Below are 72,089 nucleotides of genomic sequence, written 5' to 3'. Positions count from 1 at the left end.
CAACGCGCGCTACAAAGGAGCTGCATGGGGTGTGCCCAAATATACGTGTGAAGATTGGGGATGTCGAGGTAGATCAACATTTCTTTGTGCAGGAAACGTCCTCGCACCCAGTGATACTCGGCGAACCGTACATTACGGTGGCACGCATGGAAACAAAGGTGCTTGATAATGGGTTAGCGTACGCGCGTGTAAGAAGCCAAGATGGACGACACTCCGTCCAATTCCTAACAGTAAGGCCGAACCATGAGAGGAACCACGAGACCCTTGGCGGCGATAACCGAGGGGATTTTTAGAGAGGGCTATCAAGGCATGGGGCCGTTGTAGTCCGGACACACCGGAAGAACCCCACACATGTACCATACGTAGGAAGTTTTGGTTCTCCGAGAACGGAGGTTGTACTTTAGCCAACGTCAATGATCGGAAAAAGAAGCGAGCAAAGGAACGACTCAGGATATGCGGAGTCCTCGCCCCTGGTGAAGAAGTTAGCGGCGTCGTGGAGGCGGTCTCTTTTGACAACACCTTGGGGGAGTTACGGAAGGTGTTCAAAGAAGGCCTCAGTGAGGAACGGATGATCCCGGTTAATTCCTTGGAGATGTACAAAGTAATCACTAACTTCGGGAAAGGGGTTGGGTCTGATCGGACGGCCCATGTGGATACCAAGTACAAGACTGTGGACCGGAAGGTGAGGCTAGTCGTGGCACCCTTGCCGAAGGGCAGCAGGGAAAGGATAAAAGGGGTCGCATCGGACCCAAGTCTACGAGATCCGGCCGGCATAGGACATTGATTCACTGACATGACGTTACAGGAGCTCAAGGTCGGTGGGGGTGGTTTCCTACTGTCGGCAGAGGAACGGTTTCGGGAAATGCTCGGGAGGCACGAGAAGGCCTTTGTATTCTCGCCGGAAGAGATCGGGTGCGTGGACCCGACGATCGTGGAACCAATGGCGATCTTCACAGTACCGCATGTGCCGTGGAATCTCAAACCAATTCCAGTACCCAGAGCTCACATCTTGAAGCTGATGGAGCTGTTGAAACAGAAGGTGGAGATGGGCATCCTTGAGCCATCGAGTGCCCCATATTCGAACCGGTGGTTTACCATGCCGAAGAAGAACGGCGCTCTGCACTTCATTCAGGATCTGCAACCGGTCAACAAGGTGACCATTTGGAACGCAGGGATAGGACCAACCATTGACGAGTTCGCGGAAGCCTTTGCCAGGAGGTCAATCTATTCAGTCGGTGATCTATACTCAGGGTACGACCAGTTCCAACTAGCCATGGAGAGCAAGGACATTACGACGATGCAGACTCCTTTCGGCTTAGTGCGGATGTGTACCTTGCCGCAAGGAGGAACCAACTCGGTGGCACACATGGTGAATGCAATGAACAAGGTTGTTGAGGGATTGCATCCCGAACATCACCATGTTGTTCCTAGACGACATCCCGATAAAAGGGTGTCCGATGGAGGAGAAGGATGAAACGGTTGGGCCGGACGGATGTCGGAGGTTCATGGCAGACCACATCGACGATTGTGAGAAGGTGCTACAGAGGCTTGAAAGGGCGAGGCTCACCTTCTCCAGAGAAAAATCGGCTTTTGGTCAATCAGAAATCTTAGTGGTCGGTCACTTGTGCGGGCCTTATGGCTGGAAACCATCTCCGGCAAAGGTCGAAGCCATTTCCGCGATGAAGGAGGAATGGAAGTTAGTAACAGAGGTGCGGAGGTTCCTAGGGGCGTGTGCATTCTACCACATCTGGGTCCCGCATTACGCGCACATAGCAGAACCGCTCTACGGGCTACTGAAGAAAGCGCTTGTGAGGAGCATACGGAGTCGATCCGGAGACTGATGGAAGCGCTTGTTGCAGCACCGACTCTCCGGAAAGCGGTTTACGGCAAGGAGGTCCCAATCTACGTAACCGTAGATACGAGCCCGACCGGGATAGGATGGGTGATCAATCAGGAGGACGAGAGCAGCATGCGATTCCCGATCCAGTTCGGGATGAAGGTTCTCAGTGAGCGACATCGAAGATACGCCCAAGTTAATCGCGAGTTGTGGGGTATCGTTTCTGTGGTCAAGACCAATAGGGACTACTTGATTGGGACAGAAGTAATCATCGAGATGGACTGCCTGTTGATCCTCGGTATGGTTTCTGGATGCGTGACTCCGGACCTAGCGATGCTCATGTAGGTCGCGTACATTAAGTCCCTAGATTCGGAGATACGACACATCTCCGGAAAGGACAACACCATGGGCGATATGCTTTCTAGAGCACGGCTCGACGACGAGAACGGCATGGTTTCAGAGGACGAAGAAGTCGGCGTAGACTTCTTCGAGTCGTCTCGCATAGCAACAAGGGCAGGCAACACTCTGGCGCTTAACGAGTTCAGCGAGAGCAAGTACGATGGGGAGTGGTTCCAGATTGGAAGGTTCCTGAGGACAATGACGCCAGACGTAGCATGGACCAGAGAGGAGGCTAACCGGATCCGAAAGAAAGCGTACTGATTCTTCCTAAGGGACGAAAGTATATGGAAGATCCCAAAGAAGCGAGGCGGCGTTCCGCTCCGCGTAGTGGCGGGAAAGGACGAGCAAGACAAGTTGTTAATGGCGTACCACAAGAGTCCTTGTTCCGGACACCGCGGCACTTGGGCCACCTTCGAGAAGCTGAAGGAGAAGTATTGGTGGTCGGGGCTGTATCGGGATGTGCACCAATTCGTGACAACATGTGAAAACTGCCAGATGCACTCCTCAATCCGGCATCAGGATGAGCTACACCCAACCTACCCGCCAACCGTCCATTTCAAGTGGATGGTGGACTTAGTAACAATGCTGATGGGAGTAGGGCAAATGCCTGGTACTAGCACGGGAGGATTTGAGGAACCAGGTGGAGGGTCGCGCACTACAAAACAAGATGATTGCGGCAGTCTGCCGGTTCCTGATTGAAGAAGTAGTATGCCGGTACGGGTGTGTAGGGAAGATCATGGCGGGCCGAGGAGAGCTGGACGCGCAAGAAGCTAAGGAGTTGTTCGATCGGTTAGGAGTCAAGCTCTCTCTCACCACGGCGTACAATCCGGAGGCAAACGGAAAGGTAGAGCGCGGGCATGGGCCAATCGTGGATTCGACAACTCGAGTGAAGACCGGCGGACGTGGAACGGGCAAAGGCGAAGCTGCGTGCGGCAAGGGAAATGAACAAAGACTGGTTCGACCGAACACATCGACTGCGACCAAAGAAGATCGAAGAAGGCGACTGGGTGCTAGTCTATGACAGCAGCCTTGACAATCAACACAAGGCAGCACGTAAGTTTGCGAAGAGATGGTTCGGGCCCTACACCGTGACGAGCGCGAACGACAACGGCACGTATCATCTTGCTGAGCTTGACGGAGAGCGGATAGCGGTACCGGTGGCTGGTAAGCGGATAAAGGTGTTCAAGAAACAGCCGACCTAGCAAGCATGAATGACGGTAACGGCTGGACCAGGGCGGACGGTGACTCGGAGGATGAAGAATGATCACGGGTTGGCCTTCTCCGGCAGATGGACAATCTGGCACGTATCGGTGGACGTGCGGTTTGGTGGGGGTGGATGTCGTGGAGAAAACCATCCCTAGGAGAAATTGAGGAATAAAGGGCGTGACTTGTACATAAGTAGGATACAATCAACCATTGTGAACATACTAGGTAAGCACGCGTTGAAAGGTCTTGGGAATCGAAGTATATCCTTGACCGAAGGGATAGGGAATAAAAGTAGTGTATCAAGGTATAACGGTCCCCTCCCCCCTTTGACGACCTATAAAAGGAGGGGGAGGGAGAAGTCAAGAGATATATTTTTTTTTGGGAAGGACGAAGTGTTATCAGACTGGGAACCAAGCTCTCTCTCCTCTATCTACCTACCTACCTTCTAATCAGTCTCTGCAGGGTTTCCAGGTCTATTCCTAGCTAGCTGGTTGTAACCGAGAAATTTTGTAATCCAAACGGTCGTTGTAATTGAGACTCCTTGTGTCTTCTTGTTTGCGTTTTCCCCACTGTGTGGGCGTGTATTTGACTGATCTGTGTACGCATAAACGATTTGTTCATCCGGTGAGGGTTGCCTGCAACCATCTCTCTCTCTCTCTCTCTCTCTCTCTCTCTCTCTCTTCCTACACTCCTTGGTTCAGGATCCCCGTGATCCCGCCTTATTCCTTACGCACAAGCGTAACACCGCGGCACCGTCTCAATGGTGGTCAAGTTTGGAAGGAGGTTCGGTTCTGCTTTCCGGCCAAATAGTCGGTGCACTTCTCAAGCTGCACGTCTTTCACCTACGGAATGAGGTTGTCTTCGGCAAGTCTTCGCATCCCCTTCTGGCTCATGTGGCACAACCTTTTGGGCCACAACTCACCTACATTGTTGGATGCCACGTTCACTTCTTCCCGGCATATCTGAGCATGCATCAGGTACAGGGTGGTGATCTTCCGGGCTCGGGCCACAATCAAGCTTCCTTTGCTGAACTTCATGACTCCGTTCCGGATGTTGCTCGTGTAGCCTTCATCATCTAGCTGACCGGCTGATATCATGTTCAACCGAACCTCCGAAATGTGTCAGACATCTTTCAGCAACAACTTGCACCCGGTTGACATCGACAACCACACGTATCCTATGCCGACAATCTGCCATGCACAACAAAAAAAATACACACAACACCGCTCCAACACCTGAACACAAACATTCATTCTTTTCATCCCTCACGCTAACTTTACTTTCAAAGATTCCTTAGAACCAAGCCATTACAATTCCCCATCCAGACACAATCATGATGTCCAGCTATGTAGGATGTGAACCACTTTTGGTCGGGGGTCAGATGGAATGATGCTTCGGAGTCGACCACACATGTCATCTCGTCGCTGACAAGATGTAGCTCACTCTCCTCGGTGATCAGCAACAATTCTTCCTCACTTATCGCGATTGTCGACATTCCTTTCCGATCCGAATTTCTCGGGTCCAGACCCTTCTTTGAATCGGCATTGTCGGTTCCTTTCTCCTTCCGGAATCCAGAAGTGTCGGCAATTCTTCTGGAAGTGCCCCAACTTTCTACAATAAAAGCAACTGGGCCTCCCCCTTGACTTCGACCTCATCCCTGATTTGTCCCGGTTCTGGGGACTCCGATTCCGGCCTCTTCCCCAATTATGGCGTTTGTCATAACCAAAGCCTTCGGTTCGGTTTTGGACTCCCGGTCCTTCAGGCGAGCTTCTTCATCCAGCAAGCTTGATTTTACCCTTGCTAGGGATAACTGTTTTCCTTCCGGCCTGGCGTTGCCCAAAGTGACAACTAGCGTCTCCCAACTATCTGGGAGGGGACCGAGCAACAGCAACTTGAGTACCTCGTCGGCTAGAGGTACTTCCAACAAGGTTGTTTGGTTTATCAGTCCCTAGTATGCATTCATGTGTTCTGCCATGCTGGATCTGTCTTGGTATCAGAGTCTCACTAACTTCCGGAATACCAAATCCCAAATTTCGGCGTTCTTGCTCTCCAACATGGTGCCGATTTTCTCCCAAAGCACATGGGTCTTACTTTCTTCGTTGAAGTTGTTGTACAGGCTCACGTCGATGATGCATCGAATGTATGCCGTCGTCTTCATGTGCATCACCTCCCAGTTCGCAACATCAATTTTATCTGGTCTTTTGTCTCTAAACTATACCGGCAGCCCGACATCTTTCACCACCAACATGTCCATCATCTTCGACTTCCACACTAGGTAGTTGGAGCCGGTGACCTTGAACATGTTGCCGAATGGATCTTCCATGCTCTGATACCAGTTTGTGAAGAAGTGCGCTCAGCCACAACCGAGTCTCAAACTCACTGTTGAGCGGCAAGCTCAACCGGAGCCGGATCGGCTGAATAAGCCGGAGCCGGTAAGCGAGACGGATCGGGCGAAACGGATCGGTATGACGGTGAGCAACCGAACCACCAAGCAGTGGAGGCCGGGTGCAATCCGTAACCGGAAGTCCAATTGGAAGCCTAGTATAGGATAGACTACTAAGTAGCTATAGTCTTGTAGTAAGTGTTAGATGCTCGTGTGAGCATTGAAGTACATGGTACTTCTGTCAGTCCCAAGAGGACTTGTATAAATAGTGCTACTTAGCACAGTGTGTATACAGAGTCTTGATATAATTTTGAAATTGTGTTCTGCTCTCTCTATCTCTCTCGCTCTCTCTCTCTCTCTCTCTCTCTCTCTCTCTCTGTTATTCTCTGTTTTACGCTTCCGCAAACACTTATGTTTACATGGTATCAGAGCGCGAGGGTTGAGAACCTCTGCTGCAGACATTTACTCTTGAGAAGAAAACCCTAACAGGTCGAAAACAGACACAGTAGAAGACATGGATAGAGGCATGGCTACGTCGCTCCCGGTGAAGAAGCTCAACAGGAGCAACTACGCATCCTGGTCTTACAAGATGCACCAGTACCTGCTTGGACACGGGTACTGGAGTTATGTCGAAGGAGCGAATGATGCGGCACCCGACTCGGCACACAAGGACTTCCCGGTATGGGAACAGGTGGCAAGCAGGGTGATGTACTGCTTCGCGTCCAATGTCAGCGATCAGCTACTCAGCCACATCCGTGACGCCAAGACACCGAAGGATGCTTGGGGGAACCTGAAAAAGGTTTTCGCCGCAAGCACCACTGCCCGGAAGCTGCAACTCAGACAGGAGTTGAGCAATGTTCGACAGAAGGACATGTCCGTGGCAGACTACACGGGCCGGATAAAGGAGATATGCGACTCGCTTGCCTCTATCAATGTTACCGTAGAGGAAGACGAGATGGTGCAGGTATATCTCGGAGGCCTGGCGTCCAAGTTCGGAGCGTTCCGGACTGCGGTGTGTACAAGGGAGAATACCCCCTCATTCTTCGACTTACAGTCGATGCTCCTTGTAGAGGAGAACCACGCCGGTGCATCTACCAGTGCATCCCCGAACAGCCGAATGTTGTACACGGGAACGGATTGGTTCCGTGGGCGTAGTGGAAGAGGTGGGTCGGCACGCAATGGAGGCGACCGGCAAGAGCAGGAACGGAGGCACTATGAACGTGCCGACAGCAGTTCCGGGACTTCCACAAGCAGGGGGAGTCAAGGCGGTGCCGGAGGCCGGCAAGACAGATCCGCTACGGAATGCTAGTACTGTGGCAAAAAAGGCCACATGGAAAGCGAGTGCTGGAGAAAGCGTGCCGATTCGGACAAATCTGGATCCGGCAAGACCGGTAAGGATGGCCGGCAAAACTCGCACTACGCAAACGGATCAGGAGGATCCAGAACCGGAAAGGCCGGTAAGGGGCCAGCCTTGGTGATGAATCACAAGGCAAACTCAATGAAGAAGACCACTTCCAAAACGGAGGAAGTGTGGTATGTTGATTCCGGCGCGTCGAACCACATGACGAGCCACAAAGAGTGGTTCTCTTTTCTGGAGAAACCGGATCAATCAGGAGTAGTTGAAACCGGAGACAACACTCCTCACCCAATCGTGCACGTCGGAGAGGTCCCTCTAAGCCACGTCGGACAGAAAGGGAAGCTAATGAACGTATTACATGTTCCGACAATCACGAAGAACCTGGTGTCCGTCGGTAAGATTGTCGACCAGGGGATGCAGGTGCGGTTTACGCACCTCGGGTGCTTCATTGAGGATGAGGGCGAAGTCATTGCGCAAGGGCGCAGAGACGGGAGGATGTTTATCCTCAACACCAATGACTTTGGCACCGCTCTGTTCGCGAAACGACAGCAGGTCGAGTCGGACATCGACCTGTGGCACAAGCGGATAGGCCACGTCAACTACCAGAGGCTTCAAGACCTGCAAACGAAACAAGTCGTTTCCGGTTTGCCGAAGTTCAGCGGCCGGAGAGCCGAAATTTGTGAAGCCTGCCAACTTGGGAAGCAACACCGGCTTCCATTCCCCACCAAACGGAACCGGAGCCGTAACAAGCTCGATCTCATCAATTCGGATGTGTGGGGACCGGCACAAAGTGTAAGCCTTGGCGGGAGCCGATACTTCGTCTCCTTCATCGACGACTATACTCGACATACTTGGATCTACCTCATTGAGCGGAAGAGCGAAGTCTTCGACTGTTTCCGGAGCCTCCAGAAGATGGTGGAACGGGAATCGGAGAGGAAGATCAAATGCCTTCGGTCGGATGGCGGAAAGGAATATTTTTCAGGCCAATTCACTAGTTATCTGCAGCAGAAGGGAATTCGGCGAGAGTTCAGCTGCAGATACACACCGGAGCAAAATGGTGTGGCCGAAAGGAAGAACCGGACACTCGTCGAAGCGGCAAGGGCAATGTTGGAGGAGAAGAGCATGCCCCGGTTCTACTGGGTGAAGGCGGTCCGGACGCCGTCTACATACAAAACCGCATTGGTGACAAGGTGTCAACTCATGAGTTGTATTTCGGGTGCAAGACGAACTTAAGACACCTTCGGATATTCGGTAGCATAGCGTATGTGCATGTGCCGGATCAGAAGCGGAGAAAGTTGGATGCAAAATCGGAAAAATGCATCCTAGTCGGCTATGCTCAAGAGCAAAAGGGGTATAAGTGCTATAACCCCCGGACGAAGGAAGTCCGAATTAGCCGGGATGTCGAGTTCGACGAATCGGCATCCTGGTACTCCGTCCCGACTCCGACTTCCGATCCCGACCCAATGTCGGAAGATCAGGCCAGTGAGCTTGAATCAGCCCTGACAGAGGATGATGAAGCCTGGACTCAAGAGGTCCGGAATCGTTACGGTTGAGTGGACCGAAGAGCGACTGAGTCAGTTGGACCAGTCAGATGAAGAGACGGCAAGTGGTGGAGACTCTGCCGTGCTCTCCCCACGCAAGGAACCGAGGAAACGGTTCACGCGCAAAGAGAAGGGGAAGAGGAAGATGCCGGAATTCGAAACCGGCAACGATGAGTCGGATCGGTGCGTATCCGACTCCGGAAAAGAAAAAGGCGGATCTTCAGCAACGAAGACCGAACTGGCCAAGAAGGGACTCAAATCAAGTGATGGTGCGTTGCGCCAATCAACCCGCCAGAAGGATCCCGTCATGCGGTACGGGTACAATGAATACATGGCGCATCATTATGCGTACAGGACTAAGGTGACAGAAGTGCGTGAGCCGGAGAGCTACTCAGAAGCGGCAAAGGACGCAAATTGGCGTGCCGCTATGGACGAAGAAATGCGGGCACTCGATGCCAACGAAACTTTGGACCTAGTTGATCCTCCTTGTCACTGTAAACCGATCGGATGCAAGTGGGTGTACAAGGTCAAGTACAACGCCGACGGTTCTGTTAACCGGTACAAAGCCCGGTTAGTGGCGAAGGGATACGCGCAAACCCACGGAATCGACTACGACGAGACCTTTGCTCCTGTAGCGAAGATGACGACGGTTCGTGTGGTACTGGCGGTTGCTGCGGCAAGGGGGTGGCATTTTCACTAGATGGATGTGAAGAACGCCTTCCTTCAAGGAGAGCTTGAAGAAGAAGTCTTTATGACTCAGCCCCCCGGATTTCAATCGGAGATGAACAAGTCGGCGGTATGCCGACTGAAGAAGTCGCTTTACGGCTTGAATCAAGCCCCCCGATCTTGGAACGCGAAGATCACGCATCGGTTGCGTAAGCTGGGGTTTGTTGTCTCTAAGTCGAACTCTTCGTTGTTCATCCGGCAAAGCTCTGACGGTCCAGTATGTATACTCTTGTATGTGGATGATTTAGTCATCACCGGACCGGGTCTTCCCAAAATCAACCGCGTCAAGTCCCAGTTGTCGGACACATTCGAAATGAAGGACCTGGGGGACCTTCATTATTTTCTTGGGATCGAAGTGATCCGGACCCCCGACGGCATATTGCTCTCACAACGACATTACGTGTTAAATATGCTGTATAAGTTCGGCATGACGGATTGCCGACCTGTCTCCACACCCCTGGACCGGAACCAGAAGCTCCGTCCCAACTCCGGACCGGCCTGCAATGAGAAACGGTTCCGACAGGTTGTCGGAAGCCTAATCTACTTAACCATCACCCGACCCGACATCAGCTATCCGGTCAGGATGGTAAGTCAGTTCATGCAGAAGTCGACCATGGAGCACCTTCAGTGCGCGCAATGAATATTACGGTATGTCAGCGGCACTAAGGACCGGGGACTGCTATACCGGCGAGGTCTACCCGAAGAGCTTGTCGGTTACACAGATGCTCTTTGGGCCGGCGATGCGTCTGATCGTCGCTCCACTTCCGGATACATGTTCTCCATGGGTAGCGCGGCCGTTGCGTGGAGCAGCAAGAAGCAGCCCATAGTGGCTTTGTCAAGCACTGAGGCTGAGTACCGAGCCGCTACCGTTGCCACTTGTGAAGCCATCTGGCTTCGGCGACTGCTGCGAGACTTGCGGATCGAGGTACCGACCCCGATCCTGATTTACTGCGATAACATGAGCAGCCTGCAGCTCGCCAGGAACCCTGTGTTCCATGCTCGCACACAGCACATCGAGGTGCACTACCACTTCGTGCGTGAGCGGGTCCTGAGCGAGAAGTTGACCTACGGTATGTTCATACGGATCGGCAAGTTGCCGACATCTTCACCAAGCCGCTCGGATCGGACAAGTTGCAGCACTTTACCGACATGCTTGGTATTCAGCATCTCGACGTGCCGCACTTGAGGGGGAGAAGCAAGGGCCAAGTCTCTATCGGAACGGGCAAAGGCCAAAAACCTGTTGAACTCGTCGGTAAGAGGAGAGCCGGAAGAAGAGGAGACAAGAAGATGAAGGAAGCCGAGTCGACGAAGGAAGTCGACACATCCGAACAGGTCAGAGCAAGCGGCTGTGAAGAAGAGTTGTGCACTCAGGAAGAGAAGTGCATGCTGTGCAGAGGTCATCACGACGGTACTGACCATGATACAGAGTCGAATGAAGAATTCGATTTCGGTTCACCGGCTGAAGAAGCCGAGGGAAGCATGGAGAAGGCCAAGACTCGGAAGTGGTCCGATGTGGTGAGAGGCCTAAAGCCGGAAGTCGAATCGGAGTGTACCGATTCGGACAAGAGCTGGAACGAGTCGGAGATAGCTGACTCGGATCAACAGATGGATCTAGATGAGTCGGATCGACTGAAGGCCAAGGGGACACAGACACAGCGGAAGTCGATGCCATCGTGGGAGAACCAACGGATTGGCAAGCGCCGGAGTCACAACAACGTGAGTGCTGAGATGGGCCTATTGAGCAGACATGCCGACCGAGAGGGTCGAGGCGCGCAGAACCAAAGGGGTCGCGACAAACCGGACCGGACCGGACGAGGAGCGCGAGCAAGGCAGAGTGACGCCAGGAGAAGTCGGTTGGAAGAACCGACTGCCACAGAGGTCGACACTACGACCCCACCTCAGGTTGAGCTTGAGGGGGAGTGTTGAGCGGCAAGCTCAACCGGAGCCGGATCGGCTGAATAAGCCGGAGCCGGTAAGCGAGACGGATCGGGCGAAATGGATCGGTATGACGGTGAGCAACCGAACCGGCAAGCAGTGGAGGCCGGGTGCAATCCGTAACCGGAAGTCCAATCGGAAGCCTAGTATAGGATAGACTACTAGGTAGCTATAGTCTCGTAGTAAGTGTTAGATGCTCGTGTGAGCATTGAAGTACATGGTACTTCTGTCAGTCCCAAGAGGACTTGTATAAATAGTGCTACTTAGCACAGTGTGTATACAGAGTCTTAATATAATTTTGAAATTGTGTTCTGCTCTCTCTGTCTCTCTCGCTCTCTCTCTCTCTCTCTCTCTCTCTCTCTCTCTGTGTTGTTCTCTGTTTTACGCTTCCGCAAACACTTACGTTTACACTCACAATGGAGGAAATACGCAGAAATAAGCAATGCAACTTTACACAGACAACAAAGATGACACTGAATGTTTATGTGGAAAATCCTAATCGAGAAAGCTTTTGTCGCTTCTCGTCGGTATGTGTACATATGCAATTGAACCGAATATCCGAACGTGGGATAAATCTAGCTTCTTTCCGAAGAACATCTCATTTGGGGTTACATCGTGTACCCCCGAGGTTGTACACCTATTCATAAGGTGAACAACTGTGTTAGCCGCTTCTGCCCCAGTATGACTTCGACTGGTTCTTTTCGTTCATCATTGCCCTTGCCACCTGTACTATGTGCCGATTCTTCCGTTCGACTACTCCATTTTGCTCAGGGGTGTGCCGGCACGAGAACTCTTGTCGAATTCCTTCCTTTCGGAGATAAGTTGTAAATTCCTCCGAGAAGTACTCCTTGCCTCTGTCTGATCGAAGGCATTGGACATGCCGACCTGTTTCCTTTTCGACTCCATTTTTGAATTTTTGGAAGTGTTCAAACACTTTGCTCTTCTGCCGCATAGGGTAGATTCAGGTGTGTATGGAGAAGTCGTCGATGAACGTGACATAATATCGGCATCCGCCGAATGTGGTTGTTTGTGTCGATCCCCATACATCTGAATGTACTACATCCAGGATCCCTTTGCTCACGTTCCTCTCTTTCGGGAACAGTTGTCAGTGTTATTTGCCAAACTAACACGCTTTACATACACCTACCATCTCCTTTTTCGTAAAATTCGGGAGTCCGATCACGACTCCTTTCGACTACATGCCTTTGAGCTTCTGGAGGTTGATGTGGCCAATTCGTTTGTGCCACAATTTCAAGTCTGTTTCGACTTTGGGGCCTTTTGCGAACAAAGCCGACTTCACCTCATTTGATTCGAGGATGAACATCCAGCCTTCTCTTCGACCGTGAGCTACTAGTTGGCCTTCTTTTTCAATAAAGCACCCATCATTATTGAATCATACTTGCATGCCTTGTTCAACATCCTGGCCAATTGAGACCAGATTTTTCGTGATGGTTGGAACATGCAGGACGTTCTTTAGGTAGGTTTGTTTGTCGTCGTTCCCAAATGGGACATTTCCGATATGCCGAATCGGGTGAGTTGTGTCATCTCCAGTTTCGACATAGCCAGGTTGATCGGGCTTTCTCAACTCTCCAAACCGATCTTCATGAGACATCATGTGATTGGACGCTCCAGAGTCTACAAACCATACATCGTCTGGGGGAGCGGTACTAATCGCACCCTGTGTCGACATCGAATGCGCTTTATGCCTCATTACGAACATCCCTCCATGATCATCATAATTGGAATTCATGGCATAGTTTGTGAGTTGTCGGCTAGTCAAAGCCGACTCTCGTTTCTTCTTTCGAAACTCCTCTTCGTAGTGGTCGAGTTTTCCTCAATACCCGCATTCGATCGGGCTGTTTTGGTGGCTCGGTCCGGCAGGATGGCTCCCCTTTTTGCCGAACTCCCTAGGAGTGTTTCTAGCCTCTTGGCAATGATGGGAATTGCGTTCTCAGGTCAGCTGACAATATCGGTCTCGACCAAATCAGCCTCTATTTCCTTGGCCAAATCCTCTTCCATCATCCGATTGGGAATAGAGCATCTAACCATCGAGTGCATTGATCCTTTGTCGGGCATGACTTTCTTCAACCAACGGTATTGATTGAAGGTCCAAAAAGGAGGGAGGATCTGATGGCGGCGAATCATGGTGCTAGGCCATTGAGGCATATTTGCACCATTTCATCCTCGTCAATGACGACATTGATCGATCCAAGGGCATCACACTGTCGAATACAAGTGTATAATGGACGTATTCACACTATCCCTTTAGGCCATTTGTGTAATTAGCATAAAGGGTAGTTGCCCTAAGTCGGTCACTATATATAGTGACCTTGTAACCTTTTTGTAAGGTTGGGTGTTGTATTATTGCTTTGTTGAATAAGAAAGTCTTTTGTGTCCCTCTCTCTCTCTCTCTCTCTCTCTCTCTCTCTCTCTCTCTATGCACGATCTATGATTCTGTTATACGCAGGTACTCAACAGCAATCGAATGCTTCTTGATCTTCCGCATAGACGACCTCGTCTACAACATCTGGTATCAGAGCCTGCACAGTAGTCGGTCCTTCAATCTGCTGTCGGCCGTCGTCTCAGCCTGCACAGCATTCGGTTTCCTGCGTCATTCGAAGAAGAGAGAAGAAGAAGAGAAACGAGGCTTGCATCTCATCGCGTTAGATCATCTTCGCTTGGAGTAAGCCAGCAGGTTGTACTCTGTCCCTTGTGATCGTAACCGCTCGAGGTGAAATCCCCTTGTGCAACATTGACACGATCGTGCTCCACCCGGTTAAACGGCATCCGAAGAGGTAATCAAACGCCGCTCATTGTAACCACTCGGTGCAGATCGGTCTTAAGACAACAACCCCAAATTCGTGCTTCATCTGGCTGATCGACATTCGGGAGGATCAGTTGGATCCGTCTCTCTCGTTGCTGCAGTCAACCGAAGCAGAATCGGTCCAGATAATCGGTTTCAATAATCGGTATTCGGCATATATATCCGAAGCGAACCGGGCTCACTCCGACTCGGCAACATTCGGGAAGACCAGTCGGTTCTGTCCCTCAAGCTACCGGAGTCAATTCGAGCAAGTTCCGAAGCCGAACCGACTCGGGTTCAAATCCGACTAGAACGATATCGGGTGAGCCAACCGGCTGCACTCCAACAAGGTTCGTAGTCAACTCCGAACCGAGCTCCGTCAACCGAAACCAAATTTGATGGCATCAACATCCGGCTCGTCAGAAATGAGTCTACGCAAGTTCGATGGATCGAACTTCAACTTCTGGAAGGAACAAATGCAGGACTATCTCATAGTCAAGGGGCAAATCGATCCCATCGAAAATGAAGAACCTCCAGAAGGATACAAACCAATTGAGTGGCAGAAGCTGGACAGAATCGTCCGCGCCACGATTCGGATGCACCTATCGGAATCGGTATACTTTACGGTGCAATCGTGTACGACAGCATTCGAACTGTGGAAAACACTGTCGGACACTTACGAAAAGAAGGTCGCCGCAACAAAGATGTTTCTGATCCGGCGCCTCTACAACTTGCGGATGAAAGAATCTGACTCGGTTCAAGCACACCTCAATGAGTACGAAAGCATAAGCTCCCAAATCTCGTCACAGGGGACGGCAATCGAGGATGAACTCAGAGCAATGATACTCATGAGTAGCCTTCCCTCATCATGGGAAACTTTCGTCACAACCGTGTGCAACGCGTCAACCACGGCTGTTAAATACTCCGAAGTCACGAGCGCAATCCTGACCGAAGCAGCTCGGAGAAAGTCTTTCGCCAAAGACTCAACAGACGACGCTTATGTAGTACAAGGTTCGACAGACCGATCGAACATACGAGGAAGAGATTCCTCACGGCCGCCGAACAATCAGCGAAGACGGAACCAGTCACGGGATAACCGAATCTGCAACTATTGCAAGAAACCCGGACACATCAAAGCCGACTGCCGCGCACTCAAGAACAAGAACAACAAGAAGAGTGGCCGGCATGAGGAGATCAATTACGTCAGCTTCTCAGCTGATGTGCTACCAGACGACCCGAATATATTATCAATCGAAAATCCAGTCGGATCAGAAGTTCTACTCACGACTGAAGAGTCGAGCACATGGCTCTTAGATTCGGGCGCGTCATTTCACGTGACTCCTCATCGATCCCAATTTCGGCAATATACGATCCGTCACTCCGACTCAGTTCGAGTCGGCAACTCACAACACTGTGACATCATCGGAATCGGCACAGTAGAGCTCAACCTTGCAGGGGGCTCTACACTTGTACTCCACAATGTCCGACATGTACCCGAGCTCTCAAGGCCATTGATCTCAGTCGGACAACTAGATGAAGACGGCATTCGTGCCGGTTTTTCTTCGGGAGGGTGGACACTCCACAGGGGGAACCTCCTGCTTGCTAGAGGACCCAAGATACACTCACTGTATCCGTTACATGTTACGCTCAGAGAGGGTAACCTGTTTTTGGTGGATATTCCTGTGTCATCACTATGGCATAGAAGATTAGGACACCTCAGCAAGGCCGGCATTACGCATCTATCTAGAGCCGGATACATCCCCAAACTCTCCTTCTCCGACCATCAATTCTGCGAGCATTGCCAGTATGGCAAACAAGCAGCCGCATCACACCCGACATCAGCACCAAGAGAAACGAGACCTCTTGATTTAGTCCATTCGGACGTCTGTGGCCCAATGCTGCATCAGTCTCTAGGCGGTGCCTCTTACTTCGTCAGTTTTATTGACGATTCGACTCGAAAGGTGTGGGCTTATCCAATTCGCACCAAAGATCGTGTCTTCTCGATCTTCACCGATTGGCTCGCTATGGTAGAAAATCAAACCGACCGAAAGCTGAAATGCCTTCGGACAGACAATGGGGGAGAGTTCAAATCCGAAGAATTCGTCAAATTCTGCCGACAACGCGGCATCCGACGTGAATTTACGGCACCACACAGCCCGGAGCAAAACGGGATTGCCGAACGAATGAATCGGACAATCCAAGAAAGGATAGTTTCCATGCTCCAACACTCCGGACTGTCGGATGGCTTCTGGGCAGAGGCTCTACTCACGGCAGTACACATAATCAATATGTCGCCAAGTAGACCTCTAGGACTTCAAATTCCTCAGGAACTATGGATCGGCAGTAAGCCGAATTACGACAAGCTGAGGATCTTCGGATGCGAGGCGTACGCCCTTATTCCGAAAGATGATCGCCGAAAACTTGCACCTCGGTCCAGGAAATGCATTTTCCTCGGATATGGATCCAACGGCGAAATGGGATACCGACTCTGGGATCCCGAACGCAGACAAATCGTCCGAAGTTCGGACGTTGTGTTCAACGAGTCGGCTATGAATCCATCAGTCGAAAAACCGATCGAAGTCCGAAGGGTAACATTTTCCGATGTGCCGACCCTTCAAGAAGGCCCCGCTCTCAACACACGGTCAGCTTCACGGGTAGCTGAACCTTACACTACCGACTCGGACAACTCCGACTCGGCACAGCAGAACAATCCGCTTTTGGACCATCCGACCTCGATACCCGATGCGACCAATCCAATCATACCTCGACGATCCGAGAGACTGTCGCAACCTCCGGAGAGGTATTCTCCTGGAATTTTCTTCACCGACGCCGGCGAACCGACGTCTTACGAAGAAGCATCGACATCTGTCGATTCCGCCACCTGGCATCTGGCGATGGAGTCGGAAATGCACTCCATTCGGGCAAACAAGACTTGGGATCTGGTCGAATTACCTAGGAACCGACGTGCTCTTCCTTGCAAGTGGGTTTATCGACTAAAAGAGACGTCTGATTCGACCACCCCAAAGTACAAGGCCAGATTAGTTGCGAAGGGCTTCCGACAAGAATATGGCGTCGACTTCGACGAGATTTTTTCACCAGTGGTGAAAATGACAACCCTTCGTTTTCTACTCGGCGTAGTGGCAGCCGACAACTTGGAGCTGATTCAGCTAGATGTCAAAACAGCCTTCCTCCATGGTGATCTCGAGGAGGAAATTTATATGGAGCAGCCAAAAGGCTTCGTGGCACCTGGCCAAGAACATCTAGTCTGCCGACTCAGGAAGAGTCTATACGGCCTCAAACAGGCACCGCGACAATGGTACAAGAAGTTCGACGACTTCATCCAATCGATCGGCTTCTCCAAAAGCGATGAGGACCATTGTCTCTTCACCAACACAGCTCAAGATGGATCACCCATCTTCCTCATCATTTACGTGGACGACATGCTAATTTCTGGACGCCACGCGGGCGAACTTGCCGATCTCATTCGGCAACTGCGGTTGAAGTTTGCCATGAAGGACCTCGGTCCGGCACGACACATACTCGGCATGAAGATTAGTCGGCATCGCGACAAACGACATCTTTTTTTGTCTCAGAACGACTATATCGGACGTGTCTTGGAACGCTTCAACATGCAATCAGCCAAATCTGCTTCAACCCCGCTCCCAATGAATCTTCGGCTCTCTCAGCGAGACTGCCCGACATCCGGCCCGGAGGGGGAAGATATGAAGTCGGTACCGTATGCACCGGCAGTCGGCTCCCTTATGTACCTGATGGTCGCGACACGGCCTGATATTTCTCATGCCGTAGGAGTCGTTAGCAGATTTATGCACAATCCTGGCCGATCGCATTGGAACGCAGTCAAGCATGTGTTCAAATATCTGGCTGGCACAAAAGACCATGGCATTCTTTTCGGTCCGAACCGAACCTCAGGCGTAGTCGGTTACACCGACTCGGACTTCGCCGGCTGTATAGACAGTCGGAAATCAACAACCGGATACTGCTTCAAATTCGGCAATGGAGCAATTTCGTGGAAGTCGAAACTTCAGGAGTGCACAGCGACCTCAACGACCGAAGCAGAATATGTAGCTGCGTCCGACGCAGCAAAAGAAGCCTTATGGCTCGGTCGGCTGGCGCACACGTTTCGGCAAGTCGATCATGACTCGGCCCCAGTTGTCTATAGCGACAGTCAAGGTGCTGTTGCCTTGTCGAAAAATCCGGTTCACCACAACGCCTCCAAACATATCGACGTTCAATATCACTTCGTTCGGGACTGCGTCATCTCAGGGAAAATCGGTCTAGAGAAAATATCCACAACCGACAATGTCGCAGATGGAATGACCAAGTGTCTTTCGGCAGACCGCTTTCGGTCTCTTCGGCATCAGATGGGCGTAACGACAAACCAGTCCGGTTAGAGCCGGACACAGCGCAGGATGGTTCCCGACAACCGACATCAGTTCCTTAATGATCGGCTTCAACTGTTCCGACCCGACCAGTTCGGTCTTCTGCCTTCGGACCCTGCCGACTCGAACAAAGCTGATATGTCCGAGAACCTAAGTCTATACCTGTAATCTTAGATAACCCATGTATACGCCCATTACGGGGGAGTGTCGAATACAAGTGTATAATGGACGTATTCACACTATCCCTTTAGACCATTTGTGTAATTAGCATAAAGGGTAGTTGCCCTAAGTCGGTCACTATATATAGTGACCTTGTAACCTTTTTGTAAGGTTGGGTGTTGTATTATTGCTTTGTTGAATAAGAAAGTCTTTTGTGTCCCTCTCTCTCTCTCTCTCTCTCTCTCTCTCTCTGTGCACGATCTATGATTCTGTTATACGCAGGTACTCAACAGCAATCGAATGCTTCTTGATCTTCCGCATAGACGACCTCGTCTACAACACACACAACTCCTTGATCTTCAAGGTATAGCTAGTGATTAAGATGTCCCTCTGTTGCATATTGTTTAACTCCTATCAGAGTTGGAGTTTTCATGCAGCCGTGTTGGCTGCGGAAATCTTCTTGAGATTGCCCCAAGCTTGTTTAGGCGTTTTGCCTCTTGAATATAGTCGAGCATGTGATCATGAATGCATGATGCAAGGCAATACAACACACGACTAGCCACTTGCTTCCATGTTGGGTAGTCGACATGTGCTAGGTTGGGTTGGTTTTCGTGAGCTACTTCGATATAGTTCCAATAACCTTGTTTGAGAAGGTATTGATGCATCATGTATTCCCAAGATGTGAAGTTTTTCCTATCGAGCTTCTCCGTAGGAAGAGTGCTTCCCATCTGAGTGTTCATGGTGTCGATTTCTCCTCTATTGTTTAACTGATTCTGTTGATCGTCGGTGTGTAGCATAGCACAGTTGAGCGAATTTGATCAGACCACCACACACTCTAATACCATGTAAAGAAGTGGGTGACGTAGGTGATGTTGTGCAACGGAAGTGAATTGTGTGTGAGTACGTAAGACGTGAAGAGAGGAGGAGAGAGAGACAAGAACAAGAAGTTGTTTTAGTGAGAAACATAATTACATCCAACAGTAACTAAGTTACAAAAGGTTGGTTTAAATACCAACTAGTCTAGGGCAACTGCCCTTTCAACTATTTATAAAACTAGCTTAGAATGTCCATTGGCTATTGTGAAAGCACTTTATTTGGGAAGTTGAGTTTGATTCTCAACAGAAGGCATTGAAGTGCTCCACCATGTTGGAGCCATCCTGATACCGTAGTCTCACGATCTTTCTGAAGACTGAGACTCTATTGACGGCATTTTTGTTCTTGAACATGATGTTGATCTTCTCCCAAAGGACATTTGCCTTGTTCTCAGCATCAAAGTTGTTGTATAGAGTCTGTCTATAAAACACCTAATGTATGTGTTGGGAACAGGTCCCTCCGGATGGGAGGAGCAACAGTCAAATCGAACAATCGAAAATCGACAAATCAAATAATTGATTTAATAGCCGATTAGAGAGGCTATATTTGTAAATAGTCTTAATGTGCCCCTTGTGGGCTATATCTGTAAATAGCCCAGAAAGTTGTATTGGTATAAATACTCCTAGGGAAATCATTATGAGATAAGTGAGTAGTTAATCATAAATGTATAGTTACTGATGAGGTCATTGCCTCTGAAACTATGAGAGAGAGTGAGAGTTAGTGAGTGTCTACTCTGTAATCGTCTGTCTGTCGGATGAAGAAGATCTCGAGGTTGTTGCCTCAGAGTTTCTAAGTGTACCTCCTCTAGATTTAGTGATTTAGTTTGGATTTTGTGGACTCCACGTTATTTTTCCCATTCGGGTTTTCCACGTTAAAATTCTTGTGCCTTGTTTATGTTTTCTCCATTTTCTGTTTTCTGTATGTGCACTATCTTACTCGATTCTTTGCACCCGAATATACATACGAGAAACCGGTTGCTGTCGGTCGCGATCCCAATAGTATGTTGCTGCCTTTAGACGCAACACTTCCCAAGTCGATGCATCAATCTTGTCTGACCTTTTACTTCCGAACTGTACTTGCAGCCATAGGTCTTTGCACACTAGCATATCTCTCATCTTCGACTTCCACATTCAATAGTTGGAGTCGGTTATCTTGAACATACAACACCGGGTCATTTGAAACAAGTAATATGTCGCATTCTCTTTTTCATATCTAAGTAATGAGATGTTAAAAAATGCCTTATTTAAGCATAATTTCAAAAAGGCACGACGCATGCGTATGTGGTTTATGAAAACATAACGAAAAATATAACTAACTAATATCACGTCAACAAAATCATTTGACATATATTCTATCCAATGCAATGTATCATATTTTAGTCTATATAGCTAGAATTCGATGCAATGCATTATGTCTCAGTTGAAAATGCAAGAGTATTTTTTTAATGGAATTTTTTTTAAAAATTCCAAGACTTACAACAAGAATCTGATGCACTACATTTAATTCTAGGTGTATAAAATAAAATTCAACATAGTGCATCAAATCTAGATGGAATGAATCGGATTTCTGTTTGACATCAAAGGCTTACTATGAGAATCTAAGAAAAACGAAAAAACATCTTTACGGCAATTTTTAGATTCTAATGATTTTGGTAGAAGGTTTAACTCACATAATCAAATATCATATATAAAAAGTACATAATTAAATATCATAACCAAAAAGTGAAGAAGAAAGAATGCATCAAGCACATCTACTCTTACATTGGATAATGTTTATATACTAGTCTATGACTTATCTTTGACCAAAACAAGTTATTTGCGACAGACCACAATGAAGATACTAAAAGAGGATCTTGAATGTGGCTTCAGACACAACACAAAGACAAACAAGAAGCATGACTCATAACCTCGATGAGGTTGGATTGCACTTGGATGAAGACAATACGTTAGTTGCCATTGATGATGAGGATGAGACCTCATAAACTCTTACTAGTTCATCTAATGGGTATGAAGATGATGGCATAAACTTGGAAAACGATTGTCCTAATACGCTAACTATAAATATTGTATTGTACATCAAGATTTGGATTCATGAATTTCTAAAAATATTGGTGTTAGTCATTTTGGGTTTGGGATGTCCATTATTTAGGCATTTTTTTGAACACCTAAATTTTCGTACATGCTAAAAATCAATATATTTTTGGGACATTTTTTAAAATCCTTTACACATGCGGCACCCTTTTTTGTGAATCGCCCTAATTTGTGTCATTTTTTATGGACAGTTCTCAAAATGCGACATATTACCTGTTTCAAATGTCTCGGTGTTATACCCCCAAATGAATCTTCCATTTTTCTATGCTCTGATACCAATTTGTAAGAAAAACGGGAACTCGGCTACAACCGAGTCGGATGTAGAATAGGGAACACAAGCAGAAATAGAGAGCAAGCCTCTCTGAGATGAAAGTACACAAAATATATTGTGGAAAACCCCAAATCGGGTAAAAAACCACGGGTGCCCACAAACACCAAAAAAATCACTATGAGAGAGTAATATACAACAAACGAACTCACAGGCATCGACCTAAGCTCGTACACTTTGCCGACGGTCGGTTACAATAGAGAAGCTCTCGCCATCCCCTTTTCTTCTCTCTCTCTCTCTCTCTCTCTCTCTCTCTCTCTCTCTCTCTCTCTCTCTTTGACTATAGCTACTCTACTTCAGAGTTAACAACCTCGCACGCGTTGTACACCGTTAAACAGACAACTTACACTACTAGACAATGAACAACACAACTATCTACGCTCACAGTGAACACAAACATAAGGTTTTCCCTAGTTATATTTATACTTAGATAACTTTCAGGCTATTTACATAACTGGTCTAAGTAGACTCGACTCAAATATATTTACATTTTCCTTTGTCCTGAATTCGGCCCATCCGAAAGGGACCTAATTCTCAACGAAGATATTAGTAATCAAGAGTAAAAACTAAGGTTGACCTTATAAAACACCAACCAATCAACCCATAATTGGTCTTTGGTTTATATAGGTAATGAACCCTACATCAATGGTATCCTTTGTAGTTGCTACCAAACAATCCTGCAATTGGGCAGGATATGTAATAATCATCACATCTCAAGAAAGTCAAAAATGCATTGAAATTGAACCTCAAATACATCTCCCACCTCTTTGACCCTCAAGATAAAAGAAGTGATTACATTGAATGCACAATCCCTACTTTCTATTTAAAAATATAGTAACTAAGCCACTTAGTAAACACTTTGAGGGCCAGAGCTAATTAGTGTTTTTCTTATTTGTGACCTATGATAATAGATAATAAAAAATGCAATCTACATACACATTCCACAAATAATTAAAGGTGGCGATATAGGGAGAGAGTTCTTTTGCATTTATTTAATCATATGTAAATATGATATGATTTAACCATTCCTTTGTCTTTTAAGAATATGCAAATAACAATCCAGCAATCACAGGTAAAATGTCTACCAAAAAGAGAAAGAGAACCCACTTACACCTTGTGTTGGTAGAAGTCTAATAGACTTCCAATAAAGCTTGTAGATAATGCAAGGTGTATTTATTTTTTATTTTTTATTTTATTTTATTTTTTCCAAAAAAATTCCTTCCATTAGTTATAAAATTTTACAAATGAGATGATTATGTACGAATCCCTTTAGGGACACGATAGTTCCATCTTATGTGGATGCCCACTGACTCAAGAAATGGAGAGGACGACCATTGTTGGATGAAGGCTATTCGTTGTCTTTCAACTCCATCGGAGGTGTATTAATTTAGTGATTCAAGTGAAATATGAAAGTTCATAATCCCTCCCTCCCTAAACAATAGACTTACATTGTGTTACGGACTTTGCCCAACTTTGAGAGAGAATAGAATATCTCTACTATCTCAAACTCTTTTTCCTAACACCACCCACATAGAATAGAATATGTATCTTTACTCTCTGTCTTTTTTCCTGGACACCACAGAGAGAGGATCTCTCTCTCTTGCCCAACACCTAGAGAAAATCTCTCTCAGTATCTCCCAAGAAGGAGATGCACATCAAGAAAAATAGTGTATTAAGGTTCCATGGATCAATGTTGGCCTCTCTATGAACACTAAAAAATATCTACATGTAGGTCATGTTCTCTTTAATGTGAGATAGGGCATTGGAGCATAGGTGAGGAGACTCACCAAGTATTCATAGTTTGTTTGGGAATCGAAGTGTTTGCTTTCTACACGTTGTCAATCCAATTACAAATATTCCTATTATAATTTCAATGTCCATTCCTAGTTGCAATATTTACTAGTAAAATTCTTGAACATTTAGTGTCACGACTCACTACTCCTTTCTACATTACTATGCAAAAATGCGTCACTTTGGGTTCAATAATAAAGTCTCTCTCTCTCTCTCTACACTTACTATTTTTGTAGAGACCCAAGAAAACAAAACAAAATCAATTTTATTCTTGAGACAAATATACATAAACCACTTACATCAAAGAAGACAATGGGGAAGAACAATAGGGTTCAACAATGCATTAAGTAACGTAGCACAAGGTGGAGAAGAGGCAAGAAAATAACTATTTATTTGTTTAATTTCTAAACTAAGAATTGGCTTAAAAAAGTAGTTGGGAAAATGGGATTGGCGAGATTTCAAAACTTTGAACTTTTTATTTGGAAACAATTGGGCTCTGTCCCATGTTAAATAGACAAATTCCCTCGTTGGATCGCACACATGCATTGTGTTTGTTTGGGACTTGCTCAAGGGTGTCCAAGAGGCGTAAACGATATCACATATTGTAAGGAGAATGGTTCCCTTTTCAAAATTCAAATAGTCACATTGTTATAATCTCTCTCTCTCTCTCTCTCTCTCTGGTAAAAGCACACAATTATATTAATTGTAAGTAAAATCCACTTAATTACGACACTTCTTAGTCTTCTCTACCTATCATATGCCTATGTAGGGAGAGGGACTATTAAAAAACCTGAATATGCATTTGAGGAAATGATCCCCACATGCTCTAACATCCAAAAATTCCACATGAGAATACCTTTAAGCTTCTTTATATAGGCTTTCACCCCATGTCTATTATCAAACATGAAAGCATTGCGCATATTCCAATTGTGTTGTAGACCCCAATAACGTAAAAATTGGAACAATATCTCCATCTCATCATTTGAACCATTTTGAACATATTGAGAAAAAACCCATTGTTGAGGTCTCAAACAACAACGGGTTAAAACTTGCCAAATGTCCGATAAGTACTTCCAAATGGTACACGCTATAGGACATTTAATGAACCTATGTGGACTATCATCCAATGGAACAGTGCAAAAGAAACAAGTGTTGAACCCTAGTCCTCGTCTCTTTAAGGTTGAACCTAATGGGAGCCCACCAATCATGACTCTCCATATGAATACCTTTGCACAAAATGGTAGATGGGAATGCCTACTACGTTGTAATATTTTCCACCACCTTGCATCAAACTTCCATACATTTCACAACTTCGTTGTTGTAGGAGATAGCCAAGATAATGATGCCATCGCATGATGATACAATATATTTGTAGTGACCTGTAATAAGCGTGTACCTTCTTGTAACCGTCAATCCACCCAAGGTGCAAATTTTATTTTCAATGGCAAAGATCCTTGCAACAATGGTATATCTTGTAATTTCTCCCAAATAAATCCATAAGTTAGGGGAATACATAACCATCGCTTGGCATCTTCAAAATCCGACAACCTTTGAGATTCATTATCAACCACATCTTCCAAATGTACAATCCCCAATGGAAATAAACGATCGAATTGAGATCTCAACTTCTCTTTCCTATGCCAAAACAACACTCGAGAAGAAACAAGCAATTCATTTTGTAATGAATTGCAATATTCTTGATCACTTGATGGTCCCCATTCAAAAAGAGATAATGCATCTTGCCACGATCTTACCAAATGTTGTCCACATACATAATGTCGAATCTTTAGTGGAATACTTCCATTGAGTAATGGCCACCAGGATGCTTGAATCATAGTTTTCCCATCCACCAATCCTTCATGGTCAATAAAATATTGCATCATAGATATCCATGGTTGATCTTGTTGACATATATCTCATAATAATGCAAATCTACGAGCCATCAAATGTCTTTCCAAATCCAATATTGTTGCACCCCCTAACCTTTTAGGAGTAGCCAAATGGTCCATGAAATCCATGTAATTTGTCCTTCAATTTACTACCAATCCAATCAATCAATTGAACATTTGTAACATTAACACCCAATGGATAACCCAAATGTCGATAAATTGATCCTTGTGTAATCACTAACCCTCGCCATCCCAAACATTCAAAATCACTCTCCATACAAGAAATAAGGCGAGACTTCCTCCAATTTATATACAACCCTGAAGCCAAAGCAAATTGATCCCAAACTTGCATACTCCTTTCAAGATTTTCTTTTGAGGCTTGTAAAAACATAAAAGAATCATCAGCCAACGCTTGAGCCACCAATTGTCCACCAGAAGGAAGATGCAAACCCACAATATCACCATTAGCCGCAAGATTTGACAACATTGCTAATAAAGAATGTGTAACAATAGCAAATAACAATGGGCTTAGTGGACATCCTTGCCGCACGGATCTAGTAAGAAACACTTTCGAAGTAACTCCGCCATTAAGCATCACACGCGAGGTCGCATTTTGCCCTAGCAAAAAGATAAGTCGACACATACGAGGACCAAACCCCATATTATACGTCAGACCTGACAAGAAAGACCAATTAACATGATCATATGCTTTTTCCAAATCTAATTGCACCATAACCATTTCTTGATGTGTATGTCGAGCATAATCGGTAGTCATTTGAACATTCAAAACATTATGCAATATATTTCTACTTGTAATAAAACCATATCGAGAGGACGAATAAGTTGAGGTAAGAACTTCTAAAGTTTGTTGGATAATATCTTTGCAAACACTTTGTATAACCCTCCCATCAATGAAATAGGCCTCCATTGATGAAATGACTCTGTAGATGGTACCTTTGGTATCAATTTGATTAAGCCCACCTTCCAGCTCTCAAGCATGAAACCAGAATCCCAACATTGTTGAAACATTTGTGTGAATGGACTCTTAAGCATGCCAACATACTTCTTAAAAACTTCATTTGTAACACCATCCCAACTAGGGCTTTTACAATTTGGAAGGTGTAACAATACCTTTTCCACCTCATCTTCTTCAAAATCAACATCCAATTCTTGACATATATTTTTATTCACGACACTCCCAATTACATTATAAAACTCTTGTCGTGCTTTCAACACACCCTCATTAATAATCAACTCTGGCCCAATCAAATTCTTGAAATGAGTAATACATAACTCAATAACCTTGATTGGGTCTACAACAATGTCGTCCCCTATCTTAATTTGTACCACATTTGAACGAGCATATGGTGGTCTTAATCCTTGAAAAAACATATGAGATTGTGATTGATTATCTATAAATCCACCCTTCAATTGACGTAGTCTAGTCTGTCAATAACTTTAACAAGACAAATTCTTCACAATGTCTTGTACTTGAACTTGAGCATCCAAAAGCTCTTCATCATGCAGATTATTCATCAGTAGTACATTGCATCGCATAAGAATATATGAAAACTTATCAATCAATTTCTTACGTCTTTTAGCATTAGCCATACCATAAAGATGGTGAATATCATTGATGTTTTCTAGTGTTGTATCCCATGCATGCCATCCTTTTGAAATAACTTGTTCTGAAAACATGCCAAAAAATTGTTGCATATAGGCACCAAATAAGGAATGTAATAATAAAGAAGAATTAAACCTTAAAGGAACTCGATCAAGCAATGTTTTGTACATATCTACCTCGTGTTTATTGAACTCAAAACATATGGGAAAATGATCTGATGTCACAACCTCTTGCATAATTGACATATTAAGCATCTCTAGCAAAAAGGACTCATCATGCATAACATACATTCTATCTAACCTACTCCATGTTTCCTTATATTGCATAGACTGAAATGTAAACCCAACCTCATCTTGATGCAACCATTTCCACCATACATCCAACTTCAAAACCTCTGATGCCAATTTTTCCCAAACTGCTTGCTCATGAGAATCCATCAATGATAATCGTGAAGTAGATCGTGAAGCATCAACACACATATTAAAATCACCCATTAACAAACCAACACAGCCCACCAATAATCGTGCATACATTGAAGACCATAACTCAATGCGTTGATTAGCATTATTGGGTGCATAGATTCCTACCAACCATATCAAATCCTCAAAATACTTGACTTCCATCACCAAAAAACGTCCATATGGATCATTATAGGCTATATGTGGATAAAACAAATCACGATTTATCATGACAACTCCTGAGTAATGATGTGATCACTATCCTACATAATATGCGGAATATCCACGCAAATGTAACACAGATCCTGCTAAATCATGACACTTATGTTCAACTGCACATAAAACACCCCATTCTTTATCAAATAAAGTTTTTCATAATATATATTTCTTATGAGGAGAAGATGCCCCTCGCACATTCCATGATACCACTTTCATTTAACACCTTTAGTAAGAACTTGCTCTTTATGAGTAAGTGTATTCATGAATGAACTAACTACTTGTTCAAGAGCTGCATAAGGATTCGTGTGTACTATATCCCCTCCAACAATATTAGGCTTTTGTTGTCTAGCTCTAGGAGAACGAAGTCCTTGATTTAATTGAGGTCGTCCCACCCTTCCTGAAGAATCAAATTTTAATTGGTTGGACAATCTCTGATTTTGCACTTGTTTCTGCCAAGGATTTTTCTTAAACCCCTCATTCAATCTCAAATGATCTTTTGGTATTGCCTTACCATTAGTATTTTTTGTGTCCCTTTCTATGGAACACCCTTCCCTTTTTTATCTTATGCTTCACTTGATGCCACTCTCCATCCTCAACATCTGGCTCATCATTAATGCATACTCCATTCTCCTCCCCAACACCTCTAACATGACCATGAACTTTAGGATCTCGCTCTAACCCATGAGATGTTCCTTCATCCATGACCATATCAACGATTGAGACAATATCCTTCTCAACATCTTCCTTATTTTTCCCTTTGACATTATTTTCTAGGGATAGTTCACCATGAGATTGGTATTCAACTATAAAATGCCCCAATTTACCACATTTAAAACAATGTCCTGCAAAGGTCTCCCATTGAAGCTTAAAATGGAATCGACTAAATCGAGATGTATCTATACTCAACCATCCTGGAAGTTTATAACTTGTATCCCATAACATGCAAAATCTACATTTGTTCAACGAATTAAAATGAGCAACCAAAACTTTACCAATTTGAGACATCAATCTTGGTAGTAAATCCCAAAAGAATGAGTTATTGCAATCAACGGTCACCCAAATTGGACATTGTTCTTTTAATAAATCTTTATAATCCATCACATGCACTATTCTTCTATAAAAAACATCAGTACCTTTGCCATCAAAGTCGTACGATGTTCTAACGATTGAAAAACCACGTCATAGCTTGGACCCACATAGACATCCTCAACACAATTAGGCATTATGAATGAATTCAACTACTGCTTAATCCATGATACCAAAGGAAGTTTGCTAGTGAAATACAAAATAACACCACGATCATAAAACTTGTCAAAAGTTGCTAGCATAGACTTGGTCTCCATCACCACCTCTACAACATCCTCCTCCACACAATCTTTAGCATCTTCCTCATTTTTTTCCAATGTAAAATCGGAAAGCAAAGCCTTAACAAAATCATGACTGTCAATATTATAATCATCTCCAATAACATCTTTCCCACCAAGAATAACATCATATGATGTTTTCTCATGTTCTGTGGAATCGATACACTTTTGCCTCTTGTAATTTTCACAACCATCATTACTACCACATCCATCAACAATCATCAACTCACTTCTTGTTGTTGTGTCAGCCATCCTAACAAAGATTGAGAGAACCTGAGACGATGACAATTTTGCTAGTAGCTTCATGTAACAATAAGGAAACTTAGTTTCCAAAAGCTCTCTGAATGAGCTTCGCAACGAACCAAAAATCATAAAAATTAGAGTTTTGAGTACAAAGTTACATCATAAACATGTTTCTTGGAACGTCATCGCTTTTTTTCCTTCTCTCTCTCTCTCTCTCTCTCTCTCTCTCTCTCATCCTGTCCGGTGGAAGTTGATGTCTCCATCCCTTAAAGTAAAAGTGGCTTCACTTCCACTTGTTGATGCCATTTATTCTACTTGATAGAGATTTTATGATCCTTTGCATAATCATTATTGTCTCCATATGAACTTCCGCCCCCAATTGTGGTTTGATCTCATTTTAGGTTTTGTGTCGAATAGCACATGCATAGATAGACTAGAAAATAAACACCCAATGTATGACACATAGATAATACTTAGTAGAGTGTCAAAACACAATTACAACTAGGTAAATATCGAAGTTGAAAGAGATATAGATACATCTCAAACCCAACCACTTCTAAGTTGAGAGTAATCTAATGGTTGGTTGAGACTTGTTCATACCATTATATTTACTTGATTATGGAGCTCCTTTATGCTAGATTTCCTTAAAAGGAAGACCCCTTTTCTCATTAGAAGGGGATGATTTGAGCATACTTATACTTGATTATGAAACTCCTTTATGCTCTTTAAACTTTGTAAATTGTGCATACTTTTTACTTGATTACGGAGCTCCTTTATGCTAGATTTCCTTAAACTGAATACCCTTTTTTCTCATTATAAGGGAATGACTTGTGCACAAATTCAGGGCTAATCTTCTAGATGCTTGCACATGTTATTAAAAAAGAAACCTTACAAATGTTGCACTAATAGACATGTGGATGGAGGGGTATCCATCAGAATGTATATGTTAGGTGAGTGGCCACACAATTTCTTCGAGTATTGAGACACACGGATACATAAAAAAAGATGAGCCACACACGCGCGAGGGATTGATCAGGATGCCACCAGCATCATCTCTTCATGTACAATTCCTTCCCCCTCAATGTCCCCGATTGTCGGTTACGTACAACTTGTGTAGAGCCAATCCGCGATTACTACTACTACTAACTACTACTGTGATTGATTGCATAGAGACACGTGCGCAAACGTGAGAAGCCGACAAAAAAAGGAGGAGAATAAATTGATCCATCCGTCTATCTAACTATCTATATCGATCTTATGTATGTATGTATCTATGGATGGATGAATGGATGGATCAACTTTTTTGACGCATTTTGGAAACGTGATTAAAAAGAGGACAAAAGTAGAGATAGACATATACGTGTGGGTAGGTCCCCCCCATCCATCCATTGGTCCCTGTATTTTTAACCTAATCCCTCTCTCTCTCTCTCTCTCTCTCTCTCTCTGTGTCTGTGCCGTCAGTTAGTCTCCCCTGTTCCAGCTCCGCCGTCAGTTAGCCTCCCCTGTTCCAGTTCCGCCGTCAGTTAGTCTCCCCTGTTCCAGCTCCGCCGTCAGTTAGCCTCCCCTGTTCCAGTTCCGCCGTCAGTTAGCCTCCCCTGTTCCAGCTCCGCCGTCAGTTAGCCTCCCCTGTTCCAGCTTCCTCTGTTCCCTGCCCCGCCCTGTTTTGGATCGAACTGCTCTCTCCTCTCTCTTTCTCTCACATACATAACCTCACACACCTCTTCACCTGCACCTGTTATCTCCTTCTCACCTCTTCCCCCCTCGCCCCAATGGCACAGCACATAGCTGTCTCCCCTTCCATGGATCGTAGCCACTGGGTCGATGACCGTGCCCTGCTCGAGGCCTTCATGGGGGACGTTGTCGAAGCTCAGCATGAGCCAGACATCATCCAGCCACCACCACCACCAACAGCAGAACCTAACCCTAACCCTAACCCTAACCCTAGACCTGGCCTTCATCATCCACCACATGACCTGGCCATTAATCTCCAACACAAACTTCAGGCTGCTGCAGAACATGGCCCTCTGAGCTGGACTTATGCTATCTTCTGGCAGCTTGCATCCACGCAAGAAAGCACCACAGCAGATCCAATCCTCTGCTGGGGGGACGGCTACTTCAATCCTAATTGTAACCCATCTTCTCTTCCTAACCCTAGCCCTTGCGTTAGCTTCTCCTCTCAGACCAGTTCAAAGCAGAGTGAGCGAGACCAACGAAGGAGGAGGGCGGTTCTTCGAGAGCTACAAGCTATGGTGGGAGGTCAAGATTTAGAAGAGCTTGATGCCACGCTTGATGCCGACGTGACCGACACCGAGTGGTTCTTCCTTGTGTCTATGATGAACACATTCTCCATCGGCATAGGAGCTCCAGGCGCCGCTTATGCCACATCTCAGTATATATGGATTTTTGGAGGTCAATACAGCTGCAGGAAACCTAGTCATCCTGCTGATGAGCCGGCTGCTAGTACCTTTCTAGGGCCCTGCCCGAGGGCGGAGTTTGCTCAGCAGTTTGGCATTCATACCATTGTCTGCATTCCCACCATAGCTGGTGTTCTAGAGTTTGGATCCACTGACTATATAACCCCCACACAATCGTTTCTGCACAGGGTCAAAAGCATATTTCCTGATTGTACATGTATAAGCAGTCTGAGTAAGATCGATGTGGACGAGGATACTGCTGTCATCTTCTCCCATCAAAGGAAGTTACTGCATACAGGCTCGGCTGCAGCATATACAAGTCTAGCCAAGGACGCAGCTACGGGTGAGGTCACAAGTTATAGCTGCAGCTTGGAAGCTGAGAGCCGCGGAAGCCGATTCTCTGTTACAGCCACTGCTGATGAGGAGCAGAAGCAATCTGTGGCAGCTAATTGCAGCAACAACGCATCCAAATCTCGACCTCTGCTAGCTGAATCAGGTGAGTTTAACCGCCACATACGCACTGTAACAGGATCTGGACGTAACATACAGATAATACAGCAGCACAAGGTCGTTAAAGATTCTGTAAATCACCATCCTATGAACTGTGATGCGCCAGTAGGGCAGGCACACAACTACTTTGCCTCAGATTCACTTGCGCCATGTGCTTACAACGAGAACTATAAAATTTCAAGCTCATATCGAAATCTAGGGCCTCATAAAAGCCCTGTTGACCATGATGAATATGTAAATGGCAACCATGTTTCCATCGCAGAAAAGCAGACCTCCTATTCGACATGTTTAAATGTGCTGCCTGATTCTGGAGTTGCACTGGAAACGGAAGCAATTGATGGAAACAAAAGCATTGGTCAGAATGTTGTGGTAGAGGAAGTTGAGGTGAAGTTGAAGCCGGTGAAGAAACGGGGAAGGAAGCCTGCAAATGGCAGAGAAGAACCATTGAACCATGTCGAGGCAGAGAGACAGAGGCGAGAGAGGTTGAATCAGCATTTCTATGCATTGAGGTCTGTCGTACCAAATGTGTCCAAGATGGATAAGGCATCATTGCTCGCCGATGCGACATCATATATCCAAGAGCTGAAGAGTAAGATGGGGGACTTAATGTCAGAAAAGAAAGCATTGGTGATGCAAGTGGAAGAATTGTCAAGTAAGATAGGCGATCAATCCTCTGCTTCTTATAAGAAGAAGGCACTTCTCTCCTCGTCTTCTTCTTCTGGTGCGGCAGCAATAGAGGAGCAGAGCCGTCATCCGGTGATCACAAATGACTGGAGTGACAATTGCTGCCCCAGGTGCAAGTTGTCTGTCAATGTCTACTTCCTCGGTGGCAGGAGGGAGGCGCTCATCAAGATCCAGGGTCCAGCCCAGAACCATTGTGTCGTGAAGGTCATGTTGAGGTTACAAGAGTTGCAGCTCAAGGTAACCCAGGCAACCATTTCAACATCACTTGATAATAGATTCATCTACCAAACCTTACTCTGTACTTGGGGAATCGGTGAGGATGGCCCCCCTCCTCATCTCACAGGAACCGAGCTCATTTCTGCACTCTCCAGAGGTGTCTGTACCTGTTAACATATCTATCTACATGTACATGTATATATACAAAGCGCCAAAATGTCTTGCACTACCTGTAGAAAATGTGTTGCGGCTCTTTCCTGCACTTTTGATATTTTTGGAAGCAAACAAACCTAAACTTGGAAAAAGCTTTTGACAGAAAGAGACAATAGTAGGGACAAAGAGCGTGTGATGTTGTGCTAAATGTTATGTTATACAATAACAACTATAGTTTCAAGGCCCCTAGTCTTGATGCTCATTTCTGCACTCTCCAGAGGTGTCTGTACCTGTTAACATATCTATCTATATGTACATGTATATATACAAAGCGCCAAAATGTCTTGCACTACCTGTAGAAAATGTGTTGTAGCTCTTTCCTGCACTTTTGATATTTTTGGAAGCAAACAAACCAAAACTTGGAAAAAGCTTTTGACAGAAAGAGACAATAGTAGGGACAAAGAGCTTGTGATGTGCTAAATGTTATGTTATACAATAACAACTATAGTTTCAAGGCCCCTAGTCTTGATGGTGACTATAATATTTCCTAATCTCGTTCCGAGTGTATGATTGTATGTCCAGATATTGGCAGAGTTTACATATACATACGTATCTGCATGGTGCCCTTGGTAGTATAACAGAGGAATCATGACTGAAATATGTGTGAGGCTTAGACCTGAGAAATCCACTGGACAGACATGCTGATACCACATATGAGACTGTGTACGTACGATGGGATCCCGCCCGGTATAGAAGGTAGCAAGGGTACTATTACCATTAGATTTTCGTTTTGTCTCAGAAGATGTATTTGGATTGAAAATGGATTACACTTTAATGAAATGTCTTTGCCGTAGTACTCATTATGATGCTACCAGCCATATCTGTCAACAGTGACATGATCGATGTAGTGTTGTATCGGATATCTTGGAAAATGTATTTTCACATGTGCCAGAATGCGTTTGTCCTTACATATATGATGAGAGTTACATCAACAAGATTAGAGTAAAGTAGGATGTTTCGAAACGTATATTGTTCACATGCACCGCCATTGTATAGGCACTTTTCCTTGGGTTTGTTTTGTGGAGACTAAAACATATTTCTTCAAGGAATGGCAGGGAGGGTTACAGAAAGAAGAAGGTGCTTGCCTATATTTTGAAGGGTAGATCAATTATATTTGGAGAATGACCGTCAAGCTCACATTAAGTGTGTTATCATATCTCTCACACTTTACGGAGTGAGAGAGATAGAACTTTACACAAATTGGGGTGTTAAGTGCAACCAACCATGGCATGTGATGAGACTCTTGCCTCACATCCAATCGGCTCAATAGCCTAGTCGGATAACAAGGAGATCCTAGGCTCCTAAAAATAGAGGACTCTATATTTAGTGCAGGTATTTCCAATGACCTACCAACCTCTATATATATATATGTATATAAAACAAGGAGATCCTACGCTCAAATAAAGAGAAATTCTTGTTTTAGTTTTTAGTGTTGATGTTCATTGTACGTTTGATATTCATCCATTATTTTATACACTGTACGAAGCATTGCAGTTAAGTCAGAACGCAAGCTAAAGGACAAATGCTACGACCTAGGCCTTTCTGGTGGTGCCACATTTGCCTATATGTGCGTACATACGCTAAGCCACCATGCTTCCAGATTTTAGCTGCCTATCTTTTTCATTTGATGAATATTATAACTTTCCAACTTTAAAAAAGTGGCACAAATAAGTTATCACATTGAATCTATAACTGTGCTCACAAATTAAGGTGAACCTCTGTTTCATTTAAGAGGGCTTTCACCGCCGGCCATGGGGCTCGAACCCATGACCACAAGGTTAAGAGCCTTGCGCTCTACCAACTGAGCTAGGCCGGCTGTACAGTGAAGAACTGTATCTCAACTTACATATTAAAACTTTATACGCTAGGCCTCACCCAAATAAAAGGTTATTTTTTCAGAGATTTTAAGAAATCACTCGAGAATCCATTAGGAGTTATAAGCACACCACGATATAAAGGTAACATTTGACCTTTAATTAATGTAAATTTCTCATATCACAATCCAAGTTATTTTGCAACTCATTGTGAATTTAGCAGAATCTTACTAATGCACCAATGTTTGTCTGTAGCTTTTAAAGCTTAAAAAGCATCTATAGCTTAACTAGCTCTTATATCATTGATTCTTTGCACAAGATCATAAAAGAATATTAACTGTCAGATTAGCTAAACATTGCGTATGCTAATCCACAGCCAGCTTCTATTGTGGATGCTAACCACAAGATCATAAGAGAATATAAACTGTCATATAAGCTAAATTCTTACGTAGTGCGCAGCTTTTAAATCTTACAAAGAATCTTGAAAACTTAATGTTTATGCTTGCCACACAGAAGCACACGTTAAAATTGATGAAATCTCAATTTATATTAAAGATCTAACGACCTGCCCTTTGCATGGTGTAAAAAACACATGTAAGCTTCAAAAAAAAGGGAAAAAAAAGAATATGACGAGCTACTGTAGAGCAGTCAGTAGCAACACTACATTCTTTTGGCACCATAAAAATTCTTAGTCAAGTAGCTGTTTGACATTTATCAAAGAATCTGCAAGATAACTCTGTTAACTCATAGAGCTTGTAATTGCACACTAGTCCCTTCATCCTTGCCATTCACAAGCTCAGGGTTTGGTCCACTAGGCACATGCATTTCTTGTGGTAAAGGTGGGTTTATGATAGTCATGGGAACCACCACATCATCAGAGAGTCTTCCCTGCATTTCACGGTGTTCTTGACATATTGCACACCAATGCATGCAGCAATGCACTAAACAAGGATCGCACGGTGAATCCTGCAGCCGAAAAAAACCTCTTAGAATATGTTATAGAATGGATTCAAGTTTTTACTTACTTCAAGTATGAAAATACAGTTCAAACTAGTAGAGAGCATTTTAATGTACCTGCAAATGATACTTCTTTTGCAACTCTTGCCTGAAGAGCCCTGTGTATATGCCACACATCCACCAGGTAAATAGCAGACCCTCTCCTATCAGGAAAGCTGAATGAGGATCTACTCCATGAAAGGCTAAAGTGGCTGCTGCCACTGCTAGGCCACCTTCTACAAAGACAGCATGGCATGTGCACGGAGTAGTCCAAGGTATGTCTTTCAGCTTTTCTACGTTCCTCCCAAATAGCACGCAGGGGCAGAACAGACCTAGCCAACCTGGAAAAAGAAAGAGTATAAAATGTTCAGTGCATTTTCATACTGACTCAGAAACTATAACAATCCTATAAATGACCCTTTTAGAAATTACAGAAAATCAAGCCCCTCAACAAGTTTGAATATAAAGAATAGATTATGTAACATGATTATGGTGGAGCCACATGAGCATTTTGTTTTAACTTGCTCCATATCCAGACATGTTTTCCAGGCAGAGAAACTTCCCCCATTTTGTTGCCCCATAAACCAACCTTGTTTGGTGAATTTTGCTCATTTCCAAGTTTTCAAAACCTAACGAGTTTGTCCATAAACCAACCTTGTTTGTCCATACTCTATTCTTCCTAACAATCTATTCATGCTCCTAGTACTAATTGCAATATGTGTGACATTTGAGAAGGCTATGGCCATTCCAGCTTGCTGAGAGATTAACCTAATGTGTGGCTAGGATTAATTCCTCAAAGTATTACCTTCATCAGTTCGAACAATAATGTGGATATACTAATAAAATCATCTATAAAAAGAAATTTAAATATTTTAAAATTTATGAAAGAACTTTGCCTGTTGGATGATCTGGAATAGTAGGCCCCTAAACACCATCCAGGCCCACGCCTCTTTTACAAAAATACCCAAGGAGTTCTACCAGACCAAAAAGTACATATAATGACTGGAAAACCAACAAAAGAGCAAAAGAATAAAAGTCCTAACCAGCTAGGAAAGTTTTGCAATGTCCCAAAACCAATTCAACAAGCCCAGCAATAAAGTCTCTATTCTGCATTTCTGCAGTTCCCGTTCTTAAAAAACAGTGTCCCCCAGACCAAAAGTTCAAAATGTTGCACAGTAGTTGGTTTTCATTATTCCAGTCACCATTTCTCCTGTGCTCGACAAATTTTCACAGTAGAAACAGCTCCTTAAATAGACTAATACTGAGAATTGTGGCATCTTTTACTTTATATGCATTAGTCTGCTTTCCATAAGCCAGCAGGAATTCAATTGAATCTTCTTTTTCCTGTAATGCTGGTTTGCCTTCAAATGCTAATTTTCTTTGCTGAAAACCTGATTGGCAGGGGATGTGAGTTCTTTGCCCATCAGAAAAATTACTATTGGAATGGAAAAATAGCGACGACGGCAAATACCCTTATCACAAGCACCCTTTGGGCAAAGCAAGGATGCCCACTCTTCCCCACGCTGTCTGAACTCTACATTGATGAGGTGTGGACTACATCACATGTGGAAAGCAGTAAGAGAGTTGTTAGAATCTTAGATACACCATCCACATTCTTCTATATGCTGATTGCATAATCTTGGTCATTGAATCAAGTTAGTCTTCATATCTACTTTTCTTTGCTGAAAACCTGACTCATAGGGGACTGTCCCCTTTATAAATTTTCTTTTGAAATGTCATTGTGACAGAAGCAGATACTATCATCACAAGCACCATTGGTGTGAAGCAAGGACGCCCCACCCTCTTCAAAATCTAGGTTGACGAGGTGGTGGACTGCATCAGAAATGGATATATCAGGTATACCCATCCTCATTCTTCTTTATACTGATGACATAATCTTGGTCTTTGAATCTCATGCAAGTCTACAACTTCATCTCAATGCTCTAGACGGTTTTTATCGACAAGGATTCACAGTCAACCTAGAAAAGACCGAGGCCATGATCTTCCACACATCTGCAACGACAAATTATCATGACCCTAGCAAGAGGCTATGTTAAAGTAGTGTATTTTCATGTCTATCTAGGAGTACTATTTATGAACACTATTGAGTGCTTATCTATGATCCAAGCCACCAAAGATCTACTCAATTGATGATATGCATCTAGCCACAATAGAACATTATGCACACTTTTAGGAACCTCATACCACAATATGATTATTGAACACCATGATCACCCCCACCCTCATGCATACTGAAGTCATATGGGTATACACTCCTCTGCATCCATGTGTAGACACAAATAGAGCGTCCAGTAGTCAACAAGATATAAAAGCCTCCAATCAACAAGATATCTTCAGAGGAGAACTGGTTGCACCCCCTCATGTTTCAAATTACTTGAGGTTGGCACACCTTGGCATCACATTGTGTCTAAGTAGGAGAATGAAAGTTGGCACATCCCAATGCAATGAAATTGAGAACATATGCCACCTTAGCACAATGCCAAGATAGTTTATTAGAGCAATAGTATTCAATGCATGCATGTTGCAACTTTGCTACACACAGTGTTTTGGCAAGCTCATGGAATGAAATGGAAAACATGCGAAAGAAATTTCCATACTCCGTAATGCTTCTGGAAACCTGAAGTATGATAATGGAGTTTTATGCCCTTCTAAGAGTTTACAAGTGCATATTGAAAATAATGAAAATGTGCTGAAAACGATATCACCCCTCTCCCATAATACTCTTACTCTGTTTCTATTTCTTCTTCCATATATGCTAGTATTGCAGAATAGACTGCTGCAGTTAGGTTTACAGAGGTTGAAGAAACAAATCATGAAGAAGACAAATTTAAAACATAAAAGAGAAACACAATCAGTACAAAAGCATTAATTTTAAGGTCTTGTTTACTCCAATAAATGTAATCATCCTTACACTGCCTTATCATGTATCTTTCTTTCATTACATGGGCATGTTTCTTATACAAGCCAAAATGCTCTATGAGGAAGATGAAGGAATGAAATCAACACATTCAGTGTTAACTAAAATGAAACAGTACCACAGAAACCAATGAAATTTTCTTTACGTACAAGAATCGGAGTCCTCTGTGCAACCACATATGCCCGTTGTCCAAGGTTCATTCGCAGGTGGAGAATAACTTTCTGGAAGCGGCTGACCACATTCTCTGCATTGATGTACAACAAGCTGAAAAACATAGTAAAACATATATGTTACTGAAATCTCCAAACGTAACTGAAAAATCACAAAAATAAGCGTATGCAGAGGTATTAATTATATAAACCAAAAATCAGTTCAGATCCTCCTCAATCCATGTATGAATGTCTTCGTACAATTTATAATAAAGATATAGGGGTTAAAATGATAACCTAGAAATGACATCTTTCTCCTCAGGTGCATATTAAAGAATGGTTACAAATCAAGGCTATTTACAAATTGCGCTGTAGAGCAAAAACTTAATAGTTGGTATAATGCACCGCCGTAGACCATGATGCCACCTTTTGATCAGAACACAGGTGATAATCTAGGAGAAACAATGACTTTTTTATATGCACAAGTATTTCTTTCCTACGGATGGCTAAAGCCTACGATATGACTATGTGACTTCCAAATTCATCAAATATTCAGTATGTAACAAATTCGTCTGAATGGACATCATTTCTTAAGCTGCCCAATATACATCTGCAGTCAATCAAGATGAATTTCCTGAAAATTCCATCTTATATGAACTACATCATGCCTTTTAAGTATCGAATCCTAACTTTGAAAATATGTGTATATGCTCTTTCAATTGTGGTCCTAGATTAGTTCCTCAATACAGGATTTTTAACATCAGGGCGGGAGTTTTGTTGTCTCATCTGAATGCATGTAGAGAAAAATTTCACCAAAAACGATGATTCAATGTACTGTAGGATTGAAAGAAATGAAAAGTCTAGGGCACAAATGCATCCTCGCTGATAACCTCAATGCATAAAGTGGTCTGCTACTTTTTCTGAGTACGTTCTTTGAGGAAAGAGTAATCCAGATCACGTCCGACAACGTTGTAGAGTAGATCGTAACTACAAAAGGTAAAACATGTTTCTTTTCTAGATCAGATCTAAGCATTTCGTGCATCCAAGCTTTCAATGAGAAGGATCTATTCATTTCCTAAACCAGAATCTAGGCAACAGAACCCCAGAAACATATATTTCGTACGCAGAGAGGATCAAAACAATGTTAGGGGAATCAAAACAAAAATCAGAAGTATGCGACCTCGGAGACGGCAACAGGCTGGTTGAGCTCTCCCGGGGTGATCTCCTCCTGCAGAACTTCCTGCTCCTTGCCGAGCTTGACGTAGCGAGAAGGATGGCCGTCGTCGGCCATGGCTTACAGTGTGTGTGTGTGTGTGTGTGTGTGTGTGTGTGTGAGGAAGGGGCCAAATGGCATGTCTTTCTTTGTGACTCTGTAAATCCTGAGGAATAGTAGCAGCAGCTTAATTGCTTGATTAAAGTCAAAAATAAAGTCATAGTTTTGTTTTCAATTTGGGGGCCATGGTTTCCCATCCGGCCAGGCGCCCAACATCGTGTTTTTTGTCCGTCTGCCACCGCCCTCGTCTCCATCGCGTCTCTAGGGCTTTTCTCTTTTTGCTTACAAGGAATCGGCAACAGTTTTGGGATGGGTCAAGCTGAACCGAACCAATTTGGGCCAAACCGGTCAAGGCTTAATCAGCTTGGCCAAACTTGTAAGTTGGTTTAGTACAAGTCCAATCCGGTTAAGTCGAAACCGAACCATTGTTGATTCCTATTGCTTACCTCGTTTCAACTTACCCGCAAATAATGGGGATCCATCGCTCTTCAGACGTCTCATCTTCGAGTCAAGATCACTCCCCAAGCAGAACATGAACCTCCCCAGCTAGCCAGCCAACCATCGGAGCATAGACATGAAGACATAAAATAACACTTGCTTTATCACTAGACCATCATTTCTAAACGATAGCTTGTGAATATAAGACACATAATCGATCGATTGATCACCTTTGGGCTTTCTTTTCCTCAAGTGGACCACCACCACATGGAAAGACTCAAGAGGAAGTTCCCTTAACCATGACCATGTCAAACATGTTGAGGATTTGTTTACACACCCAACAAGGTTTGAACCCCACAACTTGTAGGCTCACTTCATTATTGCCCCCCAAAGAACCACTCTCTCACTAAATGGAATATGAGATTGGCATCTTATTTCCAACAAGTGTCCATCATCATACACATGGGGTGAAGTGTCATGTAATCTAAACCAATCTCTTTTTTCAATCAACATATAATACATGTGATCGATGGGCATTCATGAGTACATATGAGTATTTTTCTATTAAATAATGAATGTTTCAAGGATCTTGTGTGTGCCACAAAAACATTAAAGGAGTAGAAGTGTCTCTGTTCCCTTAACAACCCACCATCACTACCCCAATAGAAGTGCCACAACGAAAAACAATGTTGTATGGAACCATAAGGAGCTAAAATGATCTTAGCTATCGGTCCCGTTAATTCTTCCATATGTTACATACCTATTTGCTAGATTGGATGTGGTCCTCTTTGAGGTGAATGCTTATTTAATCATTGATCCACAAGTAATTATTGATAAATGTACTCAACATTACACACATCTTCTATGTCTTGAAGTCTTGCATGACAATAAACCAAGATAGTCACAATTAATGTTATTTATATCAATCCATAAGATGGTTGGACATTAGGTTGTGATAACTTTGGAAGAAGATATAAATGAAAATGAGGTGATATGTATGCTCTCACGTTTTTCTCATGATAAAAACATAGATTCGGTTTAAGGCTTTTGTTGAGGAACTCAAATATTCTGTTGGGGTGTTATATCAAGAAGTTTGGAGTTTTGGTAAGATGATTGATTCAATGAAAGTTGGTTTCATTAAACTTCTATCTAAAATTGCCTCTTTTGTTTTCCTTTTCCATTAGGGCCGCACATTAACATGGTCATGCTTGTGCTTGTACAATGCAATGAAAAAAACTTTGATACCATGGTCAAACATGCTTGGCCCCTAGGTTATGTTATTACTATTAGTGATGATGTCTCTTTCTCAAAGTTTGACTTGGATATCTATATAAATTTTGTACACTGAAAATCATAGGGTTGAGTGTTTTGTTCCTAGTTCAAAGTGGTACAGGAAATAATGATTTCCTTGATTTCAAACTTGTCATTTTCTTTTCATTGCTACCATGGACAATGAAATAACTTGATCAATTGGCTCTTGCACTTAAGTTTACATTATGAAAGAAAGGGTGGTGGAACCTAAACATGACTTGGGTTAGTTTCATTGAGATATTGATTCAATATAGATATCAATTAAATCATATGGTTGGTTAGCATTACCAATATTTTGGAAATCTCCATTTGCAATACCAATTTAATTTTCTTGTATTGTTGGGTTGTCATAAACATATCTTCCGTGACAAGTATGAATTATAGACATTAGATAATGAATTATTGCAACGACAATCATTGGAAATTATGGATATAATGCAAGGATAGGAGTGCAAAGATGCACTCCTATCCTAAAAATCTATCAAAAGGAAGCCACAAGCCCAAGTTCATTTGTATGAAGAAGCTTGGATTGGTTGTGTAAAATGCTATTTTAGTGTCATGCATGAAGGTTATGGCATTTTATATTGTGCAAGGTGGGTTTCATGTTGTAGATCTTGGATATGATCATATTTGGTGATGATTATTTGCATTCCCTCTTCTTTGTGGTTCAATTTAGGAATTAACCAATGTGTACAATGATGGCAATACAAAATGTGGAAGGAGCAATCTCAAGTGTGATTGATAGTGAAGTGATATTATGGTAAAATCATTTTTGCCAGCAATCTACTTCCCCCGTAACGTACTACACATAAGATTTCATCTTCCTTTTAATATGTAGACAAATACAATTTTATATTCAACTATGAATATCAAGCGGGGATAGCTCAGTTGGGAGAGCGTCAGACTGAAGATCTGAAGGTCGCGTGTTCGATCCACGCTCACCGCATTTTCCCCTCTCTCACATTCGTTACGTCGTGCTGCTATCGATACGTAGAAAATGCGTCGTCCATGTTATTTTGAACGGTAGTTACTAAGTATGTTTCAGAAATTTCAGTTGCTTCTTTTGTTTCATAACACTTACATTACTTGAAAGAAACCTCATATTACATGGCTGGGTTCTAATATGTAGTAAAGCTTTCGTCAAGTGAATAAATGGGTTTGATACATTAGGAACAGTGAATGAATGGGTTTGATGCATTAGGAACAGTGAATGAATGGGTTTGATACACAGTGAATGAATGAGTTTGATGATACATTAGGAACGATACTCCCCGACCTCTTTGGAAACAAATCTTCTAGAGCATTACCTAAAGAGATAACCGATTGGAGGGTCGGTCCAACTCATTTGTTTCTCTCTTTATGGGGTATATAACGTTGATTATTTAACACTTCCCTAAAACATTATAATCTTCGCTTCCTCGTGTAATCCTTTGAAGTCGTCATTCTGATTGAAAGAGGCAACCTTTTTAATGTCATCGAAGTGGTAAGCTTTTTTAATGTTGGATTTTTAACCTCTACTTGGATGCATAATTTTGCATCTGGTTTATGCTAGATTGAGGTTGCCAGAGTTTGAAGTACTTTTGAGGTCAATGCGATAATTAAATTTCCAAGATTTTTCGCTCTTATCTGACTATTGCATGCATAAACTAAGGGCGAGAAATTTTGTTATAGATCCTTTGAATTCCCGGTCCGCATCAAGCTACATTACTGGGAGGATAATGGAGATTCAATACGCCCGACGATGAAAATGTTTATTTTTTTATCTTTCCAGTTACAATATTGTACAAAAATTGGATAACATAAAAACATGGCATTACTGCTATCAAGTACAGAGGCCCCCTCTCCTCCCCTCATTTCTTGCCAAAAATGCCAAACACATTTTTCAAGGCATTGAGTGCATTTTCATTGATAAAAGGTTCATCGAACCTATCGATCATTGGCTTGAACTTTGGAGAATTTCTGATATTGGCAAGATCTGGATCGGTTCGAACTGTCTGCGAAACAGCATACCACACACTATATATATAAATAACTAGATCTTTTTTACATGAAGTGAACTACTAACTAGAACAAAAAACATCCGAAACACAACGTGTTCACGCAACATACCTTATAATCTTCAAATCCAGCCTCCAATGCAGCTTCAAGGGCAGATAAACCCGCCTCCACCTGCAAATGCATGGTAAATATATGGAAAAATTATGAAGGAAATACACACAAGCCTGTATCACATATGCAATGCTGACCCTAAGCTTTGTTCTCACAAACTCACACACACATCCACTGGTATATATTTTTAACTTAAGGTAGGTTATCTACCTCATTGAGTTTGGAGTAACAGCAAGCCACATTGTAGTTTGCAACAGCTTCCTCGTTATATTCAGGCTTAGCGCCTAGCACTGAATCAAATTTTTCGAGTGCTTCCTTATACTGTCCAGCTCTTAAGAGATTGCAAACAAGAAAAATATCCGGATTTCAGTAACCTCACTCATTTACGGTTTCCTCATTCACATGAAAGTTTTGAAAAGTAGTGTCAATTTACTTGTATAGCTTAAGCCCCTCCTCTAGGTCTTCTTCTCTTTGCTTTTTCAGCTCCATCTTACGCAGATAATTCTTAATCTAGTTTTTAAAACAAATCAATGTGTTAATTGAACCAAAGGTGAACCCATGGGGCCATCAGTAACTAATTGAAAGAGTCTGCCCTTCTCCATGAGAGATACCTGTATTTCCCGGACAGCCTCCCCAATGAAGCCAGCATTTCTCTCCGCCGCAACTAAATCACGAGGAACTGCAGCATCCTCACGTTCTCCTACACATCACAAATCCCGTTTGTCAGTCCAGATGCCTTCACATAATCCTGATATTCATCTGTTTTCTAATGGCCCTAGCCCAGGTAAATGAAGCATATCTTGGCCTTTAATCTCACTCATTGCAATTCTGAAGAATGATTGTGATGAGAATAAATCACATGTGTGACAAAAGTAAAGCCTGATTACAATGTGCATGAATGACATGATTTATCGATGTCACAAGAGTGAAGCATGATTGCAATATGGATGTGCCATGAATCTTTGCTTTCACTGCTGTGAAGCATGATTGTGATGTTTCTTAAAATGTTAAGGTGTCAGAATAGAAAAGGAGATAGTTAAAGGAGCAACAACCAAAACGCCTCTCCATTTTCATCACAAGCGTTCCGATTCGTTGCCGAATGGTGTACATGGTCTGACCATATGCAGCTGCTGGCCACATTTCAGTTCCGAACACGGCGCTGTAACAATGCAAGTTTAGTGACCATTAAACATCCAAATGATCAAATCTAAGACACAAAAACCAAGCAAATGATTGAAGCATGTGTTCATGTTGAGATAAAGTTCATGGTCCAATCCCAATCAATACATATGAATAAGGCAAGTTTATTCAATTGATCGGTGGTCACAACCCTGTTAGGACCAAGCTCAATCAAGGCCATTGAAATCTTTCATGACTCAAATCAATTCTATAAGACGAGAAGACTACAAAGTATTGACAACCAAGTTATAGGCATAGGAAAACCTGGTTTAGGGGGGGATCAGATAGAAACCCCACTACGTTTGAGGAGATTTCATTTACCTGGTTGCTAGGACCCTATCCCCGGGAGTGAACTGCTTGGTTTTGTCAGCACTGCCACCAGGAGCAATGGCATCAATGTAGACACCGCCGTCTTGGCCTTTGTAGAACTTGAGGCCAATGGGTTTCTCCAACTCCACTTCATACTCCTCATATTTGGTGGGAGTGTCAGAAGAAGCTGCACCTGCACCTGCACCGTCGCCACCGCTTGCAGCAGCGGAAGCCCTAAATTTAGTGAATCTCGAAAGAGGGGTATGGGTGGACGAGATAGGGGCGGTGGAAGCTACAGGATGATGACCACGGCCACTGCTATGAAGATGATGGCGATGGCTACTGCTGGGGAAGCAGCAAGTGGTGGGGATGTCTGATTTAAGGGTGGTTAGGGTTGGATCATCACTGACTCGATTGAGAGCAGCAGAGGAGGTAGCAGAGTTGAAGATTAAGGGTGAAAGGCGAATGGAGCCAGGCATGATGATGCTCTCTCGCGATCACCCCACCCTGCCTCTTCTCCGTCTCTCGTCTCTCGTCTCTCTGCCCCTGTCTCTCTGTCTCTATCTCTGTGTGTGTGTGTCTCTCTCTGTCTCTCTCTGTCTCTCTCTGTGTCTCTCTCTCTCTCTCTCTCACACACACACACACACACAGAGGAACAGGGGAGGCACCTCATCCCTTTGCAAGCATTTGGACCTCTCATTGTGTCCTTCTGAGAATCCACGTGGCAGAAGCTAGTTTTGGCCACGTGTCAGCATGATCCCAGAAGGGGGAGAGGCAACCAATGTGTGTATAGGCTCTCTCGACCATCCCAATCGATATGCAAGCAAGCCATTGGACACTTTGTAGATGTTTTGAACCGATTCACGACCATAACACATGCGGACCCAAGCCGAGCTCGTGAGTCGGTGTCGGTCACAGGGAGGCGCAAATTTGACCTATTATGAGGCCATGATTGGCCAAATTTGACATGTGAGGCTAATCAACATAAGCAAACGATTGATATATTAAGGACAAGAATGGCCCAACCACATTCGCCACCCCCTAGCAAAGGACATGAGATCGACATAAAACACCATCAGTTTCCCATACCACCGAATTTTTACCTTACGTTATGCCTTGCTCATTGAAATAACAAATCCAAAGAAGAGATCATAATCTTACCAATAGAGTCTCAACAACATCGCAATATGTTGCTATTAAGGAGGTAGCTAGTTTCATTTATGTATATAGCTCAACAACTAAGGCTCCTCAACCACAATGTGTCCCACATGTCATAGGTCCGTATAGGTTTGTCCCAATTCCTAGAATAACCGGTTTCCCAACTATTCTACCCTTAAATCATTAAAAATAATTGTAGAAACACTTCGTAAGGTGATGCCTATAACATTATTTTTGTATGTGGCATCCTTCGTAAGTATCTTTTGTAGCTAGGTTTTTGTAAGGATAATACCTTCTTTTCTAGGGATTTTGTCATCGTGTTGGCTCATTATTGGGAGCATCGTCACTAGGGCCTTTGTTGTTGGGTTGGCTCATTTCTAGGCTAGCTCGTCCTTGAGACATTTGTTGTCGGGCCTTGTAGGTAAGTTTTGGTGGTACACTAATATAGTTATTTGAAAGTTTGCTAACTCAAGGTTCATGAGAAGATTCCAAATAAAATACCCAAGGGTTCAAATACACAGAACCCAATGAGGCTAAAGTCATGTTCATGTTATGCATGGAACCTCCATAAACTAAAAAACACATCCAACGCTTTGTGGGTTATTATTGTTAGTTCATATAGAAAGATGGTCTCTTTAGCTTGAGATGAGTGCTATCGTAGATACCTTTGATAAGTAAATAAGAATCAATGTATGTTGGAACTTATGTAGGTACCTTTGGTAAGTACACAATATGTAGCTTTGTAGGTAGGTTCCCTCGTTGCCAGGGCGTTTATCATCGGGTCGGCTTATCCTAGGAGCTTCATCATAAGGCCTTTAATGTTGGCATGTTGGTATTGGTTGTATGGCGGGGAACAAATACTTTGCGATAAATAAGATATATATGTAAAACCCTAAACTATAGGATAACGGTCACTTGAATGTAAATATGGGAATGTTAATATTTAGGATTACAATATATATCAATCACTTGAACTGGGATGTGATTTGGGTGTAAGGTCACCACCCAAGTTTAAGAGGAAGGTTGGTGAGAAAAGAATCTTTTTATGAGAGCGGCCAATCAATGTAGCCTTTCCCTCCTTTTTTCTACATAAACCTTAGTTTAGGGTTTTGACTATTGTTGTTCTTTTAGTTATTATTTAGAGCTTTTAATTACAAGGCAACCCTTAGCCCTAAGATTAGTCTTTGAGGAAGGATAACCATTTTCTACTCTCACCTATTACTAACACTCATTGCACAATTTGAATGTTGATGATAGTTGACAATGTGAATGCATAAGTGTCAGGTATTTGACTTTCCATTCCATTACTAATACTCCTCGCACTATCTAAATGTTGATTATGGTTGACAATGGGAATGCATGAGTGTTGGATATTTGATTCTCCCACTATTTGTTGGCTGATGTGGAGCTACAATCTCGACACCCCCATTACAAATCACAATAGCTATTGGCTTGTCCCTAAAAGCTTTGTTATTAGGCCTTTTTGGTAGTCTTGTAGGTAAAAAATGCCAAGAACTTTGAAAAAAGTGATTGTGGTAATGAGGTTGTGGCCTGTTGTAAGTGTATTGGTGCACTTATTCCAAATAGTCATTGCACCTAAAAATTCACAAGCAAATTTTTAATTTGTAGTTCTGTTTCAGTGACCATACCAAAAGTTGTCTTACTCGGGTTTTCTCGTTGAGAATCACTTTAAGGTAAGTGTGTCGGAACCTACCACCATGTAACCTTGTGTTGGCAAGATTGGGTGAGTGTCAATCACTCTTAAGCTATTAACACCCAGAGACTCAATAGAGCAATGATACAAAAGATTAGTAGTGATTGTCACTTGTAACAACGACGTTTGACCCCATAAACACCAATCAATCCGCGGTTGTTCTCATGTTTGTAGAGGTAAGGAACCTTGCATCAATGCAATATTTTGTAGTTGTTGCCAGATAAACCCATAATTAGGTGGGATGCGTAATAATTCTCTCTCTCTCTCTCTCTCTCAATAAATCAATGTTTGTTATTAAAACAATATGATAATACAACCCTTGCTATCTTCACTATTTCATAAATAGTGATAGTGCAAGGGGAACCCTCTCAAGTGTTGTGAAGTCTATCTCCTCTTGGGACAATGTCCCCATACAACATAGTTGTGAAAATTGCCAAATTAACTTCCCTTTCATCATACAGAGTTGTTGTGTTACCCCATGAAGTCCATCAAACAAGAACCCATTTCTCATGGTCCAATTAAACCACATCCCCCAATATCTAAGGTAGTCAAACACAATCTTATATGATGGTGCGAGCATATCTTTATCCTCATCACTAAAAACCCACTTATAAGGTGACAAAATATTTCCTAAAATCGATGCCCAATTTTGTGATATAATCACCCAAATGGCTTTAGCAATTGGACATGTAATGAACATATGTCTGGCGTCTTCTTCAACCACTATATAGAAAAAACATGTCCCATTCGAAATATGTCTTCGTTTTAAGGCCATGTGAAATATATCTATCTATCTATCTATCTATCTATCTATATATCTCATGCATGCACACACACACACACACACACACCAAGAGTTTCCTTAGTAGGCGTCACATATAAGGTGAAATGTTGATTTGGTTTGTTAGGTCAAATTTGGCCTCATCATGGACGATAAAATATATATTCTATTTCTTCTTCTTCTTCTTCTTCTCTCTCTCTCTCTCTCTCTCTCTCTCTCTCTCTCTCTCCTTATTGCAATAGTACCGGATTGCTTATTGCAAATGGTGTTTCCTTATGGCCCAATACTAACGGCTTTACATGTAGAAAACATAATGGAAATAGTGTGATTGACTATGTGCTACTTTCCGAAGGTATTTTGGATCGTATACATAAATTCTCACTGGGGGAATGGACACCGGAATTCGATCATAGGAATTTATGTATTGATCTCTGTTGAGCGGCAAGCTCAACTGGAGCCGGATCGGCGGAATAAGCCTGAGCCGGCAAGCGAGATGGATCGGTAAGCCGTGAGCAACCGAGCCGGCAAGCAACAGAGCCGATGAGCTGGGGAGCCGGTTAGCCGGATCCAATCAGTAACCGGAAGCCTAGTATTAGTGTAGACTACTAGGCAATTATAGTCTCGTAGTAAGTGTCAGATGCTCGTGTGAGCATTGAAGTAAGCGGTACTTCTGTCAGTCCCACGAGGACTTGTATAAATAATGCTACTGAGCATAGTTGTATGTACATAGTGTTTTTATCGTTTTTGAATGTAGACTTGAAGTTCTGCTCTCTCTATCTCTCCTGTGTACTTTGTGTATTCCCTACCTTCTCTATTTTCTAACGCTTCCGCAAGTAATCGTTTACATAGTATCAGAGCGCGAGGGTTGAGAACCTCCTCTACAACCGACAAACGCTTGAAAGCAAACCCTAATAGGTCGTAAAACAACAGACAGAGAAGTGATGGATAGAGGGATGGCTAGCTCGCTCCCTGTGGAGAAACTCGACAGATCCAACTATGCATCTTGGTCGTATAAGATGCACCAGTACTGCTTGGGCATGGCCATTGGAGTTTCGTCGAAGGAGCCAACGAAACAACACCTGATGCGGCACATAAGGACTTCCCAGTGTGGGAACAATCGGCAAGCAGAGTGATGTACTGCTTCGCGTCCAGTGTCGGAGACCAGTTGCTGAGCCACATCTGAGACGCCAAGACACCGAAGGAGGCTTGGGGGAACCTGAAGAAGGTTTTTGCTGCGAGCACTACAACCCAGAAGCTGCAACTCCGATAGGAGTTGAGCAATGTCCGACAGAAGGACATGTCGGTGGTGGATTACACGGCCCGGATCAAAGAGATCTGTGACTCGCTTGCCTCTATCAACGTTATCGTAGAGGAAGACAAGATGGTACATATCTGTCTTGGGGGCCTGGCGTCTAAGTTCAGAGCGTTCCGAACGGCGGTGTGTACAAGGGAGAATACACCGTCATTTTTCGACTTACAGCCGATGCTCCTTGTAGAGGAGAACCACGTTGGTGCGTCAACTAGCGCACCCATTGACAACCGGATGTTGTACACGGAAGTGGATCGGTCCCGTGGGCGTGGTGGACGAGGCGGGTCGGCACGCAATGGAAGCGGCCGGCAAGACCAGGAACAAAGGCACAGAGAACGTGCTGACAGTAGTTCCGGATCCTCCGGGAGCAGGGGGAGTCATGGCGGCACCGGAAGACGGCAAGAGAAGACTGCAACGGTATGCTGGTACTGTGGCAAAAAGGGCCACAGAGAGAGCGAGTGCTGGAGAAAACGCGTCGATTCGGACAAATCCGGATCTGGCAAGGCCGGCAAGGATGGCCGGCAAAGCTCGCACTACGCGAAGGGATCGGGAGGATCCAAGAACAGTAATGGGCCAGCCTTGGTGATGAAGCACGAGGCGAACTCGATGAAGAAGACCACTTCCAAATCGGAGGAAGTGTGGTATGTTGATTCCGGTGTGTCGAACCACATGACGAACCACCAAGAGTGGTTCTCCTTTTTGGAGAAACCGGATCAACCAGGAGTAGTCGAAATCGGAGACGACACTCCTCACCCAATTGTGCACGTCGGAGAAGTCCCTTTGAGCCACGTCAGACAGAAGGGGGAGCTGATGAACGTATTACACGTTCCGACAATCACGAAGAACCTGGTGTCGGTCGGACAGATCGTCGACTAGGGAATGCAGGTGTGGTTTACGCACCTCGGGTGCTTCATCGAGGAAGAGGGCCAGATTATTGCGCAAGGGCGCAGAGACGAGAGGATGTTTATCCTCGACACCAATGACGTCGGCACCGCTCTGTTTGCAAAAGGAGAAAAGGTCGAATCGGACATCGACCTATGGCACAAGCGGATAGGCCACGTCAATTACCGGAGGCTTCAAGACCTGCAAACGAAACAAGTTGTTTTCGGTTTGCCGAAGTTTAGCGGCCGGAAGGCCCAAGTATGTGAAGCCTGCCAACTCGGGAAGCAACACCGGCTTCCATTCCCCACCGAACGTAACCGGAGCCGGAACAAGCTCGACCTTATCCATTCGGATGTGTGGGGACCGGCACAGAATGTTAGTCTTGGCGGGAGTCGATATTTCGTCTCCTTCATCGACAACTATACGCGGCACACATGGATCTACCTCATTGAGCGGAAGAGTGAAGTCCTCGAGTGTTTTCGGAGTCTCCAAAGCATGGTGGAACGAGAATCGGAGAGGAAGATCAAATGGCTGCGGTCGGATGGTGGAAAAGAGTACTTTTCCCGCCAATTCAACAGTTATCTGTAGCAAAAGGGAATTTGGTGAGAGTTGAGCTGCAGATACACACCGCAACAAAACGGTGTTGCCGAAAGGAAGAACTGGTCGCTTATTGATGTGGCAAGGGCAATGCTGGAGGAGAAGAGCATGCCCAAATTCTACTGGGCGGAGGTAGTCTGAACAATTGCCTACATCAAGAACTGGATCGGTGACAAGGTGTCAGCTCACGAGTTGTATTTCGGGTGCAAGCCGAATTTGAGACACCTTAAGATCTTCGGTAGCATTGCATATGTGCATGTACTGGAAGAGAAGCGGAGGAAGCTGGATGCAAAATCGGAAAAATGCATCCTAATCGGCTATGCTCAAGAGCAGAAGGGTTATAAGTGTTATAACCCCCGGACAAAGCAGGTCCGAGTTAGTCGAGATGTTGAGTTCGATGAATCGGCATCGTGGTACTCCTTACCAGCTCCGACTTCCGAATCCGACCCGATGCCGGTGGATGAGGCTAGTGAGCCTGAACCGGCCCAGGTAGAGGATGATGAAGCGTGGACTCAGGATGAGAGTCCGGAATCGTTCCGGTTGAGCGGGCCAAACAAGAGACTGAGTCAATCTGACCAGTCTGATGAGGAACCCACGAGTAGTGGAGAGACTCTGCCGTGCACTCCCCGCGCAAGGAACCGAGGCGGCGGTTCACGCGCAAAGAGAAGGGGAAGAAGAAGATGTCGGAATTCGAAACAGGCAACGATGAGTCAGATCAATGTGCATCCAACTCCGACAAGGAGAAAGGTGGACCTTCGGCAATGAAGACCGAACCGGCCAAGAAGGGCCTCAAACCGGGTAATAGTGAGTTACGTCGTTCCACCCGCTAGAAGTATCCCGTCAAGCGGTACGGGTACAATGAGTACATGGCGCATCACTATGCGTACATGACTAAGGTGGCGGAAGTGCGTGAGCCGGAGAGCTACGCAGAAGCAGCCAAAGATGCAAATTGGCGTGCCGCTATGGAAGAAGAAATGCAGGCACTTGATATCAACAAGACATGGGACCTGGTTGACCCTCCTCGTCACTGTAAACCGATCGGATGCAAGTGGATTTACAAGGTTAAGTACAACGCCAACGGTTCTGTTAACCGGTATAAAGCCCGATTAGTGGCGAAGGGATACACGCAGACCCATAGAATCGACTACGACGAGACCTTCGCTTCGGTAGCGAAGATGACGACGGTCCGTGTGGTGCTGGCGGTTGCTGCGGCAAGGGGGTGGCATCTTCATCAGATGGATGTGAAGAATGCATTTCTTCAAGGTGATCTTGAAGAAGAAGTCTTTATGACTCAGCCTCTCGGTTTTCAATCGGAGATGAACAAGTCGGCGGTATGCCGACTGAAGAAGTTGTTGTACGGCCTGAAGCAAGCCCCTCAAGCTTGGAATGCGAAAATCACGCACCGGTTGCGTAAGATGGGGTTTGTGGCCTCCAAATCGGACTCTTCATTGTTCATCTGGCAAGGCTCAGCCGGTCCGGTATGTATACTGTTGTATGTTGATGATCTAGTCATCACCGGACCGGGTGTTCCAGAAATCAACTGTGTCAAGTCCCTGTTGTCGGACTCATTTGAGATGAAGGACCTGGGGGACCTTCATTATTTTCTTGGGATCGAGGTGATCCGAACCCCCGATGGCATATTACTCTCACAACGACATTATGTCTTGAATATGTTGTACAAGTTCGGCATGATAGAATGTCGACCTGTCTCCACACCATTGGACCAGAACCAGAAGCTCTGTCCCAACTCCGGACCGGCCTACAACGAGAAACGGTTCCGACAAATTGTCAGAAGCCTTATTTACCTGACTATCACACGCCCTGACATCAGCTATCCGGTCGGGATGATAAGTCAGTTCATGCAGAAGCCGCCCGTGGAGCACCTTCAATGCGTGCAACGGATACTGCAATATGTAAGCGGAACGAAGGACCGGGGACTGTTATACCGGTGAGGTATAACCGAAGAGCTCGTCGGTTACACGGATGCCGACTGGGCTAGCGATGCATCAAATCGCCGATCAACCTCTGGTTATATGTTTTCCCTAGGTAGCGCGGCTGTTGCGTGGAGCAGCAAAAAGCAGCCAACAGTTGCTCTGTTGAGCACTAAGGCTGAGTATTGGGGCGCTACCATTGCCACCTATGAAACCATTTGGCTTCGATGACTACTGCAAGACTTATGGATCGAGGTACCGACCCCGATTCTGGTCTACTGCGACAACATAAGCAGCATTCAACTCGCCAAGAACCCTGTGTTCCATGCTCGCACGAAGCACATAGAAGTGCATTATCACTTTGTGCATGAGCGGGTCCTGAGCGGTGAAGTTGAACTACGGTATGTTCACACGGATCGGCAAGTTGCCGACATCTTCACCAAGCTGCTCGGATCGGACAAGTTGCAGCACTTTACCGACATCCTTGGTGTTCAGCATCTCGACGTGCCACACTTGAGGGGGAGAACGGGCAAAGACACCGGAACGGGCAAAGGCAAAGAGACTACCGATTGCGCTGGTGAGGGAAGAACAGAAGGCGGCAGAGTCAAGAAGGACAGAGCCGACCGAAGGAAGAAGGCCAAGACTCGGACATGGTCTAATGTGGTGAAGGGCTTGGAACCAGAAGACGAATCGGGAGCAACCGATTCGGACAAGAGATGGAACGAATCGGAGACAGTCGATTCGGTTCAACAGACAGATTCAGAAGAACCGGATCAATTCAAGGCCAAGCAGACACGGATGTAGTGGAAGTCGATGCCATCGCGGAGGAACCGACGGATTGATAAGCGCCGGAGTCATAGCAACAAAGGAGCTGAGAGGGGCCTATTGAGCAGACATACCGACCGAGAAGGTCGAGGCGCGCAGAACAAGAGGGGTCGCGGCAAATAGAACCGGATCGGACGAGGAGCGCGAGGAAGGCGGAGCGACGCCAGGAGAAGTCAGTTGGAAGAACCGACTGACACAAAGACTGACACTAGGATCCAACCTCAAGTTGAGCTTGAGTGGGAGTGTTGAGCGGCCCCACCAAATAGGGGAGCCACACCACGATGCACCTACGGGCCCTACGTCACCTACGGACGCGGACACCGCAGCAGAGCCAAACATCCGGGCCATTTTGGAAGAGGATTAACGGGATGGGTCCGACGTGCCAGGGCACTGTCCCACAGGCGTGCCAGGTGTTGTCCACCGGAATAGTAACCGACGGACAAAAGCATAGGAATAGGAAATAATATAGGAGCATAACGCATGTAACGGTTCACGCAGGAAGCGTGAACGGCTAAATAGACCCTGTGTATATAAAGGGCAGAAAAACCTCTGATAGGGGTGCGTGTAATTTTGGGAATGTAAAGAAACACCTGATAATAGAATTCTATCTTCTCTGATTTCCTGTGTATAGCTATGGCTAATTCACTGTGTGTGTCTTGAATACCTAAGCGTTTAAGTACGTAAGTGTCACGGATCATAAGCTCAAGAGACAAGCAAGAAGATAACCAAATGGACAAGAAAGAAGATAGTATTAAAGGAAAGACTCCATAACTGGTGTTGTTCACCTTGAAGGAATTCAAGGTGAACTCCTCTATTTATACTACATGGCATGCATACTTGTTGCACGCATGTGAATCTACAATAGAGCATGTAGGTATGCATGCATGTGCCAAGTGTAAATACTACAAGGGTGCAACTATGCACATGATGCTAGCAAAATAATAAGGACCAATTATATACATAACTATGTACTAGATATCTTGGTTAACTCATAATACTAGATTATAACATGGTCGTGTCAAGAGTTCGAATCTTGACATTATCCCCCCTCCTATGTCGCCTTCCCAAATCGGCCGCTGGTTTGTGGGGATATCGGTGATGAAAATCTTGGACGACTTCTGGGGCATTTTGTAAATTTTCCGATGGTTCCCACATGGCCTCAGACATGTGGTAACCCCTCCATAGGACGAGGTATTGCAAGTGTCGACGGTGCCAACGCGAGTCAAGGATTTGGTCGACCTCGTATTCCTCCCCTGTCGTCAATTGCATAGGTGGTGGTGGTGGGGCCTGACGTCCTGGGAGTTGTGAAGCATAATGGGGTTCGAGGAGGGAGACATGAAAAACATCGTGAATCCGGAAGTGGGATGGAAGGGCGAGCCGGAAGGCGCGGGATTGATGCACTCGATGATACGGAATGGTTCCAACTTCTTGTAATCAAGTTCGCACATGGACGAGTAGTAGAGATGTGTCGACGTAACAACCAGACCATGTCTCCAACGACAAAGTGTGGACTGGAAGATCGATGGCGATCAACCTGCTTCTTGTATCGTTCACTAGCAAGACTAAGCTCCAAGGATAAATCATGATGTAGTTCTTCCAAAATGTGGGCGCGATCCTCCGCCGAAGGGTTCACGGAAGTGGTAGGAAGGGAAATGTTGAAGCGAGGATGTAAACCATAGTTGGCAAAGAAGGGAGTGACGCCAGTCGATGCATGGAGAGAATTATTGTAGGCAAATTCCGCGAGCGAAAGTAAGTTGACCCAATCATCTTGTTGGTAACTAACCGAGCACCGAAGATACTGCTCAAGGATTTGGTTGACATGGTCCGTTTGCCCGTCAGTTTGGGGGTGATAAGCAGAGGAAAACTTGACAGAGATGCCTAAAGTTTGTAGCAGGCGCTGCCAGAAGTGAGAGACAAACTAGGGTCTGCGATCCGAGATGACATCATCGGGGAGTCCATGCAAGCGTACCACATTGTTGAGTAGTAGATGTACCATTCCTTCTCCGGAAATGGTTTTGGAGCATGGAGTGAAGTGAGCCATCTTCGTAAACCGATCGACAACGACCAACACCGAGTCATAGCTATTGACCAAGGGTAGATCAGTTATCAGGTCCATAGAGATAGAGGCCCAAGGACGACGAGGACATGGAAGCGGCTGTAGTAAGCCGTATGGCCGATGATGAATGGCTTTGGAACGAGCACAAACCTCACAACTCTTTATGTATTCTTTGACCAACTTCCATGGTTGTGGCCACCAATACCCCCGAGAGATTAGCTCGAGGGTTTTTGCGACCTCGAAATGACCTGCAAGTGGGTCATCGTGGCATTCCCGCAACACCCGGGTGCGACATGGGCCCTCTGGGACGTATAAGAGATGATCTCGGAACAACAAACCCTCTTGTATGGTGAAGGTGTCAAGATCCTTCCTTTTGGTCGCCTTGGAGGGGTTTTGCAGACTATCTCGAATCTCGTTGGCGAACGCATCGGTCTTGGATGCATCAGTGATTTGTTGGAGTAAAGAATCATCCTGCAACATACAAGTGGCAAAAAGATGCAATTGGTCGGGTTTCAACAAACTTCTAGATTGTTGAGCATAAGTAGCATCCCCAGGGCGGAGTGCAAGGTCAGCTCGGCGAGAAAGGGCATCAGCCTTCCCATGTTGGCCACCAGATCGAAATACGATCTCAAAATCGTAGTCGGCGAGAAATGTCGACCAGCGGGCTTGCCTTCGATTCAAAGTACGAGTGGTGGAAAAATAAACTAAATTTTTATGATCAGTCACTACCTGGACACGATGTTGTGCGCCGGCCAAGTAGGGTTGCCATTCTTCAAAGGCAACAATGATAGAAGCACTCGGGAATAGTAAGCCACTCGGTGCATTAGGTTGTTGTCGTCTGCTTGGGATAAGATGGCGCCAATGGCAAAGTCAGAGGCATCGGTTTCGACTTGGAAGGGTTTTGTGGGGTCGGCATGTAGCAGCACCGGGGCAGTGATGAATGCGTATTTGAGTGAGTCGAACGCATTTTGCGTCTCCGAGGTCCATAAAAATGGAGTGTCTTTATGGGTGAGAGCGATAAGAGGTTGTGCTAGGGTGAAAAACCCCTTGATGAAGCGACGGTAAAAATTCGCGAAGCCGAGGAAGGATTGCACATCTTTAAGTCGCCTTGGAGTCGCCCACACCTGAATGACAGAGACCTTCTTCATATCCATGGTAACGCCAGTGGGTGAGATGATGTAGCCCGGAAATTCGATTGAGGTACGGTCGAACTCGCATTTCTCGCCTTTGGCATAAAGGCCATGCTTGTGAAGTTTGGCAAGAACTAATCGGACTTGGCGAGTGTGCTCCTCCATGTTTGGTGAGAAAATGAGAATATCATCGAGGTAAATGACAACAAAAAGATCAAGATATTCCCGGAATATATCGTTCATCATATGTTGAAAACCTGCGGGAGCGTTAGTAAGACCAGAAGGCATTACCTTGTATTCGAAATGCCCATACCGTGTTCGAAATGCGGTTTTCCATTCATCCCCCGGCTTGATGCGTACTAGATTGTACACTCCACGCAGATCAACTTTGGAGAAGACACGCGCAACTCGGAGCCGATCAAGGAGTTCGGGGATCAGAGGTAGTGGATAGCGGTTGCGCACAGTGAGTTTGTTGAGACCTCGGTAGTCGACGCATAAGCGTAGAGAGCCGTCCTTCTTCTTCACAAATAAAATGGGGGCCCCGGCTGGTGACTTAGAAGGTTGAATAAATCCTTTCTCGAGGTTCTCATCGAGATACACACGAAGGGCCTTCAACTCTGGTGCAGACAACGCATATAGATGACCAAAGGGTGGACACGCACCTTTTTGAAGATCAATCGGACAGTCGTAGAGTCGGTGTTCAGGCAAACGATCAACATTACATTTTTCAAATACGTCGGAGAAGTGTTGGTATTTTTCGAGAATAACATGGAGTGTGTTAGAAATGGCGCCACAAACAAACCCATCCTGGACCGATGATGGGGTAGTCAATTCGGAGTCGACCGTCTCCGAAGGATAGGAAACTGAATTTACCTTCATACTTTTGCACGAGCATCTTGGCTTGCTAAATGTGATCGAGCGGTTGCACCAATTCACTGTTGGATTGTGCGCCTCCAACCACGTTAGTCCTAAGACGATCGGATGTCGAGGAGATGCGATGAGGTAAAAGGTGAGCTCCTCCTGGTGTGAGCCCACCCGAAGCCCTAATGGGATTGTAGCTTGAGTAATTGCACCTGACGAGAGGACGCACCCGTGGATGGCTTCAATTGGAATGGGTTTTGAGAGGCCAACGACAGGTACGCCATTGTCGAATACATGTGTATAATGGACGTATTCACACTATCCCGTTTTGGCCATTTATGTAATTAGCATAAAGGGTAATTGCCCTAAGTCAGTCACTATATATAGTGACCTTGTAACCTTTTTGTAAGGTTGGATTGTTGTATTCTTGTCTATTGGAATATAGAGTTTTTTGTCTCTCTCTCTCTCTGTGCAACGACCTACATTCTATCATACACAGGGAAGAAACAGGGATCGAATGCTTCTCGATCTTCCGCATTGACGACCTTCCTCGCCTACAACATCTGGTATCAGAGCAAGGTTCGGCCGTCATCACCGCCTGCACAACATTCGGTTCTTCACCTCAACACGGCCTGCACAGTATTCGCGTCATTCGAAGAAAGAGAGAAGAAGAACAAAAACGAGGTTTGCACCTCATCGCGTTAGATCCCCTTGCTTGGAGTAAGCCAGCAGGTTGTACTCTGTCCCCTGTGATCGTAACCGCTCGAGGTGAAATCCCCTTGTGCAACTCTGACAACAACCCAAATTCGTGCTTCATCTGGCTGATCGACATTCGGGAGGATCAGTCGGATCCGTCTCTCTCATCGCTGCAGTCAACCGAAGCCGAATCAGTCCAGATAATCGGTTTCAATAATCGGTATTCGGCATATATATCCGAATCGAACCGGGCTCACTCCGACTCGGCGACATTCGGGAAGACCAGTCGGTTCTGTCCCTCAAGTTACCGGAGTCAATTCGAGCAAGTTCCGAAGCCGAACCGACTCGGGTTCAAATCCGACTAGAACGATATCGGGTGAGCCAACCGGCTGCACTCCAACAAGGCTCGTAGTCAACTCCGAACCGAGCTTCGTCAACCGAAACCCAATTTGATGGCATCAACATCCGGCTCGTCAGAAATGAGTCTACGAAAGTTCGATGGATCGAACTTTAACTTCTGGAAGGAGCAAATGCAGGACTATCTCATAGTCAAGGGGCAAATCGATCCCATCGAAAATGAAGAACCTCCAGAAGGATACAAACCAATTGAGTGGCAGAAGCTGGACAGAATCGTCCGCGCCACGATTCGGATGCACCTATCGGAATCGGTATACTTTACGGTGCAATCGTGTACGACAGCATTTGAACTGTGGAAAACACTGTCGGACACTTACGAAAAGAAGGTCGCCGCAACAAAGATGTTTCTGATCCGGCGACTCTACAACTTGCGGATGAAAGAATCCGATTCGGTTCAAGCACACCTCAATGAGTACGAAAGCATAAGCTCCCAAATCTCGTCACAGGGGACGGCAATCGAGGATGAACTCAGAGCAATGATACTCATGAGTAGCCTTCCCTCATCATGGGAAACTTTCGTCACAACCGTGTGCAACGCGTCAACCACGGCTGTTAAATACTCCGAAGTCACGAGCGCAATCCTGACCGAAGCAGCTCGGAGAAAGTCTTTTGCCAAAGACTCAACAGACGACGCTTACGTAGTACAAGGTTCGACAGACCGATCGAACATACGAGGAAGAGATTACTCACGGCCGCCGAACAATCAGCGAAGACGGAGCCAGTCACGGGATAACCGAATCTGCAACTACTGCAAGAAACCCGGACACATCAAAGCCGACTGCCGCGCACTCAAGAACAAGAACAACAAGAAGAGTGGCCGGCATGAGGAGATCAATTACGTCAGCTTCTCAGCTGATGTACTACCGGACGACCCGAATATACTATCAATCGAAAATCCAGTCGGATCAGAAGTTCTGCTCACGACTGAAGAATCGAGCACGTGGCTCTTGGATTCGGGCGCGTCATTTCACGTGACTCCTCATCGATCCCAATTTCGGCAATATACGATCCGTCACTCCGACTCAGTTCGAGTCGGCAACTCACAACACTGTGACATCATCGGAATCGGCATAGTAGAGCTCAACCTTGCAGGTGGCTCTACACTTGTACTCCACAATGTCCGACATGTACCCGAGCTCTCAAGGCCATTGATCTCAGTCGGACAACTAGATGAAGACGGCATTCGTGCCGGCTTTTCTTCGGGAGGGTGGACACTCCACAGGGGGAACCTCCTGCTTGCTAGAGGACCCAAGATACACTCACTGTATCCGTTACATGTTACGCTCAGAGAGGGTAACCTGTTTTTGGTGGATATCCCTGTGTCATCACTATGGCACAGAAGATTAGGACACCTCAGCAAGGCCGGCATCACGCATCTATCTAGAGCCGGATACATCCCAAAACTCTCCTTCTCCGACCATCAATTCTGCGAGCATTGCCAGTATGGCAAACAAGCAGCTGCATCACACCCGACATCAGCACCAAGAGAAACGAGACCTCTTGATTTAGTCCATTCGGACGTCTGTGGCCCAATGCCGCATCAGTCTCTAGGCGGTGCCTCTTACTTCGTCAGTTTTATTGACGATTCGACTCGAAAGGTGTGGGCTTATCCAATTCGCACCAAAGATCGTGTCTTCTCGATCTTCACCGATTGGCTCGCTATGGTGGAAAATCAAACCGACCGAAAGCTGAAATGCTTTCGAACCGACAACGGGGGAGAGTTTAAATCCGAAGAATTCGTCAAATTCTGCCGACAACGCGGCATCCGACGTGAACTTACGGCACCACACAGTCCGGAGCAAAACGGGATTGCAGAACGAATGAATCGGACAATCCAAGAACGGACAGTTTTCAGGCTCCAACACTCCGGACTGTCGGATGGCTTCTGGGCAGAGGCTCTACTCACGGCAGTACACATAATCAATATGTCGCCAAGTAGACCTCTAGGACTTCAAATTCCTCAGGAACTATGGATCGGCAGTAAGCCGAATTACGACAAGCTGAGGATCTTCGGATGCGAGGCGTACGCCCTCATTCCGAAAGATGATCGCCGAAAACTTGCACCTCGGTCCAGGAAATGCATTTTCCTTGGATATGGATCCGACGGCGAAATGGGATACCGACTCTGGGACCCCGAACGCAGGCAAATCGTTCGAAGTTCGGACGTTGTGTTCAACGAGTCGGCTATGAACCCATCCGTCGAAAAACCAATCGAAGTCCGAAGGGTAACATTTTCCGATGTGCCGACCCTTCAAGAAGGCCCCGCTCTCAACACACGGTCAGCTTCACGGGTAGCTGAACCTTACTCTACCGACTCGGACAACTCCGACTCGGCACAGCAGAACAACTCGCTTTCGGACCATCCGACCACGATACCCGATGCGACCAGTCCAATCATACCTCGACGATCCGAGAGACTGTCGCAACCTCCGGAGAGGTACTCTCCTGGAATTTTCTTCACCGACGCCGGCGAACCGACGTCTTACGAAGAAGCATCGACATCTGTCGATTCCGCCACCTGGCATCTGGCGATGGAGTCGGAAATGCACTCCATTCGGGCAAACAAGACTTGGGATCTGGTCGAATTACCTAGGAACCAACGTGCTCTTCCTTGCAAGTGGGTTTATCGACTAAAAGAGACGTCTGATTCGACCACCCCAAAGTACAAGGCCAGATTAGTTGCGAAGGGCTTCCGACAAGAATATGGCGTCGACTTCGACGAGATTTTCTCACCAGTGGTGAAAATGACAACCCTTCGTTTTCTGCTCGGCGTAGTGGCAGCCGACAACTTGGAGCTGATTCAGCTAGATGTCAAAACAGCCTTCCTCCATGGTGATCTCGAGGAGGAAATTTATATGGAGCAGCCAAAAGGCTTCGTGGCACCTGGCCAAGAACATCTAGTCTGCCGACTCAGGAAGAGTCTATACGGCCTCAAACAGGCACCGCGACAATGGTACAAGAAGTTCGACGACTTCATCCAATCGATCGGCTTCTCAAAAAGCGATGAGGACCATTGTCTCTTTACCAACACAGCTCAAGATGGATCACCCATCTTCCTCATCATTTACGTGGACGACATGCTAATTTCTGGACGCCACGCGGGCGAACTTGCCGATCTCGTTCGGCAACTGCGGTTGAAGTTTGCCATGAAGGACCTCGGTCCGGCACGACACATACTCGGCATGAAGATTAGTCGGCATCGCGATAAACGACACCTTTTTTTGTCTCAGACCGACTACATCGGACGTGTCTTGGAACGCTTCAACATGCAATCAGCCAAATCTGCTTCAACCCCGCTCCCCATGAATCTTCGGCTCTCTCAGCGAGACTGCCCGGCATCCGGTCCGGAGGGGGAAGATATGAAGTCGGTACCGTATGCACCGGCAGTCGGCTCCCTTATGTACCTGATGGTCGCGACACGGCCTGATATCTCTCATGCCGTAGGAGTCGTTAGCAGATTTATGCACAATCCTGGCCGATCGCATTGGAACGCAGTCAAGCATGTGTTCAGATATCTGGCTGGCACAAAAGACCATGGCATTCTTTTCGGTCCGAACCGAACCTCAGGCGTAGTCGGTTACACCGACTCGGATTTCGCCGGCTGTATAGACAGTCGAAAATCAACAACCGGATACTGCTTCAAATTCGGCAATGGAGCAATCTCGTGGAAGTCGAAACTTCAGGAGTGCACAGCGACCTCAACAACCGAAGCAGAATATGTAGCTGCGTCCGACGCAGCAAAAGAAGCTTTGTGGCTCGGTCGGCTGGCGCACACGTTTCGACAAGTCGACCATGACTCAGCTCCAGTTGTCTACAGCGACAGTCAAGGTGCTGTTGCCCTGTCGAAAAATCCGGTTCACCACAACGCCTCCAAACATATCGACGTTCGATATCACTTCGTTCGGGACTGCGTCATTTCAGGGAAAATCGGTCTAGAGAAAATATCCACAACCGACAATGTCGCAGATGGAATGACCAAGTGTCTTTCGGCAGACCGTTTTCGGTCTCTTCGGCATTAGATGGGCGTAACGACAAACCAGTCCGGTTAGAGCCGGACACAGAGCAGGATGGTTCCCGACAACCGACATCAGTTCCTTAATGATCGGCTTCAACTGTTCCGACCCGACCAGTTCGGTCTTCTGCTTTCGGACCCTGCCGACTCGAACAAAGCTGATATGTCCGAGAACCCAAGTCTATACCTGTAATCTTAGATAACCCATGTATACGCCCATTACGGGGGAGTGTCGAATACATGTGTATAATGGACGTATTCACACTATCCCGTTTTGGCCATTTATGTAATTAGCATAAAGGGTAATTGCCCTAAGTCAGTCACTATATATAGTGACCTTGTAACCTTTTTGTAAGGTTGGATTGTTGTATTCTTGTCTATTGGAATATAGAGTTTTTTGTCTCTCTCTCTCTCTGTGCAACGACCTACATTCTATCATACACAGGGAAGAAACAGGGATCGAATGCTTCTCGATCTTCCGCATTGACGACCTTCCTCGCCTACAACAGCCATGTGCTTGGGCAAACACGACGTCGATGAAGCAAGAAGATGCCCCAGAATCAAGTAAAGCAACAGACTGAATGGAACTAGAGTTAAACAAAAGCCATACCTCCAATGTGAAATTGCTTGATGGTCCGGCAATGGAACCAAGAGAATGTGGGTGACGGGAGATGTCCAGTCGCATGGCTCCTACTGCAATCGAACAATGTCGTTTTCCGGATGTTGGGGTCCGTTAGCTCGATGGAATTGTGGGCGAGTACTCCTAGGACAATGGCGAACGACATGACCGGAGGCGCCACAATACATGCACAAGCCATTAGCCCGCCGAAATTGTTGTTCAGCATCAGTCAATGGCCAAAATCGGGCTCAATCAATTTCCATGGGGATAGGAGCATCTGCCAAAGTAGGCGAGTGTGAGGATGCTTGGGGTTGTATGACCGGGGCGTGGCGTGGAAGTGAATGAGGTGGAACCCAAGTTCGGCGCTCTTCTTGGCGAAATTCGAAAAGACGATTGTCACAATGGACTGCTTGTGAAATCGCTTGGGATAACGAGGTGGGCTCCGGAAAGTTTAAGAGAAGATTCTTGACATTGCTTCGAAGGCCGCGCCGAAAGTGATCAGCTAAAGCTTGATCATCCCAATTGATGTCGCATGCTAGTTGTCGAAATTCTGAAGCAAGGTGGGAAAGTCCTCCAATAGAGGTGACGAGGTTTCTACCAATGGTGCAAACCAAGCTTGGGCCGACTTGTCGAAGACCATCTCCATAACGTTGAGGTTGTAGCCGAATGATAAGTCGAACTTGGTTGATGAGCCCTCGGAAACACGACCTCGTTCCATCAAATTTTTCTAGGAGGCTAACCTTAGGCTCAAGAAACTGTGACGAAGCTAGGCTAGATGTTGGTAGAAGATCGGGCTCTAGGCTAGGTTGTTGTGGGAGACTAGGGTTCGGGGGTTGTGAGGATAGGGAGGTACCGACTTGAAGTTCTTGTAAAGAATTTCGAAGAGCTTCATTTTCAAGCTGTAGTTGTCGTAAGGCTACCATTATTTGGCCTAACTCACTAGTTGAGTCGGACATAGCTATGGCTTATGAGAGGGAGAGCTATGAGGATGGGAAGGTGAACAAACTGTCATGGATCATAAGCTCAAGAGACAAACAAGAAGATAACCAAATGGACAAGAAAGAAGATAGTATTAAGGAAAGACTCCATAACTGGTGTTGTTCACCTTGAATTCCTTCAAGGTGAACTCCTCTATTTATACTACATGGCATGCATACTTGTTGCACGCATGTGAATCTACAATAGAGCATGTAGGTATGTATGCATGTGCCAAGTGTAAATACTAAAAGGGAGCAACTATGCACATGATGCTAGCAAAATAATAAGGACCAATTACATACATAACTATGTACTAGATATCTTGGTTAACTCATAATACTAGATTATAACATGGTCGTGTCAAGAGTTCGAATCTTGACAGTAAGTGTAACCCTTGATAGGGATTTGGTTGTAGCCGTCTCCCTTATACGCTGATAGGTTACAGGGATTCTTCCCCTACGCATTACGCTTAAACACCTGTTCGTTGTTCCACACCCACTTTGAGGTCTAGGTCGAAGGACTGACCACGGATCGTGTTCCTAATCGGCAACAATATTCCCTACCTTCTCTATTTTCTAACGCTTCCGCAAGTAATCGTTTACAATCTCAAATGTATGCATAGGTTTGATTGCGAGAAGGTTATTGAAGATAGTAAACAAACGCACTTGAGCATGAATCTTAAGCGAGCGCCCATTTATTCCAAGATGTTTGAGGATATGTTACAAATGACTAAGACACAACATGCTGCCACACTAGAATGCAAATGGGAAGCTTTTAAGAATGTCATTCTCTCTTGTACAAACAAATGTTTTTCGACCAACCGCACATCATGGAAATGCACCAAAAAATGTAAGAAAAAATGGTTTGATAAAGAATGTCATGAAGCTTGAAAGTACCTTATGGTTTTGGATGTAGTTAAGGATAAAGAAAATTACCAAAAGCATTTGCATGACTATAAAAGACTTATTCAAAGAAAGAGACGAATATGGGAAGTTACTCAACAACTTCTCCAAACGCAAGAGAAAGCAAATGCATGTGTTAAATTTTGGGGAAATCTAAAGGGGAAACGTGTTGAGAGTTATGGTGACTTAACTCTTCATGACTTGTCTATGCATTGTAAGAATTTATATGAGTTATCTCTTACCAGAAAGATGATGTGTTATGGTTCTCTTTCACATATGTCTCCCTTCTTTACAATTGAAGATATATGCATAGGACTTAAGAAATTGGCCTCTCGAAAGGCAAGCGATCTTTAATGTATAAAAGCTGAAATCCTCAAATGGACGGGAAAGGAAGCACATATATGGATATATGATATGTTTAATGATGCATTACAACATGGTATGCCATATGATTGGACTATAAATTGGATCAAACCTTTACATAAAGGCGGAGATGTAAATAATGTAAACAACTATCCAACCATCATGGTTGGCTCATTAATGGCAAAACTATTTGGATGTATAATGGAATCAAAGATAAGTGTATGGGCAGAAAAAAATGGTAAGAGAGCTTATGGACAAGTTGGTTTTTGAAAACACCATAGCACCATTGATCATCTTGTCACTCTTCGAGTATTAATGGAGGAAAGTCGCCTTAGAGGTAAAGGTTTATATTGTTGCTTTGTAGACTTCAAGAAAGCTTTTGATATGGTACCTCGTGAGCATCTTTGGAGGTGGATGGAAGAACTTGAGGTGCCAAGTGAATATATGAGAAGGTTATATGTTGTGTGCGTATGAGAGATAGACTTTCAGATTAAAAACACTATTGGTGTTAAGCAAGGATGCCCACTCTCACCAACATTATTTGGTCTATGCATTGATGAATTAGAAGAAATGGTTACCAAGTTTGTAAAGGAAGAATGTGTTGAAGAAGTTACCATTGGGAATGTTGTGATTATGCTTTTGTTATATGCAGATGATGTAGTGCTTTTTGCAATTACTTCAGGAGATGCACAAAAGCTTATGAAGGCATTGAAATTTTTTTGCATGCATACTAGATTAAGTGTCAATAGCTCTAAAACAAAGATTATGCTTGTGAAGAGTCAAAAAAGAGATTAATTGTCACGGATCATAAGCTCAAGAGACAAACAAGAAGATAACCAAATGGACAAGAAAGAAGATAGTATTAAAGGAAAGACCCCATAACTGGTGTTGTTCACCTTGAATTCCTTCAAGGTGAACTCCTCTATTTATACTACATGGCATGCATACTTGTTGCACGCATATGAATCTACAATAGAGCATGTAGGTATGCATGCATGTGCCAAGTGTAAATTCTACAAGGGAGCAACTATGCACATGATGCTAGCAAAATAATAAGGACCAATTACATACATAACTATGTACTAGATATCTTGGTTAACTCATAATACTAGATTATAACATGGTCGTGTCAAGAGTTCGAATCTTAACATTCGAGATAAGTTTTGACACTTTGGTGACCCCGGTTCTTCTCTATGGGGTGGAAGTATGGGGTGGTAACATCCCTAAATCTACGTGGAAAGAGTTTGAAAATGTCCAAAAATATTTTCTTACAAAGTTTCTACAAGTTAAGAAACAAACACCCTACACCCTCCTCCTACTTGAGACGGGATCGCTGCCCATTGAGATCATGGCCATGGAAAGGGTTGTTGAATACATGCTTAAGGTTCAAAAAAGTCCCTCACATCGACTTCCTAGAATTGCATGGGAAGCAAGCAAAAATATCCAAAAGACGCATAAAAGCAAAATTTTGTGTTCCGGTTGGATGCAAGATTTTAAAAAATGGTTTGGTAGATGGGATGCAAGACACTTGCTTCATGATGCATCACTAGATTCCTCTGTAAATGAGGCCTTTTTGCAACACCAATGTATCATGACATGGGACAAATGTGGTGGCTCACGCTTCACACATTATACTACAAATGTTGCACCTAACTACAAAACCATATTCTTCGCGGAACGGAGAAGCCGTACACATCGATACATGTTAGAGCCCATCCGAATATCTTCGCGGCATTGACATGTGAGACTAGGCGTTGGGGCACAAGTGATGAGAGTGGCCGACTATGCACACTTTGCCCTAAACAAGTTCGAGAGTCTGAGTATCACACTTTGATACAATGCTCTGCCTTTGATCATATTCGACCATGCTTTCCACATCTCTTCGATCGAGTCCAATCCTTGCACGAATTTCTCTCACAGCCATGATGTGTACTCTCGATTGCAACATTCATTGGTAAAGTTCTTGAACATCGAGAATCGCTACTCACCTTCACACGTATCATGTGAAATGTAATATTTTTGGTCTCGTAGGTCCTATTTGACCTCCGAAGACGATAATATAATCTCTCTCTCTCTCTCTCTACTACAAGGAGTGGTTGATTGTGGGATGTCTTGCACATACTTAACATCCCCCCCAACCAAATGCATGCATATTCCCAATTCCACGAAAAGAGGGGGGGCTCTAAGTGCTTAAGGGAGGGGAGCTAGCCAATACCCACAGAGAGTCACATCTCATAACCACCACATTATCCTCAACTCCACGACAAACATTAACACCACTCACATTAATCTCCTTGCTCCCCCACACCCCCTTTGTTTTCCTCACCTCCACATCCCTTGATCACAACACCCACCACCCATCCTTGCACATCTCACATGACGTTTCATCGTTTGATACTTCTAAGTTCTTATAAAGCAATGTTTGTCAATGAAAAACCCTCGCATACATTTTTGACTCGAAACATTCCTAATGTTAAGGAACAAGATGGCATATTCTTTCTTTTTAACAACCCTACGAGGGTTGATTTTTGCAATGTAGAATACTGGTCATAGGGAAAATGTATACAATAAACATTGTCATATTGTAATTTGTGGGGAACTACCCAATGGGTGAGAGCCGAAACCATTTATTCCTCGTTCTCATTTAAAAATCATGCCCAAAGGAGAAACAAGCTCTAGACTATTACTCTTGAAGTCAACAAATAACAACGAAAATATTGGGGCAAGCTATGCACATCCTTACAAAGGACAAGACATTTTCATGCATATGAACCTATTTCTTTTGGGCAAGTATTCATGCTGGAGGGACTGTTCACTAGAGCCAACCCATTGGTCAAAGTCAAGTGATTAGCGTGGCAGTTGTCTTAACAATGAGTGTTGAAATAATAATTGGGTCACTAGTGCTTGGCACCTATATCAGGGATGTGGCATTGTGGGGCTTCACACTTTTCTGAGGATGCAATTCAGTGTGGGGCGGTGTGAGGCAAAGTAACAAGAAATCATAGGGCCCCACTTTGTTTGGTTGATCTAGTAATTACAAATGTGAGGTCTTCGGCATCCACATCATGGATATGGTAACTGCAACCTCCCAAAACTGTCCCTCGGCGGAATTGGAGAATGATGTGCGCGAATTGACCCTTACACGCGGGCACAAGTTTGTTGTAATGTACATATTTAGGTACAAGTCGGCTGATGTGAATATCCTAGGTCGCACGGATTTGATAGGTAGGAAATCGAGGCATATCTCTGTCTAAAAGGACAGGGAATAAAGATGATGTTACAAGTTGTAACGGCCTCCCTCCTTGGGCTATAAAAGAGGGGGAGATGAATCGTAAAAGGGATCACTTTTGTCAAGGACGAAGTGCTGTCGGACTAGGATCGAGTTCTTCTCCTCCGTCTTTCTCTGTATTTGCTCTGTGCAGGTTTTCGGGAGGCTGACTCTGCTTCGTGGAACACCCGAGTGCTTCCGGCAGAGTCTCCATCTCGCTGTTCTGTGTACGTGTGCGTAGGCGTAGGAGTTTTTTTGCTCACCGGCTTGCCGGTTGTAACCCTTTTTCATCAGAATATATACATACATATACGCATTCATCTCGTTTCCATTGTTTCATTTGGTTGCGGTTTCTGTGTATCTGCGTGTGTGTGTGTGGAAGCACGACTGTTGTCTTTCTTGCTCCTACTCTTGTTCGGTTATTCCTCGGACCAAGTCCCCTGTGGTCCTGCCTCGTTCTACACGTACACGTGTAACAACGCGACATATTTGGTGAACCCGACGTGAACAGGCGGCAGAGGAATAGAAAAGATGAGGGAAACGGCGCTTGCAGAAGCCATGGCTTCAGCTGTAGATCGATTAGTGAGTCCGCGTGAAGGCGCAGGCACCCTCAATAGGGCTATTGAAGCAATCGTCAACACGATAGGCCGTTTCGGTGGAAAGGATGCCACGAGCTACTTGGAGGCCTACTGAGCCGAAATGGTGATGAGGGACATTTCGGAAGACAGGCAATTGGCCGGATTCCCTCGGGTAGCGATACCGGGCATCCACACGGAGGTGCTCGAGGTACGGGCTGAGATCCGGACCTGGGAAGAGTTTGAAGGTTGGCTTCTTGAGAAATACGGGCTTGATGACGCGCTTCGGCCATCGAAGCAGGACTTCATGGAATGGGTGGAGACCCCCGAAAAGGGGAGAAACGCGTCGGTGCTCCTCCGGGAGTTTGAAGAACGCTTCGCGCATCTTTCGACGTTGTCGCGAAGATGCACGTGCGAGCATGCTTTTCTTGAGTGGAACCACTGGGGTCTTGGACCAAGGAGGATGTCCGTCAAGGTATTGAGAAGAGGACGATGTGAATGTAAGATTGGAGGAAGACCTATTACACTTGAGAAGATTGAAGATTGTACACTTGAGAAGTAGATAAATAATTACAAGATAGAAGAAGAAGATTCAATAGAAGCTTATATTATTGATGGTGATGATGATGGTCATATCATATTGAGCGCCCCCCCCCCCTCCCCCTTACACAAGCCGTACTAGGGGTTTTATAGGTTTGTCCATGCACAAAACCATGGGCTTGGAGCCATGGTTTCTGTGCACACAGTTTTGCTTTGTGACATGCAGGAAACCATGGGCTTAAAACCGTGGTTTTGTGTACACGGTTTTGTTCGTTTCCTACGGAATACTGAATATGA

General features: G+C 44.9%; 3 protein-coding genes and 2 non-coding genes across 5 annotated transcripts; 2 read left to right on the top strand and 3 right to left on the bottom strand.

Annotated features, from left to right (window-relative positions):
• The first annotated feature begins 31,330 nt into the window (after positions 1 to 31,330).
• Positions 31,331 to 33,856, top strand: LOC147856537 (transcription factor MYC2-like). Its single transcript, XM_087329369.1, has one exon. It carries the CDS (start codon positions 31,395 to 31,397, stop codon positions 33,621 to 33,623), a length of 2,229 nt encoding a protein of 742 aa, XP_087185495.1. The 5' UTR covers positions 31,331 to 31,394; the 3' UTR covers positions 33,624 to 33,856.
• Positions 33,857 to 35,405: 1,549 nt separating this feature from the next.
• Positions 35,406 to 35,478, bottom strand: TRNAK-CUU (transfer RNA lysine (anticodon CUU)). Its single transcript has one exon. It is a non-coding gene; the product is annotated as a tRNA-Lys (tRNA).
• A 520-nt stretch (positions 35,479 to 35,998) lies between these two features.
• LOC147856535 (cell number regulator 6-like) lies at positions 35,999 to 40,929 on the bottom strand. The gene is made up of 4 exons (XM_087329654.1): positions 40,740 to 40,929; positions 39,560 to 39,674; positions 36,551 to 36,813; positions 35,999 to 36,442 (listed from the first exon to the last, which is right to left on the bottom strand). Exons 1-4 carry the CDS (start codon positions 40,848 to 40,850, stop codon positions 36,221 to 36,223), a joined length of 711 nt encoding a protein of 236 aa, XP_087185780.1. The 5' UTR covers positions 40,851 to 40,929; the 3' UTR covers positions 35,999 to 36,220.
• A 2,525-nt stretch (positions 40,930 to 43,454) lies between these two features.
• TRNAF-GAA (transfer RNA phenylalanine (anticodon GAA)) lies at positions 43,455 to 43,527 on the top strand. Its single transcript has one exon. It is a non-coding gene; the product is annotated as a tRNA-Phe (tRNA).
• Positions 43,528 to 44,320: 793 nt separating this feature from the next.
• ZKT (protein containing PDZ domain, a K-box domain, and a TPR region) lies at positions 44,321 to 46,699 on the bottom strand. The gene is made up of 7 exons (XM_087329804.1): positions 46,191 to 46,699; positions 45,743 to 45,849; positions 45,302 to 45,390; positions 45,124 to 45,200; positions 44,901 to 45,021; positions 44,691 to 44,750; positions 44,321 to 44,575 (listed from the first exon to the last, which is right to left on the bottom strand). The coding sequence occupies exons 1-7, from the start codon at positions 46,655 to 46,657 to the stop codon at positions 44,432 to 44,434; spliced, it is 1,065 nt and encodes a 354-aa protein (XP_087185930.1). The 5' UTR covers positions 46,658 to 46,699; the 3' UTR covers positions 44,321 to 44,431.
• Between the last annotated feature and the right edge of the window lie 25,390 nt (positions 46,700 to 72,089).

The sequence above is a fragment of the Azolla caroliniana genome, unplaced genomic scaffold, assembly GCF_043228905.1.
Source record: "Azolla caroliniana isolate FFs.n. ecotype wild unplaced genomic scaffold, voAzoCaro1.0.p SCAF_13, whole genome shotgun sequence".
In the NCBI taxonomy this organism is placed as follows: Eukaryota; Viridiplantae; Streptophyta; class Polypodiopsida; order Salviniales; family Salviniaceae; genus Azolla; species Azolla caroliniana.
The sequence above is the reverse complement of the archived record's forward strand: the minus strand, read 5'-3'. Positions and strand labels throughout refer to the sequence as shown.

Coding starts and splice junctions, on each gene's coding strand:
- LOC147856537 (XM_087329369.1), top strand. CDS start 31,395: ATGGCACAGCACATAGCTGTCTCCCCTTCCATGGATCGTAGCCACTGG.
- LOC147856535 (XM_087329654.1), bottom strand. CDS start 40,850: ATGGCCGACGACGGCCATCCTTCTCGCTACGTCAAGCTCGGCAAGGAG. Junction 36,814..39,559: donor CACAGAGGACTCCGATTCTT/GTACGTAAAGAA, acceptor TTCTTTTTCCAG/GTTGGCTAGGTCTGTTCTGC. Junction 36,443..36,550: donor AAAAGAAGTATCATTTGCAG/GTACATTAAAAT, acceptor TTTCGGCTGCAG/GATTCACCGTGCGATCCTTG.
- ZKT (XM_087329804.1), bottom strand. CDS start 46,657: ATGCCTGGCTCCATTCGCCTTTCACCCTTAATCTTCAACTCTGCTACC. Junction 45,022..45,123: donor GAGGGGCTTAAGCTATACAA/GTAAATTGACAC, acceptor CAATCTCTTAAG/AGCTGGACAGTATAAGGAAG. Junction 44,751..44,900: donor GTTACTCCAAACTCAATGAG/GTAGATAACCTA, acceptor ATGCATTTGCAG/GTGGAGGCGGGTTTATCTGC.